Genomic DNA, 72,089 nt, shown 5'->3' on the forward strand with positions numbered 1-72,089 from the left:
ACCAAATAGTGTCATTGATGTTAATAAAACTTTGGTCTGTCATGTTATATTTGGTGGTATAGTAAATGTGTCCTATATTAAAAGGGAAAATAGAAAGGCACTCAACAAAGAAAGGGCATGGATCTCAATGGTCGTGGTACCATATAGGTGTTCAATGTGAAATTGGCACATAATTAGATTATGTTATAATGGTTTCTGGCATTAAGGATGACATATAACTGACCTGGTAGTGGTAGATTAAGGGTGCTCAAAATTAAAAGGGAATGATCATATGGTAAGGATGCACGACATGAAAGAGGTATGTGGCTCTGTGGTAACGAACATGGCAAGGCTACATGTTATGAAAAGGGCAGGAAGCTTAGTAGTGTGTTCAAAGTGTCTAGGTTCAAACGGGCATGTGGCAGCTTAATTGTACAACGAGGGTGTCCAGCATGAAAAAGGCATGTATTAAGCTCAATAATACACAAGGGTTACCACTTCCCAATATAAAAGGGAATGTTCCTAGCCCAACAGTACATAAGAGTACCCAAGATGAAAAGTGCATGTAGCTAGCTAAGCCATACAGGGAGGGAAACAAGTATAAAAAGGGAATGTAACTCGTGATCACTTATAGTAAGGATTCCCAACATGAAAATGGCATGTAGCACTTGGTAGTGGTACATTAAGGATGCCCAATGGTAAAAGGGTGTTGGAAATAATACTAAGAGGGGGGTGAATTAGTATTATCAGATCAATAATTTTATTTCCCAAACATATTTATATATGCTACTTCAGTGAAGTGAACTAGTGTGTACACATGATTGTGATTAAGGAAACCAACGTATATCCAAAGAACTTGTGATTTAGGCAATTTATCATGTGTTGATCCTAAAGTAGTATATCAGAGATTTATTAGACAGTGCAGTAAAAGTAGAATAAAGCATCACACATAAGCAACACACATGAACACCAAGATGTAAGGTGGAAACCCAATGTCGGTAAAAACCACTTGCTTCTGTCGTCGCTGTCTTCTTTTAATAATAAGAAAATTTGTTTACAATCTTGTACTAGTGTAGACACATACCAGTACACAGGCTTCTACCTGCAAAAGGTTACAACCTTATATTGTTCTCCAAATTCTACTGGAAGGGAGCTACGATCCCCTAGCTCTTGTACTAGCCAATATGTTTACTAGTACATAGGTGCCAGCCTACAGAAAAACTCCACTCTTCCACCAGGGACCACGTTTCATGAATTTTCAGACTGGATAATCCTAGATCACAACACCACAATCTAAAGGCCACATTTCATCAAATTTTCACACTGGACCCATCATAACTTTTAAACATAAACTGCATCAACCAATTTTCAAATAATATGGACAATCAGATCACTGACACCAGAACACTGTGCTGAAATCGGAACCCTACATCATCGTTCAAAACCAGCTGTAACCTCAAAAATCATGCATTAGAGTGTATACGCTACTTGGCTGCACCCAAACTACATATATACGCTATTTCTATTAATTGAACTTGCGTATGCCTTCTAAACTACTGCAAACATAAACTTTTGAATCAAGTCTATACCAACTATCAATATTCTGAATATATACTATCAGATTTAAGAGCTTTACATAGGCGGGGACAGAGATCACTTTTTCTCACTTATACAATCAATCAATGAAATGACAGCCTCCTTATTGTTATGCTCTTAACCTGCAAGATGATACCAGAATACCAAATATGCGAAGAAATATACCCATAACATAGAACAATGAGAAATAACAACAAGTATTTTATTATTCAGAAAGCAATGTTCACTTGCCTCTTCGAGGGGGCAACCTCCAATAGAGCTGAGCTCAATTACAAAATAAGACATAATGCTCCTCGAGGGGAGTCTCTATCTTTTATATAGGATTCATGCATGCAATACCATGGGGCAATACCATGCTTCTTATTAATACCATCTATCTAATGCCATGGCCCATTTGCAACTAACTATGGTCCGTTCATTAAATGCGGGTTAACCGCTTACAATTATTAATATGGGCTTTATTGACTCTTTACTTAACTATAACTATGACTCAATCCTATTACATAAATAAGGGGGTTAGTGTTGGACCCTAACATGACCTCCCCCATAAGAATAGCCTTGTCCTCAAGGCTGAAGCTGCGGAAACTGCTGAAGGATAGTGGTTGGTTCCCAGGTTGCATCTTCCGGAGAAGTGTCTTTCCACTTGACGAGGACTTCCATGATCATGCGGCCACACAGGTGCCATTCTCATGTGTTAAGAACTTGTTCAGGTTGGAGCCAGATTGACCCTTCTTCATCCACTTTAGGTAGACTCGTTTGAATTCTGCAATGGTTCCCAATCACTTTCTTGAGGCATGAGACAGGGAAGACTGGATGGATTTTTGCAGTGGGTGGTAAAGCTAGCTTGTAGGCGATTTCTCCAATGCGCTGAAGTACTTGATATGATCCATAGAATTTTGGAGATAATTTTTGACAACCCTTGTCTTTGAGCAATGTTTTCTTATATGGTTGCAGCCTCCAAAATACCTGATCCCCTTCTTGAAATTGGCGTTTTGAGCGATGTTGATCTACTTGTTGCTTCATGGGGTTTTGGGCTTGATGAAGATTCTCTCTAAGGTGGGCCAGCATGGTTGTGCGGTTCTGTAGGAGTTGATCCACTGCTTGTACCTTTGAGCATCCTTTGATATAGGAAGTAGGGGAAGGAGGGAGTTGACCATAAACTGTTTCATATGGAGTCATTTTGGTGGTGGCATGATAGTTGGTATTATACCACCATTCGGCTAGAGGTAACCACTGTACCCAGAGATGTTACTTTTCTAAAGTGAAACGCCTAAGGTAGGTCTCGAGATATTTGTGGACTACTTCAGTTTGACCATTAGTTTGTGGATGATAGGAAGTACTGAGTTGTAGTTGGGCACCTCGTAGCTAGAAGAGTTCTTGCCAAAAGTTACTGGTGAAGATCGGGTCACGATCAGACACAACGGAAGTGGGCATGTCATGCAATTTGAAGATCTGATCCATGAAAGATTGAGTGACCAAAGTCGGTGTAAAAGGGTGGAGTAGGGCACAAAAGTGAGCATACTTAGAAATTCTGTCCACAACCACCATGATGACTGACTTGTTTCCTGACTTTGGGAGACCCGTAATGAAATCCATAGAAACCTCCATCCAGATTGAGGCCGGGATGGGCAATTGCTATAATGTGCCTGGGGATTTGATTGCTTCTCCTTTGTGGCACTGATAGATGTCGCATTCAGCTACAAAAGTAAGAATGTCCTTTTTAATGTCTATCCAAAAAAATGATCTTCGAGTGCGAGCATACGTTTTCTGAAAACCTGAATGTCCTGTAGTGGTAGATGAGTGCAACTCTGCCAAAATGCGGCTTTTGAGGGTGGATGTTGGTGATATTACGACTTTGTCCTTGTAGCAAAGAATCTCATCCTCCCATGAGTAGCCCGCTATGGAATTGGGATCTGTCTGCAATTAATTAATGAGTTGGGAGAGCCAGGGATGTGAAAACCATTCCTTGTGAGCCTCTTCAATCCATTCTGGAATGGGAAGGGAAATTGCAAGCAGGGTACTTTCCTCCTCAAATTGGCGGGATAACGCATCTGCTACAATATTTTCGTTCCCTTTCTTGTAAATTATCTCATAATCATATACTAGCATTTTGGCAAGCCATTTATTTTATTGTGGTGAGGATAGGCATTGCTCCAAAAAATATTTAAGGCTTTGAAGGTCTGTGCGGATTTGGAAACATCGCCCCAATAAGTATGGTCGCCAGGTATCTACTACATGTAAGATGGCCATCATCTCCTTCTCATAGGTAGATTGTCCCAGATTCTTCCCACTTAGTTGTTGGCTCGTGAAGGCCAATGGTCGACCTTCCTAGATTAAGAGCGCCCCAATACCCGTACCAGAAGCATCACATTCAATCATAAAATATTTGGTGAAGTTGGGTAGTGCTAAGACTGGAGTGGAACACATGGCATGTTTGAGAGCTGTAAAGGCTTGTTGTGCTTCATCATTCCAGAGGAATGAATTTTTCTTGAGGATTTGAGTGAGGGGCCTAGTAATGCAACCATAATTGTGAACAAATTTTTGATAGTAGCCTATGAGACCCGAAAATCCTCTCAAGCTCTTCAAGGTCTTCGGTTGAGGCCAATCCTGCATTGCCTGGATCTTTTTGGGGTTAACCCTGACACCTTCACGCCCCACAATGTGGCCCAAATACTCAACCTCTTCCATGCCAAAACAATACTTGGACATCTTGACAAACATTTTATGCTTGTGGAGCAGTTGCAAGAGCAGATCTACATGTTGAAGATGTGTGGCCCAGGTGCGATTGTAGATGAGGATGTCATCAAAGAAAACAAGGACAAATTTTCTGAGATATGGTTTGAGCAGGTGGTTCATAAGGCTCTGAAAAGTGGGTGGGGCATTACAAACACCAAATGACATGACCAGGAACTCATAATGGCCTTCATGAGTTCGGAAAGCAATCTTTGGAATGTCTACTTCTTTCATGCGAATTTGGTGGTAGCCCGAGCGAAGGTCGAGCTTAGTAAAGAATTGAGCCCCATTTAGTTCATCCAGCAAATCATTGACAACCGGGATGGGAAATTTATCTTTGACCGTCAACTTATTGAGGGCCCTGAAGTTTGGACACATATGTCATTCCCCATCTTTCTTGAGCACCATGACCACCAGCGATGGATAAGGAGTAATGCTGGGATGAATGACGCCTGCTTCCAAGAGTTCCTTGATTATTTTTTCAATTTCATTCTTTTGGGCAAATGGATATCTATATGGGTGCACATTTGGTGGTTGGGCCCCTGGGACCCACGTAACACTATGATCATGTTCCCCTCTCAAGGGTGGGAGCTCATGAGGCTTGTCAAAGACTGACAAATGGTTGTTTAAGATATGTTTCATCTCAGGATGAATATGAAGAGAATTCGGTTCGAAGGCCTCGATGGCATTAAATTGGGCTATAACTCCATGGTGACCCTTTTTTAACAAATTTTCCATCCGATGTGAGCTCATGATAGAGGGAGCTACCGCTTAGAGTCCGCGGAGGGTATGTGTGTGGTTGTTCTGCTTAAAGCTCGTATATAACTCTTGGAAATCCATTGTGATTGGGCTAAGTGTGTGAAGCCATTTAGCACCTAGGACAATGTCGCACCCTCCCATGCTTATGGAAAACATGTGGGTCTTTAACTGATAATCCCCCATTTGAGGTTTGGCCTTTTCACAACAGCCTTCACATTTCATTGTCCCCCCATCAGCAATTTGGACCTGGAAGTTAGAAACTGCTCGGACAAAACAATGCACTGCTTCTGCGACTCTTTGATGGATAAAATTATGTGTACTGCCACTATCAATCAAGACTACTACTGGGTGATGCTTAATAAAACCTCTTATTTTGAGAGTTTTGGGAGAAGAAATCCTTGCCAGAGCATGCAGCGAGATAACTGGTTCATCAAGTACATTGTCCTGTTGGTTGTCCTCTTCTTCCTCTTCTGGTTCCTCAAGTGGTGGGGCTTCCTCCAATGAACTGTGATCAATAGCATCAATTTGAAAGAATTTGGGCTCCTTGCATTTATGCTTGGGGGAGTATTTCTCATCACAGTAGTAACACAATCCTTGCTTTCTTCTTTCCGCCATTTCTGCTGGTGACACCTTTTGAACCTTGAGTGTTTTGGTAGTGCTTTGAGCCTATGTGGGGCGACCATTGGCGATGAAATTTGGGCAATTGGACTGGGCCGCTAATGCAGGTTCTACTTCATGAGCTATCCTAAAAGCATGCAGCCATGAGCTAGGGTGGTGCAGTCTAATGTGGGCTTATATGGCTTCTTTGAGACCACTGACAAAACATTCCACATAGAACTCATCGTGTAGACCTCCAGTGTGGAAAGCTAAGGCTTCAAAGGTTGTAATATATTTGTTCAGTGTTCCTATCTGTCAGAGCTTAGTGAGATGACCCAAAAAATCAGATTCATGGTCAAAGTGATCCATAAGAGCTTTTTTGAATGTCTGCCAAGTCAAGGGCCTTCCATAGCAACGTTGATGCCATTACCAACATTTCCATCTTTCATTGTCCGAGTACATGATAACCACAGTAAGATGAGTCGCATCATCCAGGATGTAATTCAGTGTGAAATATTGCCCCATCTATGCTATCCATGTGGCCAGGTGAGAGCCATAAAATTTTTACATGTCCAGCTTGGGTGGTCGCGGATGGGATTGTTGGTGGGCGCCAAAGAGGTGAAAAGACTCGCTAGACTCGCCCTCAATGTTTTCATTGCCAATATATGCCTCTGCACGTTCCTCCACCTTGCCCTTAGTGAGTGTTTCATTTAAGTTCTTTAGCTACAACATGACATCTTTCAATTGTGATTCAAGGCTATCAATCCTCTCATTGGCCATAGCTTGAGCTCTAGTTTTTACCATGCACTAATCCGATGTACTTGAAATTTGGGAGCGCCGGGAATTTTTGGCACTAACAATTGAATGGTACCACCTTGCTCAGCTCATCAACCTGATTCTTATGGGCCAAGTCACCAATAAGTGCCCCGGGGGTCTCAGAATTTATTTTTTTTCACTCCGAATGAAGTTTTACTCCTTTCTTAGGAATATTGTAGTAGCCGAATCTCAAAAATGTCAACGTTTCCCAAAGTCCTGTGAAAATCACGTCCAGGTATAGGAACCCACACAATTAGTCAGATCTGAATGGCGGATCTGATTGTTGTGATGGCTACAGAGCCCAAACTGCTAGATCTGGATGGCGAATCTGATGGATCTGAGAGATCTGAATGGCTAATCTGATAGATCTGAATGGTGGAACTGATTGATGTTGCAGATTTGATGGATCTGATAGATCTAAATGGCTGATCTAATAGATTTGAACGACATAACTGATTGTTGTTGCTGCAACAAAACCCCACTTGTGAGATATGATTTGGTAAAGATTATGCGTGATCCAGACATAGAGAAGGGAACTAGGGTCTCCAGGAGTGTCAGGTGCTACAGATCGTAATATACATAAGGTTCTGATAGTAGTACTCGGCCTAACTTTTCAGGGCACTAACCAAGGATGATCAACTGTACCCTTAGCCATACAACCCGACTACCCTATCGTACGCGTGAGTAATCTCTCTGAGTGCTATTCTCGATGTACTGTAGTAGCAACACGGCCAACAGTTTATCTATGGCGAGGTTTCAAGGGAGCTAGGGGGCTTCTAATATACCTAGAGGGTACTTAGAAGACAGTCCGTGCGCGGTTCTGTCTTATGCGCTACTACTCGAAGGGTTACCCACGGGGGTTACAAGGGAGTCCAACAAGTGTGACCACCTCTTGTATTTCCTATGTGCATGCCTCCCCAAATCCACAGGTTTATGCACTCAATGATAGATCCTGTGGTTTAAAGACGCCAGAACATGTCTCTAGCCAAAAAAAATTTGCTAAAAATTGGAGATCCCACCGGCCCTGGAAAGCGCTCTGATACCACTTGTTATGCTCTTAACCTGCAAGACAATACCAAAATACCAAATATACAAAGAAATATACCTAGAAAGAACAATGAGAAATAACAGCAAGTATTTTATTATTCATAAAGCAATGTTCACTTGCCTCTTCAACGGGGCAACCTCCAATAGAGCTGACCTCAATTACAAAATAAGACACGATGCTCCTTAAGGGGAGTCTCTATCCTTTATATAGGATTCATACATGCAATACCATGGGGCAATACCATGGTTCTTATTAATACCATGGCCCATTTGCAGCTAACTGTGGTCCCCTCATTTAATGTGGGTTAACCACTTACAATTATTAATATGGGCTTCATTGACTCTTTACTTAACTATAACTATGACTCGATCCTATTACATAAATAAGGGGGTTAGGTTTGGACCCTAACATGCCGCCTTCTCCTTTGGTGGTGAGACTGCCCACTTTGTTTCTGCTTCTGGTGGATCTATTTAGCCAATTGGGTCTTTGTCTTGAACAGGCTCTGAATCTGGCTATCGACCTAGAAAGGATACTGTAGGCTCTATAATTGGATGTGCTATGGTTTGGATGGTTTAAGTGGCCTGGACATGAGGTGTCTAGGGGGCTAGGTGTGCCTTAGTTCAGGCTCATTAGGTTTGGCTGAGAGTCGGTAGGTGCATCAATGGCAGCATGTGATTGTATCTCGAAATTTGGGTTATGGGTGCTAGCTTCGACGATTGCAGGTTTCTTTCATCACGCTACAACCTACCAAACAAGATCATATGAACAAGCTGGTCAGGATGTGAGTGAGGGATGGGACACCTACTCACCCCAATCAAAAGAGACTATCTTGCTACTATAAATAGTGATTACGAACCTTCCTACCCTAACCCTTCCATCCACGCATACCATCCCTCCTATCTTTGAAAATAGATGTTAACATATATAAGATCAATTGAAGGAACGTTGTCGCTTATCCCTCCTCCTCCTTTGAAAACTGACTCTATTCCCTTTGTTGGCTCCTCCTACCTAGCGAGTAGGAAAGAAGGTTGAGTGTCAATGAAAATGGGAAACCTTGCCCTCTGAAGTGCAAGACCTCCGGACCTTCTCATTCAATAGTTTTTTATTGAAAAAGTCCTCTCCTTATCAGTTGAGCATGCTTCCTTGATGCTTATTGGGTGGTGGGTGGTGGTCAAGCGTGATTTTACATCCTCTCCTTATCAGTCAAGCATGCTTTTGCATCCTCTCCTTATCAGTCGAGCGTGCTTTCCCATCCTCTTTAGTGGGTCCGATGGGAAATCTATCATCAGGACACAGAAGTTGATTTTCTCTTTCATGAACATGGCACTTTGAGAACGTTTACCTATGACTAGATTGATCTGATTCAAGGCCTGCATCCCACCATCAATAGCACCTACTGCACCCAAGAAGGCTTACCACACACCCTACCTTCAAATCCCTTTCCCTCGAAAGCGCAAGACTTCCGGACCTTACCCTTCTTTGAAAATAGATGTTAACATATATAAGATCGATTAGGTAGTGGTTTCAGTGGCAAACATAGGAGTGAGAACCAGAAGCTCGAGCGAGAATGATGGGTGGAGGTAATTCTCAATCTGGGCAAGTGAGCGGGCCAAGGCCAAGGAGAAGCAAAAATGGAAAGCTCGAGCGAGAATGATAGGTGGAGGCCTTGCCAAGTGACCAGGTTTAGGGGGAGGGAATGCTGGCACTTATCTACTTGGGGTGGAACTATGTACGAAGGGCTATAGAAGGAAGGTATGGGCCTTCCCGTCCCTTCCAGGGTCATGAAAGGCTCCTCGGCATAGTTGCTCGGCCCGGTAAGTCAGTATGCCCATCGTTCCCACCCACCTAAATATAGGTCAATATTTGTCGTTCGAGTGGATTCGCCCCTTGGCCCTAAAATGAGAGAATTAGGACTAGTCATTCTATTATATTCTATAGTAAGAGAATCAAGAAAGGATCAGTATTTGGTTGGATGAGAAGCCTACCAAGCTCCAAAAAGAAACAAGCCGGTGGAATCACCTCACCCAAAGAAGATGAATGGATAATCATCCCTAGATAAAAGAAGAACCTGCAGTTTCATATGTAGTAATCTCTTAGCTGTTAGCGTAGCGAGTAACTAGTAGATAAGTCCCTAACTAACATAGTTTGTAGCATAGGTGGGTACATAGGTGTTTTATCCTTTTCTGCTCCCCAAACTAACTATAGATAATAAACGACACAAGCGAAGAGGTATGATGGATGGTTTTTACCCTATCAGCATGAGCAAAGGAGAAGGAGCTCATACAATCATCAGCATTAGCCTGCATTGATAAGGACTATCAATCTAGAGACTAAGTAGTTTCTCCAATTGGAGATTTAGGTCCAAGGCTCATGTCATCCCCTCTAAATGCCTATTTAGAGCCACCAGTTTCAGAGCCAATTCTAGGCACCAGCACCAGTAGATCCAACAACAGCAGATGCAGAGCCATAACCAGTAGATCCAGTCGGTGATCCAGTAGTAGAACCAATAGCAGCATAACCAATTGTGAAGGATGCAGCAGGAGAAGGTCAAGACACAGTTCTATATAGAGACCCAGAAGCAGTAGCAAAGCTAGCAGTGTGACCACCATTATTAGCTAAAGAGGCAGATACATAGCTACTATATCCTCCAGTAGCAGTAGTTGAAGTTGAACCAGCAGCCCCCCGGGTGACCTATCCTCACCCTCGGTTACTGAACTGAACACCTTAAGTGAGTAATGGACAGCTAGCCTGAATAGGAAAGAAACCAGAAACCGGATGCTCGGACCAGATGCCATTGATTTAACTTTGTTCGGCGATGTCCTAACTCAACTACTAGAAAGTCCCATCCACCCACACAGATGAATTCCTGCTGTTGAAAGAATGGAAGTAAGGGTGAGCTCCGGTTGAGTCTGATGACTAGCCCCTACTCCTTGACCAGGTGGGAGGGCGCCAGTTGAGGATATAGTTCCCTCGGCCAATAGCCATAAGTAGTTAGGATTGATGTTAGACTGAGGGTGAATGAAGGTCCTTCCCTCCTTTCAACCATCCAGCTTGCAACCAGCCATCCAGAACTAAGAAACTAATTAGATCCTTGTTCTTGAACAACCGTAAGTGAGGACGTTAGGTAGGTAAGTGAGCATGAGCTTCTGATGGACGAGCTTCATTCTCACCAAAAGAAAGAATGAGACGTTCTAGTTGTAGTTTCTCGGGAACAACCAATCTTTTTGACCTCGGGAATAGGGTGAATTCCTTTCGAATGAAAGCATGCTCAACTATCATTGGACTTGCCTCCCACTCCCATCCTATCCATATAGGGGGTGGTGCAGGATGGCCGGTGAAGGATGGAAAAGCAACTAATCATTATCCTATTCAACCCCATCTAGCCTAACTTCTTCCTACCGGCCCCATCTTATCCGGGGGTGAGTGAGGGATGGCCGCGGGTGAGGATGGCATCCCCAAGTTAGCGAAAGATGAAATTGAATACGTAACATGCCTCATTATCCAACCTAAAATTAGGGTAGGTTCCTCCCATTACCCTTCCTTCCTACAGGTGGTGAGGGGCAATACCCTTCGAGGGGGTGTGGGTATACTTCCGGTTTCCAATTAGAAATTAGTAGTTGAATTCCATCCCGATCTATGCAATCAGAGTTTATGACGATTAGTTCACTCCTGTCCTCTTACCGGACCCACAATTCTTTGTTTCTTTCAATTGATTTGACTAGCAAGTCTACTTATGGCTTGTCCTCCCATCCGAAAGTAATGCACCTTACTGGAAACGGAGACAATATTTTAGATTGTCCCATATAAACTTCCTAAGTATAGTTGTCCTCGTATAGCTTCCTTCCGGATATAACCGATGGGACTACACCCCTTCTCTTTAATTAGGACCGATCCTACTTTCTATCCTAAGTTAGTTGAGGCTCTTTTCCTACTTTCAATACTGAGGTGAGGAATTCATAGGGCCCAAGGAATTTGTTAAGGAGAGGGATTTATCAGTCGATCCCTTATAGTAGCCGGCCACGCAAGGTTATACCTCCCCCCGCCTACCTCCTATAGTAAGTAGCGAGGGGTATAACCTTATAATCGGTATAACCAATAAGGCAAAAAAGGATTAACCCCATATTCAATAAGTGAATGGGCGAAGCGCTATGCCTTCCCCTATAGCCTGACTAGCTAGAGGTAGGGAAAGGTATAACCTCATCTGGAGAAAAACTGCTCCCCTATTGAATGGATAAATCAGGTTTCCCAATGCTCTTCCACGTATCCGAGATACGCCACCTTGGGATGCTTTACTCCTAATCCCTATCGGTTCCAAGACGGGGCTTAACCTGAGTCTTGGTTAAGAACGACATGCATCTACGTTTCACACGGCTCATGATTCCATGCGTAGTTTCATTAGACGTCGTAATGGGGGACATAGCTTACGATCATCGGCTTTCATCATGCCACTAGGCATTCGATTAGGACATTGCGCAATGATTCGAATACTTTGTCACATCTCTTTGATATGGATACAGTGGTGATCATAGCAATATCCTCTGGTACCCACTAGTATGTCAAAATCCGATTGGTCATGGAAATCATAAGGTGCTACTTTTCACAAATCCCAGCATACTCCCCATTGGGATGGGTAGACCCACCACTTAGGCCAAGACCCAAGTAAGTGGGGGACCCTGTCAGGCTCCTCCCCCCCCTGAGAACTGTACGTGAAATTTTCCCTTCCTGTGGCTCGAATCATTTTCAAATGCCTGCCCAGCAGGCACAGGCATCCCCGTTTGTTGCCGAATTGAAAAGTGGTGGGGACTGAAACTATGATCAACCAATAGAGCCAACTTAGCTACAAGGAATGTGGTACCAAAGGTTGAGGGTGGAGAGTGTTGGTTCACGGGGTCCGCTTCTTAGGAGACTTTTGTACCACCATAATTCGACTGTTGTTGATCCCAAACTTCTCCAAAATCCTAAACATAAGGTGAAACCACAAGGTTATGCTGATACCTACCTTCCCCTTGACTATAGGGAAGGTCTAAATGATAGCTGATTAGTTAGGGTGTTATTGTGGGTGGCTCACCTCCCCAACCTTTAGAGGCAGGGTCGCCACCCGATTTGGCCATGCATGGTATCGATATAATGGGGTAGCTAAACTGATCTGCTTCCAATTCGAGAAAGCCGCTTTCACCAAGTCAACCACCTTCCGATGTAGGTCACGTAACCCTATCCACGCCATTACAGCTCGGCCTTCGCTTTTTGAGGGTTCCTCTACCCACATATTTATATTCCCGCAGCACCTAGATATGGATAAATATGGGCTTACCATCTCCCATTAATAGTAACTAAGCTATGCCATTTTTGGCGGACCGTACTCTACCCCGGTGGACTCACGCAGTTCCGACGTGCCCAGAGGCCAGAGGCGAATCCGTCCACGCATAGCCAAACACCAGAGGTGGCCCACCTGGAACAGTCATGTTTGACTGAGCTTATACATATTCGCTAATTTACGCTATCCCCCTTACCTAACCCTAGGTCCCCAGTTATTGGTGCTGGTACGTCGTCCCCGAGGCTTCACACCAAGTCTTTGCAATAGTAGGGGCATGCTTGAGTAGGGATAGGAAGAACCATCGTTGCCTGATGGGAACCTCCCCCATATTGCTACCAATGTCTTCGTGTCATGCAACCTCTTAGCATTACACCACTAGATCCCCAATCCTTTGCCTGTTGTGCAGTGACAGTACCAATATCCAGTAATCGTTGTTTCTAGATACGGTTGCTGGTTGACATCTCTTTTGATTCGTCAATACAAGAAGAAAATTGTCATGTAAAGGAATCAATATCTCGACATAAGCCAAGAGGAAAATCTTGTGCCACTACACCTGGTTGTATGAAACTGGCATGCATCCTGGCTCCCGAGACTCTTTCATGGAATTCCAACGATCTCTCCCACTCCTCAGAAGCCCACAAGGATGGAGTTAATGCTCCCACATTCGTAGCATGAGTAGTTAAATCAAGTGAATGATTCGAAATTTGAGTTATTTCACAAAATAACACTCGTATATATTGAGCTCGTAATGGAACCTCACAATTTAGAGGTTTCTCTACAGCTGAAGAATAAGAGTGTTCCTGGGCCATCATAGAAACATAAAGAGGGTTGACGACAGAACGGACAACGAAAATTCGCGACAGCTTTTTCGTACACATTCACTTGCATGCATCACATACATAAGTGCTCTATGAACCATGCAATAAGGTCTCCCATGACACGGCTCTCCCACTCGAGTTACCGGTTCCAGATCCCTCGGCCATTCTATTATCTACATTCTATCTATTGGATGGGGTTGAGAATGTTTCAATCCATGAGCTTCTAGGTGACTGACGCGTTCATGGAGCTGAAGGAGGAGCAAAAGAAAGTGGGTCAGGGGTGCATGTCCACCCTTAAATGAGTAATGGAATGGGAGAAATTCTTCCAACCAGATAGGTAGGGGAGGGGTTGAGCTGGTAGTAAACGCTAAGAAGGATCCTCTTTCTAATGCACGATGAGGGTGATTAGGGGTAAAGTGGTTACTTGACCATATTTCTGGGCTAGGAAAGTGCTTCCAGAATTGACCACTATAGATTGTAGTTGCCCCAATTCTGAATCACTGCGGTCTTACTATATTTCTTCCCCTCAAAGAGCCCTCTTTCTTATTCTGAAAATGGGTCTGACCAGATTCTTTCATCAAAAAAATGGATTTCCTCTAGCCTGATTGAAGACCTGCTCGCTCATCACAAGATCAAGCACAGAAAATCCACTCCTTATCATCCGTAAGCTAATGGGCAGGTGGAAGTTACTAATAGATCGTTGGAAGAGGTTTTGACTAAAGTGGTGAGTAGCAACAGGAACGATTTGGCAGATCACTTGGTTGAGGCCACCTGGGCCTGCAACACCACTTGGAAAACTACAACAGGTTTCACACCTTACGAGCTAGTCTACAGGGAGAAGGTTCTGTTGTCCATAGAATTCAAGTACAACACATTGAGGGTGGCAGCTCAGCTGGACCTAGATCTCAGCCATGCACAAGGGGAAAGATTACTGCAGCTGAACAGATTAGATGAACAGAGAATGCAGGCCCTCCTCCACTTAGAAGTAGTTCAACTCCAGAGGAAGATATGGCATGACCAACACCTTAATGAAAAGAAATTCCAGCCAGGATATTGGACACTGCTGTATGATTCAAGATACAAGGATTTCAAAGGGAAACTGAGGACAAGGTCGTTAGGACCATATACAGTGGAGAAATGCAACGACAATGGTTCAGTTCTCATTTGGACCATTGATGAAGAGGCCATCCCCATGCTCGTTAAAGTTCATCAATTGAAAGTCTACAGGAAACCCCTTTCGAGGCAAGATTTCATTGAAACTTTGGAGAAATCAGTGCTGGTAGTGGAGCTGGGCCGTGTCTCTACTCCACCCACACCTTAAGTATCAAAAAAAAAAAAAAAAACAGAGAAGTGAAATAAGAGGATCTCTGGGTGAAAACTTCTTAGAAGCACCTGGGGCAGGCAGTGAGGGTGAAAAACTCATGGAGGTGCCCCATCTGTCTCTCAATAAAAAAAGAAAAAAAAAAGAAGAAAAAAAAAACAAAAACATGCCTAATCTCTGTGGAATAATTGCAGGTTGCAGGGAATATATTGCAGGTTAGGAAGGTCACGCAAAACAAGGACAGGGATCCACACCAGGCTACAGGACACCCTCACAGACACTTCCTCCCTGACCACTTGCCTTTCCTAGGATTTGATCGCATTCGGGTTCAGATTCCACCTTGTACAAGAAGTTTATGTCTTCTACAGGAAACATCCTGTAGAACCTTTGGGCAAGCCAAAATCGATTTTGGAGGGGAATCTGACAGTGGGAATCTGTTTGTTAGGCCTGCAGCCACCCCTGTTTCCACCCATCACCATATGGTACCCTGTTCCATCTCTCTACACCTCCATCACCCACCTGGTTATGTGTTCCTGTGCAGTCATACAAGAAACCCTGTTTTCCTCAGATTGCTAGCAAGAATTTTTCAGCGACAAATTAAGCAATGATGTCTAGCTCACCCTACCTGTCAAATCTCCATCTGGATGCTTCATCAACAAATCCCTCGTCCACAATATAGCCCTACTCGTTTAGCCTGCATTCCAGGAGGAGAAGCAACTACAGGATATCCTACAAGAATCCTGTAGCGGCTGATCCCTCTGGAAAGACATGCTCTGAAGATAGGGACAACTGAAATCAGCAAATGGAACATGTGAAAGGCCCATCTTGAATTTGAAAATGTCCTCGGCAGCCAAAACGAAGCCGAACCTGTGCATGCAACGATGACAACCAAAGGATCGGGTTCCAAAACTCAAACATACAACATCAACGAATGGAGGAATTGGTTCTAACACCCGTGCATGAGGTAGTAGCAAGCGAAGCAGTGGTTACAAGACCCGAGGTCTGCAAAACGTGTCCACAGCCACGTAGGTAAGTGTCTAACCTCATTCGTCAATTGCATAAACTATATTTCGAAAACTGCATGGCTGTGAAAATGGTTTGGATTGAACGAGATCGGTGGCTAGTAAAACTGGCCACCCTCAGCCAGTTACAAAGCCTCGTGGGAACCGAACAAGCCTAGTGATGTTCAAATTTGCTGCCGAGACGTACGGCTGACACGTGTGGAGTGTCCAGTTGGGGAAAATCAGCGGGACTGGTAGTGGTCACGACAGTTAATGGCAGAGGGGAGGTGATGGTGGTCAGAGACATGCAGAAAAATGATGGTCGTGACATTGGATCAACGGTTCGGTCAGCCACCTCATTCCCTCACCACGAATTGCACCGCAGTTAAAAAATAATCAACTGAAGACTCTCACCACCCGCTGTTCATTTGCACTTGCAACGTCCTCGGCCGAAGTACCCATCCTCTGCCTTTGAAATATGTTAACCCGTTGTCCTCCACCGAGTTTTTCGGCCTATTCAAAAAATCTCCCGCGTACCGAGCTCGTTCAGAAGCACAGTGACATCCTGCAGAAGCCGGCAAGAGTTCTACAGGAAGCAGCTCTACAGGAAGTTCTGCACAGCTTTCCGGAGCAGAAAAGCCTGGACTTTTCTTCGTCAAATTTGGAGTTCCGAGAGAGGTAGGCTCGAAAACACTCTTCCATGCATGGTATGTTTCGAAAAGGTGGTGAATTGAACTGTTTCAAATTGGGGAGTCCGAGAAAAATTAGCCTGTGAGTTGGAAATAGCAGTTTTCCTATGTGTTGAATGATATTCCTCAGTTTTTCTGCATCGAAACTCTTCTCCACATTTCCTGTTGCTAAAATTCTCCTATAAGGAAGGCATATGCGGCTGTGAGAGCCAGCCTGTGGATGAAAATTTTAAAATTTGCATATCTGAACGTGTCCTGAGAAGAAAACTTGGTCTCTGTCCTCTGATTGTAGAAGCAACACTCTCCCTTTCATAACCAGATAGCTGAGAGCTGAGTCACAGCAGTCTTGAAACCAAGGAATTGTTGCTCATTGATATCAAACAGCCGAGGAATTCTTCCTTGAGTCCAGGGAAAAACCCATAAACAACGTTCCCTTTTCTGACAGAGCATAAAACAGGGCACTCTCACCATGCCAGGAGGGTTTATCAGGAGAGAACCTTCAGATCCCAGCAAGCTGCGTGAGCATATAGAGGTGGCATACCTCTTCACCCATGCCAATTGGATGACCTTTTGTGACAAAATTCAGGGTCATGACGATGAAATAATGGAGGAATTCTGAATGTCCCTAGAACCTGAATCAAAGACACAGGCCACAGTGAATTTTAGGGGTTTGACCTTAGAAGTTACCCCTGAGCTCATTAGTCATGTTACTGGTCTCCCATTAGGACTCCCTTGGAGCAAAGAAGAAAGTTCATTGGGCCAGGCAGCCAAGAAAGCATTCTTCCTGCCTAAAGAACATCCTGTAGAAGACAAAAACGGGGTCCGGAGAGCTAGCTTAGCTCCTCTTTGGAGCGAAGTCAACTTCCAAATCATGAAATACATTACCTGTGAAGGGAGATTCAGCCTTGTCTATGGCTACCACTTTAGGTTGCTAACTAAACTAAGACATTGAATGGATTTACCTCTAGAACAAAAGTTGAGCATCCCCTATTTTCTTCTGCAGTCATTAAGTGAATGTGGCACAAAATTGAAAGAAGGAGCACATGGATCAAAGTAGGAAGACCCCAGCTGGAGTCAAAGCAGCCAATTATCATCGATGACACATTGCCTAAACCAAAAGAAGGGTCTCCTTCAAAGATTTCTGTCACCTATGAGCGAGGAAGCCCAAAAACTTCCACCTGGAGAGAAATACTGAAGACAATGGACACCAAGACTGTTCTACAGGAAGCTGAGAAAGCTCTACAGAAAACTCGGGCTAAGCTAAAGGAGACCGAGAAGTTGGAGGAAAAGGTAGCCAAACAACCACAGGAAGAAGAAAGGACAGAGGAAATATTGGAACCAAGTCCTCAGCCCAGTTTGGGCACATAAAATAACTTGTTAGTAGGTGGGAAAATAATTCCCCAGAAATTTGCAGTGCTGCTATTTTTTGCACTGGAGGAAGAAAGGATTAGGACTCATACTTGGATGAGGATCGCCAAGTCCAAGGGTGTGGCAGACATAGGCCCCCTAGAGGAACAACTCAAGGAGTCAAGGAAAGAATTGGCTATGGTGAAGCATGTGGAAAGCTGTCAGAGGGCCAAACTACAGGAAGAGAACGAGCTGCTGAGACAGCAGCTACAGCTACAGGGAATCCATAAGGAAGACAGGCCCTCCATTCTAGGAGAACAATAGCAATGGGAAAAGCCTCCAATAGACAAAGAAACCTTGGATGAACAACAAAGAAAGGATGGGTTGCAGGCTGAGATCAAGGCACTAACAAAACAGCTACAGGAGAAGGAGTTGCAGGCAGTAGAGGAGATACAGTCTCTAAGGCAACAGGTACACGAGAAGGAAGCCCAACTGGACTACATGGCCACCTAGGCAATAGAGGCCATACAGTGTAGGCAGCTTGCCAAGTCATACGCTCTGTACCTTAAAGATCAATGGTTGCAATTCCAGATTAACACCTTGGCCCAAAGGGGCACTACTCCATTTCAAAACTACCATTAATTTATGGCTTTATGTGCCAGTAGCTCATCAGAGGAGAAGGCTAAATTATCAGAGTTTTATTTGCACAACTTAGCCCTTCTAAATATGAATTTGTGGGATCCCAACACTGTGGTAGGAGATGTCCAACTTATGGCCATGGCCTCTTGGATGAATCATGAGGAAAAAAGAGCAGCAAAGGTCCAAAATATTATGAGCAGGGAACTCAGTGAGCCACTAATGATCAGAGTAGAGCCGGAGGATCCCTCAGCATTGATAAGCGCCCACCAGCACTTGGCCAACAACCCTTAGGATTTACCAGATTACATTGAGTAATAGGCTCAAGCTATTGCCCACTTTGAGGACATGGAGAGACTGTTGGGGGATAACTGCCTTCATGCCTGCACAAGGCAGTGCAACACACTGCCCCATAGCTTGAAGATAAGAGAATACCACTCTCCAACCAGGATGAGAGAGGCCTTGGCAAGGGTACCCCTCTACAAATAGTCAATGCAAAATCTGCAGGCCAATTGGATTGGCTTGAAATTCAGTCCTCCTTTACTTTTGGGATTGCTAGAAGGAGTTAAGGAAGAAGAGGAAAACAGGCAGAGGGAGGAAGTGGAAAGAAAAGCAAGATTTCATGACTGGGAAGAAGACATCACCGTGGAGGCCTGGGATGTAAGAGAGGCAATCAAAGCTATCAAGGATGATGATCTAGATTAGCTGCTCAGAGGATGAGCAACCCATTTAGCAAGGGGGTGATGATGAGCCCCAAAAATGGGTAGCTTATTGGGCTCATTTTGCCTATTTTTCTTCATCAATCCACCATTTTTCATAGTTTATGCATGTTTTTTGAGTATATTTATGTTGGTTGAATGAATGAGGGTAGTCACTTGACCAAGAAGGCTAACATGTGGTTATTGCAGGTTTTTGGACAAATTTTGGACCAAAGAAAAGCATTTATGAGCCAGATAACAGCCAAGCATGAAGGAACAAGGGTGAGGATTCGTAGGAAGGGTGTCTCCTGCACTAAATGGCCCCTTCCTCAAAATCTCCACCCTCAGCTCAGAGTTCAGCAGGCCACCGAAAAGGATTCCCAAGGGCAGCCGAGCAGTTTTGTGTAAAGTGACTGATCACTGGCAGTTTGAGCAGCCGAGCCCCTCGAGTTAAGGAGGGCTATTGGAGACCCTCGTAGTGCATAAATAGGAAGGCTTCCAACCTTCGTAGGTTACTTTTTGAACAGTTGTATTTTGCACCATAGTGCTGCTAGTTTCTCAGCTCATTTTTGTAGTTTCTGTTGTACAACTTTCTTGTGACATGGTTATTTTTGAATAATGGAAAGCAGTTTCATTTGGCATCAGATCTGAGCTTTTCTTAGGAGCCTGTAGCTCTTGGGGTTGGGCCCAACCCAAGTGCCAAGGCTTCCTTCTTGTACTATTATATGTTTTGAATATCTTCATCAAATAATTTATGTTAAGTAGATTACAGTTTTGCTTGATTATATAGGTCATTGTTGATGATTAAAAAGGATTTTCATGTTCAGATTGATTTGATAGGTTAATAACAGAGAAGATCTTTAGAAAAAAGCCATCAAGCACCCCTGATCTCACCTCTCCCTCTGTGGGACCATGAGTGGAGGCCAAGGTGTCATTGCAGCTATCAAAAACACTGTCTTTGCTTCATCATGCAATTATTAGTGTAGATTCTCATTTGCAGAAGTTGACACTAGTTGAGGTTACATGTTCAAGTTCATCATTGCTTAGTTTTCATAGCTATTTCACATGATTCCATTGCAATAAACTTCTGTTCATTTGCTTTGCTGATAGCCAGGTCAGATTAGGTTGCAGTAGCTAGGTCTTTGGTTTTTTTCAAGTCTTTGTTTGAATAGTTTGGAAAATAACTTGCGGAGCACCTGTGATACCTATTTGCCTACCCGTACTCCACCAATACCACCTGATCCACCCTCCAACTCTGATTCCTGCCTCACATTTGCTACGTTCCCTCACTTTGACCTAATTTCCATATTTTTGTGCAACATTGCTCTACCCCTCCTTGAACAAATCCAACCATCCTTATCACTCACCCGCTTCATTCGCCAGATCCTGGACCATTCCACATCATCATTAACCTCCATGCCCACTTCTTCACCTCTTTTCCACCATCAACCCTTCAAAAATCTCCTTTCAGAACATCTTGTAGAACCCCTACAGACTTCCTGTAGAAGCTCACAAAAGTGATTTCTTGGAATCCGATCACTGTGAAACTCTATGGAAGGGTGAAAGGGACCCCTTAGGCCATATTTTAACCTTCTCAACCTCCTGCAAGCACCTACTCCATTGCCTTTCACCAGTTAACCTTTGCACAGTCAAAAACGGTGAAAGCATATGCAAAATAACCTTGACGAAGTACTCAAAAATGCAAAAAAGATGTTTTCTTCATATTTCTCTTCAGAAGTAGCTTAGTCACATGAATTTTACCTTTCTATAAGTCAATGGCATCCATTCTTGTAGCTTCATCCTTCTACTTGCACCAGTAGGGTTAGTCGGTAAAACTAGGGTTTGTTAGGGTTTGCGTTCCTTTCTAGCTTTCAACTTCTTTCTACAAGTAGATTAGCCTCTGGTCGAGTTAGCTTTCATCCATCACCATTAAAAGCTTCTTCTGAGAGCTCATAGAAGTTGGCTTAAGTTCCTAGCGGACTTGTGCCAGCTGATCTAGTGACAGCTACGGAAAGAGCTAGTACTTGTGCATATATAGCACCGTCGCTTCCAAGTTTGATACGAACTACCGGGTTGATAAAAGTAAAGAAGGGAGTCCCAGGAGTTGCAACATTATTGTTGCAATACTGGAGCCCACCAGTAAGGTCAGGTCCTAGTTATACCAATTTGAAGGGGTGGGTGGTAGTAAGAGTTAAGATAGTCTTACCTACCCGAATAGAGCTAGCTCAGGTAAGGTAGGTAGGTAGGTAGGTCAAGGTTGGGTAGAAGGTCAAGTCCCCCTATCTAGTGAAGGAAGCTCCATAGAGGAAGGTAGGTAATGTCCTACCTGCTTCTGTATATTCAGGCAGGACCCTCTATCTCTCCAAATACACAAAATAAATAAGGCCCAAAGGTCTTGTCTACCAGGGAAAGGAGAACTCCTTCGAAGAATGAACAGGCCAACTCTTCATTCGACAGAGATTGACCAGTATATAGAGATAAATAGATCGTATCGCAGGCTGCCCTTATCCCTCATGAATATCATCTATAAGATAGTATCTAAATGGATGTAGTGAAATCTTACAACGCATCACCTTGGTTTACTTATTTGGTGGCCCCTCTAAATAAGTCACCCCCCAAAGCTTCCAATTCCCCTCCTTATATTGAGAGAGATGGCGGCCTTTTAGTCGAGAGTTCGCTTCCTCACCCATCAGAATGGGTGAGTCCCTATCGAGCCTCTCCTTGACAGTCGAGCGTACTAAGGCACCTTCACCATCGAAATAGTGAGTGACTCCATCCCTTGATGCTTATTGGGTGGCCCCTCTCAAATAAGTAACTAAAGGTTGGTCGAGCCATGCTTCGCATCCTCTCGCTTACGATCGAGCCCTGCCGGGGGCATCCTCTCCTGTTAGTCGAGTGACTACGTTCCTTGGAGAATACTAAAGGATTGATACCTCTTCGTTACCTGAGTTAAGGGGATATTCTACCTTTGGGGAATCCCTATAGACAATGAGGGGATCTAAGGCACCCACCCACACCTTACTTAAAACCATAACCAAAGCACTTCAACCTGATTATTAGTAAGGACGAACAATACCATTTTGAAACATAGCTAAAATGAGAAAAATTTTCTCGGGGAGGCATACGAATAGAGGTTTCTTGTGGCCAAGGAAATAAGTCTCTGGCCCTAGCCCTTATCCTTATTATTTGTGATTCTATTCTATACTTATTTATTGGTCTTGTATTTCTTTTTCTCATCTGGGCTTATCTTTACCACCAACATTATATGAGATTAGGAGTAACGAGAAGGCCAACAATGGATGAAGGATCCTAGCTTTAAAGGAGTGGGAAAATATCGCCAAACAACGTTCTAAACCAAAAAATTAGGCGGCTTGACGAAGTGAAACAAATAGGACAAAAGATGGAATGAGACACTAGGCGGCTCAACATGTGGTGAAAAATACATCAACGAGTTGGTTTCGAACCAACAAGGGAATGCGGATCTAGCAGACGAAATTGGAACAAAAGAACTAAACCTGCAATGTAATCTCAATCCGATATTTCTAAGTTGTGAAATAAGTTTAGGTAGGCAAAGTACGGTAAACCGAAAACCACCAGGCGTGGTCAATGAAACCAGGGTTGCACCTCAAATAGAAGAGAAGCATCTGATCAAACAAATAAGGTCTGAGGTCACAGCTCTGAATGAGGAGGAGTGTTACAACATACTTACTTGAGTGAGTGAGGGTTTACGTTGGGCCTAGAGTGAGCCCAGCGGTGGTCCAAAAACACCGATCAATCCTAAACCCAACAAGAATCTTTTCTAGAACCTAGCTAGCCTTTGAGACTTGGAAACCAGATATATGCCAAGGTCCCTTTCGAAATGCCAAACTTGCAACATAAGGATCTTCAAGCTCTATTGTGTTTCCACACATCAATATAAGTAGGTTTCCTCTCCCTTATGGTCAAGCCTGCTTGCACATCCTCAAATTCACAACCTTGGGTCAACTCTATAAGGCAGCTCTAGAGCATCAAATACTTCACATGTTGCTACAGTTTTAAGGTTTTCTCTTTATCTTCAGTTTTCAATTATAGCCTACCTCTAGGCTAACGATCTTTTAAAGGTTGGTCGAATCAACTAAAGGTTTGATTGAATCAACTAAAGGTTTGATAGAATCATGAAAGGTTGGAGGCAAGTGGCATCCATCCATAAGGTAGGTGCTGATCGGGGGTTGATGAATGAGAGGAGATGAATGGAGATCAAGATCAAAGCTAGCCTGGATTGCTTGTGGGGGCTCTGCCTAGGAGGAAGCTTCAGGCCAGGAAGACGATCACGGTCACTTAGGCATGAGCACAAGCTATCCGATCTTCGTTCTACCTTCGAGGGTGGCGTAACGTATTGATACAGGAGTAAGTCGAGGAAAGATGAAAGAGAAGATCGAGTAAGGAAAGAGAAGATCGAGTAAGTCGGGAGGGACGTTGGCTGCTGTGTACCGACCACCACGATTAGGAACGAACCAGCGGTGTTCCAACCAAATGGGGAATCTTGTTCAATCCATAGACAGACACTCATCTCCAAATAGGACCACTCAACTGATCTCATCGACTTGTAGATTGGTGCATGCAATGGTAATTCTCATTGGAAGAAGTTGATCGATGAGTCGTTCTCCCCTCCTTCATCCATTGCATTTTTCCCCGTTCAGGAGGAACTGTTTTCGTGATCGAATTACGAGATGGATATACGAACTGTATAGAATCATTCGCTGGAATGGGATAAGTTATTCCTCTATATAATCCCAATGGGATATTCGAATCCACCAAAGATACGATAGGTATTTGTAATCGATCAGCTTCGAGTATGACCGAGGACTCCCTATCTGCATTCATTATTACTACACGATCTGGTTGTTGGCCGGATCCTCCAAAAAAATTGATCTTCCTATTCCTCGAATGTGAAAGATGGATCTTTCTCAAAATCAGAAATAGATGCATACTCGAAGAATTGGTCAAAAAATCCCCGATCCTCCATTGATAACCATTTATACAGCTTCGATTGATTTTCATAGCCATTTGTTCCACTATATCATCGGATAACGAATTGGTATTTAAGGATAATAAAAGGCCTTTTTCACGAATGGGAGATCCTATGGAATGACAAGCGTTTTGTGAACAAATAAGTGTCTTGTCTGGATTGGGAATAGCAATTTCATTTCTAGAACCGTATATATATACTTCGGAATGGTGAGCAGCTACTCAATGGCCCAGATGTGCATTCGTACTCAGTGATTTTTGAAGAACCAAACTGGGGGGATTGTACATGGTCCTCTTTCGAGCTAGCTCAGGATGTTAGCTATGTATATATATATATATATATATATATATGTATATATATATATATATATATATATATATATATATATATATAGATATATATATATATATATATATATATATATATATATATATATATATATATATATATATATATAGATATATATATCCATTAGTATCAATCTATATATGGATATAGAGTAATATATTAGAATCAATGTATAAATGGATATGCATAAATGGAATTAATGATGCTTTATCACTCGATTTACTAGATATGGAAGGCTGGCTATTCATCGCTCGCTCATGAGGAAGAAATACCACATTGACGGCGCTCCTAGCTTTATCAATTAATACATAAGACAATAAGGAGAAGCAAGCATAAATGAAGGCGGGCATAACTCACAGTTAGGGCAGGGAGAGAAGTAGGTGTAATGGACAGTATTTTCAATCCATAAATATAGGCAAGGAAATAAGGAAGGACCGCTACGAGTTGATAAGGTCAATCCTTTGACGATGCATATATTATATATGTCATTATGCATTTTTTCCCTTTTCAACCGAGCCAATAAGAGAAGTGGGTGCTGGTGATTGTCCGTTGCTAATAAATAAGAGAAGTGGGCCAGTATGTGGCTTCTGGTAAGGATGTGCAAGCAGGCTTGACCACCCTTTAGTTACTTATTTGAGAGGGGCCACCCAGTAAGCATCAAGGAAGGATCTACCTGTCTGTCTTAGTGCCATAACATGTTCACTCGCCCCTTACCTACTGCCTACCATAGTCCTAATTATGCTCGTTAGTAATGAACCGGGTTGGCTGGCTTTGGGAGATCAAGGAAGATGGAAATATCTAATGGGAAACCTATGAACCCTTATTATATATGTAATTATGTATAATAAGGTAACTAGAGAGATAAGACAAAAAATGTTGCTATTATTTATGATAGATTTTTCAGCGAAAATCACATGAGAAACCATTTGTTGACACGTTTCGAACCAACCAGTGTGGTTCATCGTCAGGACAAGTTATATACGTCATTATGCATTCATTCTTTATATATTGAATTGTGCTTTAGCGGAAATGCATAAATTATATACGTAATTACGTCATTCATTATAGCAGTCATTATGCTTTTTTTCCCTTTTCGACTGAGCCAGTAAGAGAAGTGGCTGCTGGTGATTCTTCATTGCTAATAAATAAGAGAAGTGGGCCAGTAAGTAAGTGGCTAATGGTCATTCACTCCACCCAGCTCAGTAGGAAAACAACGCTAATTAGCCCCTGAGCCGAAGTCGAGTGGGAGTTTGGCACTCTCAGGTTTAGAATGCTAGTGACCTCAGCTCCCATAAAACCCCAATCCTCAAGCTAAGGGCCCAATTGATAGGTTCGAGGCTAGAGGTGAAAGGTTTAAGACTAAGGTAGAAGGTTCAAGGTGAGTTTCAAGGTGTGAGATAGGCCCTCCCTTGGTGAATTGACTCATCCTCCTCCCTCTGCCTCCTCGTGGGGCAAGCGGTAGCGATCATCATCCATCATAGAGATAATCCATCATCGAGATCATCGTATCAAGTAACCTAATTTGTGTAACCAAGCTCTTTCAACAGGCCTCTTTCAACAACTGTTGTTCTAAGCTAAGGTTCAAAAGGATATCCTGTTTTTCCCTCTTGGTCCTTCTTTTTAAAGTGGTAGAATGGGTTGAATTGGGAATGCGGTAATTTGGGTGAATAGGGAAGCGTGAATGGGATAAATGGAGAATGAAAAAGGGGGGGGGAGTGCGATAATGCAATAAAGTGGATGGGGTAGTCGCAAAAGAGAGAATGGCATGGATGGGATGCGCGAGAGGTAGAATGGCGGGCGTATGGCTAGTGAGCTGGTCAAACCCATCGGCTTGTTGTTGAACCGGGGTAGGGCTTGGTGATGAAAGATATTGTGGGATGATATTACTTATGTGCTTCTTGCTTGCTCCCTAGATTGATTTGATTTTTCCATATACCCTTTCTCAATTGCCAACACACTAAGCACACCAATAGGGATGAACTACACCCGCATGTCCAACTAGTCCAGTCCCACCAAGAACACAAATCCCACCACACCTACTCCCACCAGGCCAAGATCCATGGGACTACTCTGCTAACAAACTCAAAACCAGGGGCCTACTAACGCTACGGAAACATCTCTTGATTTGACCTACCTACTGCTACAACTAAATAGAGCCACAATAGAAATCAGTTGGAACTTGCCTCACCATAATACTCATCAATAGCTTGTGAAGTGTCCTCCCCCAGAAGACTAATAAGTCACCTTTGGCCGCTCCTTCCAACCAAACTAAGAAGACTAATTAGCTCAAAAAATCCAATCGAATCAGTTCAATGGAACTTGGTCTAAATGCTTGTAAGTAACGACCATGTTCTTTTCCTATATCTAGAGAAAAACAAGGTTTATTCAAAATGGGAAAATGGCGAATGAGAATCTTTTTGAAGATCTGGTCCACCCAAATAGAGTGCCTATCCCCAACTATGTGTTCTTCAGGTGGTATATAAGTGTATCCATGAAATTGAGGTTCCCTTCTAGGTGTTTCAACTTTATTATATATGAGAATATCCATGGGGCCACCCCTATTGAAAAACTTGTTCGGTAGTAGTTTTGAGTTTGGAGTTTGGGAGTTAGGAGGTCAAGGTTGGATTTTGGAGTTTGGTGTAGGAGTTGTAGGTCTGGCAGCTATGGCATGGTCTCTTGGTTGGGTCTGCTGGCCGGGTCTTCAGTTTAGGTCTCTTGGTTGGGTCTGTTGTCACTCATTGGTCAATCTGGTGGACCCCGCATCTCTTGTCGCCTAATATTGGGATATTAGATGGTTAGTTTATTGGGATGTGCTATGGGGAGTTTGGTGTCAAACTATTCTCAGAAGATGGGCAGGTAGGAACGCTATTCTCAAAATCTTTTCTAAAGTGAATCAATCAAGTTCAATCAATCAATATATCTCCAAGCCCAACCTACTTCCCTGGCCGTCAAAACCATCCTAGTGTGAATGAAACTATGTGTATGGTGCCTGATCTATCCTCAACAGATGCCTCATACATAATGCGTGGCACATCAAGTTGAGGTAGGAAAGTTCTACGGCCTAGTGATGTCAAGTTATAGGTCAAGGGTTGAGGATCGAGGTGGAAGTGTAGGGCCACGGTTGTTTTGAGGTCTAGTTTCGATGAGAGGGTCAAGAGCTATGTTTCCTCCTTGGAGTTCAAGTTGGCAGACTAGATCCAAGCTAAGCAGCCAAGGATCCAGCAGTCAGGGATCCACTATTAGATATAGATAGGAAAATATCAGAGGTGAAAACTTATCCATGCTACATAGTTTATCTCAAGTAGCCCAGCCGAGCAAGTAGTCCAAGTGGAGTAGTCTCTGAGGGAGGCCCAACACTGGCATTAGTAACCTGCTAGCTTAGTAGTAGTAGATATGGTGATATCGAGATGGCAAATCCAAATGGTCCATTTATCTATGTGACATCATATATAGCCATGTAGATATGACTGGTGAATGTTCTACCTATGGGGCAAAGGGAAGACTAGATTGATTCTTAGCAAGGACGTAGAAATGGCGATACCAGATGTGAAAATGTGGATATGGCTAGTCCAGGTGTAAACGTATTTATGGGAAATCTGGGTAGTTATCTTCATGGATATTTTCTATAAATAAGATCCGAGCGTGATTGGATAAATACCAGTTAAGGTAGAATTACTTAGAGAATATGGAGACTATTTCCTAAAGACTTCTCCTAAGGGGGTTGACCCGCTTGTCTACATCGGGCAAGGCATAGCAGGCTCACTAGTAGGTGAGATGAAAATCATTTGAAACCTGATGCAAAGCCTATCAAAAGAGGTCATACAGATGAAATCCAAGAATCAAAGAGAAGGTTGAACTAGAGCTTTATAAGATGTTGAAGGCATGACTCGTCTTCCCTATCGAGGAATCTTTGCGGATAATCCCAGTGATCATTAAGAATACAGGTGAGATCTAGATCTATGTGGATTTCATAAGGGAGAGATTGAATTAAGCATGTGTATGTACATGACCCCTTCGCTACACCATTTGCAGATGATATTTTGGAACATGTGGGTAGGGCTTTATTTCCAAATAAGACTCCTCTAATTTCACCATCCAATTAGCCCATCTTCCTGAATGGCTCAACCTTCCTAATGAGAGGATTTAGCCAGCACCAAAAATGAGAGAAGGACCCCATCATACATGACAGGACCCCTTAAATAGTGAAAACAACTTCCACAGTGAACCTATCTGCTGATCTAGAACTTGCTGCTTGCCGAAGGTCTCTTTCTTTCTCAATATTCCTGCTCTCCTAGGAGACGAATCACTTTCCACCGTTTGCTTGCTTTCCCATTGCCCCTTCGTGAGATAGTTCACTCGTCATTACACTTGCCCTGGAAAACCCAATCAGGAAAAGAATTTCACCCCTTTACGAAGATTTTTAGGAGCTGGACAAATGAGTCCACATGCCAGAGCCAGTCTTCTACGAAGGGCTTTATTTAGTCTTATAAGAGGGGAGGGGGTAGAGCCAGTAGGGAGGTGGGTGATTTAGTAACAGTGTGAGGTGCACCCATTACCATAACTACTCCACACATTTTAAGTTCCACACAAAAAGAGAGACAGCTAAGTTGCTGTCATACGTGATGTGATATCGATTTAGCCCGGATGGCACCAGACGACGATGAGAGAAGGACTTATCACAGAGAAGGCCTTACCACTATAGATGAGAGACAAGAAGTCCGCCCAGTCCAAAAATTTTGACAAGTCCACCAACAGCTATACGGCACTAGACCTGAACTACAACACGAAGGGGATAGATACATTCAAGGAGAGGAGCTAGATAGAGGACCATTCAGGTGAGGGAGGTTGAGCGATTCAGCGAGGGGCTAGATAGATACATTCTACTTGGAGGCACTAGAGACAGGGAGAGGGAGGGGCCATGTGCAGTTAACAATTAGGTGCTACACAGAGGTGTAGAGATGCTACAGAATAAGTGCTACACAAAGGAGCTATGAACGAAGAGGTGCTACGAACAATGAGATGCTACGATGAGGTGAGCGATACCATCCCATTCCAAGTTGCCAACAGATGAGGGAGAGCCATGTCCCCACCAGATGAGAGAGAACATGTCCCTATTTAGCCACCTTACCTGAGTGAGGAAGGAGATGTGCCCCATCGTTCCTACCAGAACAGAGAATAGCCAAGGTAACACCAGAAGAGATAGTGATTTATTGAGGTGAAATTATCACTGAACGAGAGAGAGAGTGAGGTTAGGTTAGGTTAGGTTAGGTTAGGTGATGCAATTTGATTTTATGTCTCCCACTTGATTTTATGTCTACCACGTTCCTGCATACCGGAGTCACCCTCAACGCATACCCGAGTCATCTTCACAACATGACACATCCACCCAACACGGTACGGTACGGTGAGTGAGTCACACCTGCTGTGAGTGATACCATCACAACATAATACCCAAAATAGAAGGAAATAATCACAAGATACCATTCAATTCATACATGAGAAAGGAAGGAAATGTACCCTATCATTAAAGCCATGCCCGACAGAGAAGGAAGTAACCCATTCAATTCAATTCATAAACTGAAAGAGAAAGTTACCCTCAAACTTACCTATACAGAACAATGGAACATTCCTACACACATTTACATTGACAGAACAATCGTTCCTACCTTGATTGGATGACATCACAATGCATTACTTATGATGGACCTGTGAAGGAAGGGTCATTACACCTCATTGACAAAAAAAGATAAGACTAAAGTTTGGCGGGATGGAATATTTTGCTTTTAGGATGGGTAAACCCAAGAGCTATGAGAAATCGAGGCTTCACAAAAGAAACCAAAGCTGGCTGCTTGCTGGTTGAGAGAAACCAAGGCTGGTCGAAAGAAACCGCCCAACGAAGAAGCTTGCCGCAAGGGCTGGTAGAAATAGTTAGGCAAGAACGTTGAGGTAATGGCTAGAGAGAGAGTATTGCTATAACGCGAGGCAGGGATGGCAATGGCTATATTAATAAAATGAATCAGTAAACCATGGGAACAAGACAGGACGGGGCAGGACGAGCCATCTAGAGTTACAATGTGCAGTGAGTTTGGAAAGAGAAGTTCGTCATATCCAGCACCCATCATTGCATCCATGTCGGCACAAACGATATGGGAGAGAGATTGAGTAGCCCCCCATCATAAGATAGATATCCATGAGATGATAGATGATCATCCCCATCACACACATTCCTAGTTTCTACCATATCAGAGAGATGATATTAACCAAGTCGACACCCACCATATGAGGAGAGGGAGTTCATGTTGTTACCTAATGAGCAGATCGATTGATGAGCCATGCCCGATTGCTTCTATCCCGATCGAGGAGAGCTATACCTCCAAGACCTTGGTGGCACTGATCAAAGAACTTAGACTGTGGCTTTGCACTAATATTGACAAGAGCACGCGATTGATCAAGGTGGTAGGGTCAAGGAGTTTAGATATGGGGTGAGGTCACCCTCCCCTATCACATAGGAGATGAACCCCAGCATACTCAACAGACGAAAACAAGCTCTCCTAGTGATAAGAAGATGGTGTCAACTACTTTCTTCCGACTGGTACCACACCTACCTATACATGTTGATTTGACCAATCGGGTTCCCAAAGGATTACTTATAAATGACCAACGCGCGGAATATTGATAGTTAGCACTTGGACTGCCAGTACCACCAATATCCAACATATCACCTATAAAAGAAATTGCATATATCTATGCCCCTACCCCAAATCAAGTGTTCGTCTCATAGCTCCTCAACCTTTCTATCTCCCAATGGTTGATTCTTTAGTCTCGTACCTTTGGTGAGACAACTAATGTAAGATTGAATGTATAATTTCATATATAATGAAAGTTGCCACACCTAGAAAGGAACTTAATTGAATGAATCCACTTTCTCAGGGAAGGTTTCAATATTAGACATCCCCTTCCTCTTGGTCATTGTTGATGTGGGCCTCCTTACTCGGTTATTCTATTGAACGAGTAGGATACAATGGGGTATGTTTGAACGGGTATATTGTGATGTTGGCCCACCTATATTGAATACATAACCACCCTGGCTGGCTGCCTTACTCCCAGCAAGTAGAAAAAGCGAGCCATAATCTATTTCCTTTCCAATTGCATAGTCAACTCTGACTAACTCTAGCAACACCACAAGCTAATCACCTCACTCGAGCAACATGTCTAGCCATTTACTCTATGTCGCATGGGGTACATCTATTTCTCTTTAGCTAACTCACAGGTATGTGATGAAGGGGGTCCTTATTTCTCTGTCGAGTATAATTGAACGGGAGGGTAAGAATGAATAGGTACCCATTGATGTGGTCCTTCTCTCGTCTGGTGGGAACTCGAAATGTTGGAGTTAGGAGAATTATTGTACCTCTCTGAATGACTTAACCTAGCCCTTATTTGAATGGCCCTCCCTGAATGGCTCTATGCATATGGCATCTGATATTCAAAAGTGGAATCAACGTAAGTAAGAGCATTTTCATTCCTTCCTTCCATCCATTTGAGGTAGGAACTATTGTTCTGTAGCGGTAGCGGTAAGTGAGGTAGGGGTATGGGGGAAAACTCTTTTAGGTATGATTGAATAGGGGGTACTTTTCTCATCGTCTAGCGGCAACTTGGAATGGGTGAGTTTAGGTACATTTTTTCAAAATATGTGCCAACCAAACTTATTAGTGCCTATGCCCAATCAGGTAGGCCATTAAGAAATTGTTCTTCCCTTCCCTTTACTTTCCCCTCCCTTAGTTAGGTGAGACTTGGTTCACTTAGGCTTGCTTATGGCTCCCGCCTTCTGTTGGCCTTATTTGTTGATTTTTATGATGAGGGCTAAAGGTGAGAGTCCCAAGGTTCAAGGTGAAAGGGGCCCCCTCGCCTTAAAGAAATTCTTTCTATCTAATCAAAGTAAGCATAGTAGGTAAGGTATAAAAGAAGAGGGTAAAAATCCGTGTGGTTTAGTAAAGGCTTGGGTAGTCTATTCCTAAGTAGGCAGAGTGGATAAAGTAAGCTGCTTCCTTCCAGTGCTTGTATCAAGTAAGTAATAGCTTTGGGGTATGTTGTGGGCTCCACACTCATTATTGTAAAGGTAACTGGGCCCGAGCTCTGTAGGACACCATAATGGGTCATCGTCATGCTAAAAACTAAATAATTCGGAATGAGAGTTCGGAAGTATAATAAGGGTTAGGTAGTTGGCATCAAAAGTCTAAGGATGAGGTGCTCGACTCGCTTGACGAATCCGAGAATAAGGCTTTTGAATCCAGTCATATACTAAGGCTATATTTCTGTCTCTCTCTGGTAAGAGAATAAGGCCGATGTCTTCTGTATGTCTCCGGGAATAAGGCTATATTTCTCTCTCCGATAAGAGAATAAGGCTAAGGGTCTTTCCGGTAAGATACTAAGACCTTTTGTCTGTATGTCTTTAGGAATAAGGCTACTTCCTGTCTCTAGGAATAAGGTTGCTTTCTGTCTCTCTCTAGTAAGAGACTAAGGCTACTTTCCATCTGTCTTTCTCCGGTAAGATAAGACGGCTGTCGAATTTGGCATAAAAAGGGTCTAATCTAATTAGGGTGAGTTGCTCTCTCTACTTGTTGGACCAATAATAGAAGAACGTAGTCTCTCTCTCTGATGAAAGAAGAAGGGTAAGGTAGCAGCTGCCCTTCTTCTTTCATAGGGTCCTCTCATCATTTCATGTATAAGAAGGCTAGGAGTGTCTCTCCATTCATATCAGAAGGCAACATTCAATCTGTCTGTCTTTCTACGGCATATGAAAAGGGTGAGGTGGTCAACTCACTGGACCAATAATACTAAGAAGGCTATGGAATCGGGTAATATAAGAAGGTTAAGGCTATGTCCATCTGATTGGGTAAGAGAGTGCTTTCTGCAGAATCTGGTCTAAGGCATAATCTCGTAATAAAAGAACGTAGTATATCTTTCTTTCCTCTCCTTATATTGAGAGCGATGGCGGCCTTTTAGTCGAGAGTTCACTTCCTCACCCATTAGAATGAGTGAGTCCCTACCGGGCCTCTCCTTGACAGTCGAGTGTGCTATCCTTGATGCTTATTGGGTGGTGGGCATATGAATGAGTGAGCAATTATTCCTCACCCTGTCGGCCCTCTCCTTGACAGTCGAGTGTACTAATGCACCCTCACCATTGGAATAGTAAGCAATTCTATCCCTTGATGCTTATTGGGTGCCCCTCTCAAATAAGTAACTAAAGGTTGGTCGAGCCATGCTTCGCATCCTCTTTGGCATCGAAAGTGTAAATAGGATGAATCATTATAGGAAGGCTAATGGGGTGGTTCGTGTCTCTCCCACCCCATAGGTGCGGTAGGAAGCATCAGGTAACGAGGGTAAGGGCAATGTCTGTTCGAGCTCCCACACTTAATAGGAAAGGGTCGGGCGATCATAAAGCAAATATTACTTGCCTACCCACCTCTCTTTAAGCACAATCTTGCATTCATTAAGGATGCATAAGCATGTTGTACTGTTAAGGAGAGGAAGGGATTTGGTTTTCTCCTTGCAGGTAGACCCTCTCACTGGTGAGTGAATGAGGTGAAATCATCTTGCCTGGCCTGTCTCAATCCAAGTGCCTAACTGGAGGGAGGGAGTCGAGCAGAGAGTGTGTAATACAGCCGAGTGTGAAAGTGATCCATCTCACTTGCAAGCATTAATTCATAGCATCAGCATTCATGAATCCATCCCCTCCATGTCCATCCTTTTGCCTTAATCGCTCAATTCAGACCCCGTTTAATCTAGAAACGAGATAGACCCATACCCCTCACAAAACTTACCGCTATGAAATGCAGCCTACCTGCTGGGCTGGATTGGAGGAATGACCAAGCATTATATACGATGATGCAAAAGAGGTTCATACAACATGAAAACATACCCAAGAAATAAAAGGACCCCTTCACCACATACCCAGGAGAAGGAAGTGAGAAGGAAAGAAGGACCACATAACTTACTGGCCAAGAGAATCAATGTCCCCCAAGTTCCCACCAAACGAGATTGATTTATGGCCTAACCAAGTCCGGCGCAGGCACTAAGTTTCGTTGGACCAGATCTTAGAAAACCTCCTCATTCGCTATTTTTGATTAATAAGAATGCTTTGTTAAGGGGGCCAAGGCCCCCATATACTATCATCGTGGTACTGAAATTGGATTTTCTTATTACTGAACTATGCCTTTTCATGAAGGTTCCCTATGATAGCCGGGATGGACTTGATTGCTTGTTGAGCACCTTTATGCTTGCTTTGTGGGCTTTACAAAAGAAACCGAAGAAGCTGGGTCAACCTCGAGATTGACAAGAGAACTTGAAAGATGGTACAATTCAACACATACCCCCTTCACCTTTTCACACCCATATCCGAAGGAAAAGTCCCCCAGCAATGGCTGACAAAAGAAGTTCCACATACCCCTGGACGGGTCGAGGTTCACGACGGTATTCACCTAGTACAGGGCTGAATGAGGCACACTGTGAGTGTTTCACCACTAGTATACCTCATAAGAGAGAGTGACTAATGCTTGTTATATACGATTCACCAGTTGAAGATCAGACGACGATATACACAGAGAAGCCATACAGGTCAAGGAGAGGGGCGAGATAGAGATCATTTTGGGAAGGGAGGTAGAAACATTCAGGGAGAGGTTCGGTTGAGCCATTCACGTAGGGCAATAGGTAGTGTGTTCATCAGGTCAGGTAGTGCCAGTCAGGGAGAGAGGTCATTATGTAGTCCCAATGTGAGATGCACCCATTCACCAGACGATGAGAGAAAGGAGATAAGGAACACATCACCAGCCGAGAGCAGCATGCCCCCAAAAAAGAAAGCATAAACCTTGCCCCTCGAAGGGACAAGCAGCTTCACACCTTGCTTACATATATGAAACAAAAGGTTCCTACAACACTGAACTTTTCAGAACACAACAGGTTCCTACCTTGAGGGGATGGAAGGAATGACGAAGCGTTACCTTGATTCACCATTCGAAGATCATACGTCACAGATAGTGGCCATATGAACCATTCATCATAAGGCTAGAGCTTAAAGCCAAGTCCATGTCCACCAAGCCCAAGCCACCTAGTCCAAGTAGCGCACCCACTGAGGAAAGGAAGTATGCACAGTCCGCATAAAGCAACCTTCCAGTATATCTAAGGAACCTGCCAAGTCTCCACGTCTACCAAGGCCACCCAATCCATGTATACCTAACACAGTACGCTATGGTACGAGGATGAGTGAGTGAGTCATAGGCCCCCTTTCATTAAGGGTCTATGATAGCTGAGCTAGAAGGTCATTAACATAGGAGGGTCATTACCAATAGCCAGTTATAGTCAACCATACAGACTTCCCATGCTTGCCTGGAAAGAGATTCATTTACAACATCTTTTGAGAGGGGTTCCAATGGATGGACATGAATGAGGACTAGCCTGGAGGCCTAGCCTACCATAGGTCATAGTAGCATAGAAATCAAACCTCAAACCTTGAGCTCGAACCTCTATGGAGAAACCATAGACCTCTACCCTCTTCCTCGACCTACACCCTAGACCTAGACCCTCGACCTCTAAAGACATGTAGTTTTACTTACAATCATATCGCTTTAGTTCCCTAGTTCCACTAGACGTTAGAGAATCCCCCCATGAGGTGATACCACCCACTTCCCAAACTCATGCAGCCTAGTCCACCAACTACACCAACAAGTCGATAAGCTTATTCTCTTCTATTTCTTTTGGCAAGTGGAAATAAAGACCTATTGAAGACTCGTTGATCGATAATTGTTATTTAGGTGCTCGTGGTCAGATACTACTAGCCAGGCATACCAAGCGCCTACACTATATGAATTTTGTCTACCTGTACCAAGGCAGAACACCTTACTTACAAGCATGCCTCTGGGGTGGGGGAGATTCCTTATTACATATATACCCCTGTTTTTGCTCCCTTCATTTTATATGAACAAGTGAGAGTGAAAACCCCCACACACAAGAACAGAGACCCCCGGATTCAAACTGAAACAGTGAAAGCAAACTAGATTTCATCTCTCGAGGTCTGCTGATTTGATGTTGATCGGGACAACTAAGCCCACCCTTATCTCTTGATTGAACAAATAAAGAAAGAAATGGTATGGATCTTCCATAATATCAAGTAAGCCAGCCTAGAACAAAACCACAAGTGGAAAGGGCTCGCCTCCACTCCCTTCCCCCTCTCAATCGCAGGGGCCCCTAGAAAAGGTAATTTCTAAGCTCTCGAGGAGTGTGGCCTGGACATATGTTGGCTATTAGTGAAGAAGGGAACAAATTAGACTGTAGGAAAACCAACGGTGTGGCCAGCCAACTTGAATCTGCCTGGGGAGTAGAGCCCCCACTATTCTTCTGAGGTAACCAAGTAGAAAGAATGTTAGGTCAGCCAAGAGAAAATCCAATGGATGGAATTACCCCAAACTTCCAACAAGGAACTACCAACAAGAAAGAAGTTAGGCCCTCCCTAGTAATGCTGGAATAGAGTTGAGTTGTCTGCGGATACTTCCTCCCAACCTCGTTCATTCCCCAACTATAGCGAATGAGGCTAGGGCTCCTCGAAACGGCTAGATATTGTATCTTCAATTAGCCTCCCAACTTCAATGAAGTGGCTCATTCGTTATCCCAACTTCACTTCATAATCCCAACGTTCGCTTTTAGCCAGCCAGTCGCCTTCCACTTCTGAATACAAGAAATCTCTCTAGCCAATTGCCTTCCTTTCTCGCCAGTTCTCTCTAAAAAAATCTTTGGGCTAGAAAATGAGCCTCCCAACTATTTTGTTAGGGATAGACTACCTTAAATATAGTTAGTACAACTCCGTCAGAGATTTGAGTGGTGAAAAAATGTCCCACAAATGCCCACCTTTACCCCTTCAACTTTTGCCTTCATCACCAAGTCCCACAGCAGAAGGAATCAGCCTTTCACCCAACAACCTATGGAGTGGGAGTGGAGTGTTGCCCAAACTCTTCTGAAGCCAGGAAGGAATATCAGTAGGGAGGGGATGACATAGATTCTCATTCCTTACCTTGTTTCGAACCCACCCACCTGCAAGAAACAACTAGACCTAGAGCCATTCATAATGCACTTAGTTAGTTGGTACTGTTACCTTCTCTTAGAAACATTGGATGGAGGATAGATGGGGTCGATTAGCCAATATGGACAGTTTCGCTTTATCTTCTATCCTGAAATGCAGGCCAAATTTCTTGCGTGCAATTATGGTCCATTAGAGAACCTCGTTGGATTGATAATAAGCTTATTACTGATAGGAGATGCCTAGACAGCCAGCACTGCCAAACAAAGTATTTGATTACACTTGATTAAGAAATTGCTTAGTGGGGAATGCTATGAACCCTTCTCTTATAAGGAACCAGTATAAGGACCGGATCACCTTACCCAGACTTGTTGATTACTGCATTTGATCCTTTACTTATGAGTATCCATCGGTTTAACAAACTTGAACTTACTACCTTGCCTTATTATGAATAACTCTTACGGGTACCACATATCCCTTTTGGGTACCGCTATGAACTATTCCACTTAGGAATGAAGTGAGTGAGACAAGTCTATAATTAGAACCAAATATTTTACCTTATAACCGATGATGGATGGAGTCCTATAACAAGGATTCTCAGTGGGGTCCAGTTGAACTAGCATAACCAGCAGGGTAGGGCCTGCTGATTGAACTGAAGGGAGGGGAAACAAAGGAGGTAGGCAACTGGAGAACATCAAGGACGGGCTCCTTCACTCAAGGTAGGAACTTCAGAATGCTCAACTGCCCTAATTTTATTAACTAGGCTGCCTTATTATAGGAGGTACAGTAGAAAACAAAGTCTTACCCTGTACCAATGGTTTCATTAGTTGAATTCCGATTAGTCCCAACAAGGATGGATGTCTAGGATGAATACTTTATTTCACTCCCAGCTGAAATCAATCCTGCTGCATGAGAAGACTTTCTTGAACTATCGTTGACCTTACTTCCCTCAGTTGGCGTCCCTATCTCCCTCGTTCATTAAGAATGGGGTCCCGGTCGATACAAACAAAAAATTGTCTTGCCTGCTCGGACCAGATCTTTCCTCCCTCGAAGAAAACAATTAGATGGCCATGGTCCAGCTAGTGGAATGAAACTACCCCATGAAGAGAATATCCTGCCTCATTCATTCTCCTCATTGAGTTCCAGATGGATAAGGTTAAGTTTAGTCTATTAGCAGGATAGGCTCCAAAGTGCAGGTGCCATCGTGGGTGAGGGAACGAAAGGCATCCTCGGTTAGGGGGCAACTACAATACTCCCTGCTTTGTTGAGCTATTGATTATATTTGTTGAGTTGGAGGAGAATGAAAGAAAGCGAGCACCTCCCCTCTTACACATAGCCCAATGTCACCATCAGGGTTAGGTGCCTCACTACACACCATAGAGACCCATTACTACTTCTTACTCGATCTTCTCTTTCCTCACTTTTCTACTAAAGGAGAAACCCTAGCTCACTTGACAACCTGCCTATGGGTGCCTGTTTATCACCAAAGCCTGTGGGCATTTTTCACTTACGACTTGATTCCAGCAACTTGACATGCAGCCAAACAACTCCTTGAATAGTCATTCTGATCCATCCAGCTGGATCTCAAGCCTGGCTCTCGTAATGACTTGTGCAGGCTAATGATTCCAGTGCAGGAGGTTCTTGCTTTCGTTCATTGATCTATCATCAAGGTGCGAAGTTGCTTGTCCCTCTAGGGGCAAGCTTATTCCCCTTTTGCAAGTCGCCTACATTGGAAAACCCATATTTGGGGTGCCGCCAAACCTATATTTGGGGAAAATACATATTTTAAGGGTAAAGGACCCCCGGCACTAGGGCGGTAGATCTCGGTTTGAGTCTGAGTGTCTTTTCTTCGTTAGCACCTTAGCTGGATTGCTTTTTGTGTCTTGGTTCCACATAACTGCAAAGTCTGCCATAAAGAAAGGGTTTGTTTGGGAGCATGCTGCACGTATGCTTTTTTGTGATCTTTGAAACATATCAAGTGAGGAATCTACGCATCCAATAAGCTTAGCAATGATAAGAGATGGAGTAGTTTGAGAGATACATGCATAGATAGTTAAGCCAGCCATTGAGATTCGATTTCATTTACAAAGGTGTTGCTTGCCGGAGAGACGAAAGTCAGATTGCTTTTCTTTATGTGTCTCGGTTCGACCCCGGGCATCTCTGTTCTATGTCACCGAATATGCTCGACCAACCATCTGAGGAGCGAGGGTGAAGAGCGTAGGAACTCCAAAATAGAGGGGCGAAGCCACTCATCCGACCATCAGGAGGGTGGGGGTTTTGATGCTTACTTTTTCAATATCTTAGATTTACATATTGAGAGGGGATGATCCACCGGATTCATAGCAACACCTCGAACAATGGGGAATTTGTCTCACTCACCACTGGCTTGGTCCTGCTGAGCTTTTCTTTCGTAGATGCTCTGTTCCTAATGATATGAATGCCGACCAAGACAATGAGTAAGTGACTGCTGGTCATTATTTATATATGTAATAATGCATTGATAGCTGATAGTCATTTCTGGGAATCCATGACTGGAAGAAAAGCATAATTTCATTACGCTTTCTCTATAGAAAATGCTACTATGGGCATATTTCATTATCTCTCTTATTGGTCAATAATGACATATATAATATATGATTTGAGTCTCCCTCATTCATCCAGCGATGGCATAATGACATATATAATATATGCTTTGAATCTCCCTCATTCATCAGAGTGGGATGGACAAGATCTCTTTGAGATTCGCTATTGCTGGATTCCCCCCAACCCTGACCCACCTCTAGACTATTTGTGGGGTTTAAGAAATGCTCAAAGTCAAGTTCATAGAGCCAAGCTAGCCTAAAAGGATTTGTATGGAAAGAAATCAAGACGAATATTGAGAAAGAAGATTGTGGATCTCCATGCGCGTTCAACTTTCGAGTATGCGTAAGCAAGCTCATATGATAAGGAGAGGATGCCGCCAAGAGGGCTCTCAATATAAGGAGAGGACAGATTATGCGTTCTTATAAGTAAGGCAGGCTAGTTCCACTTCTGATGAGGCTGGCCGGAATGTGCAGCCAAAGGGGGGAAACTCATTATTCTTATGACAGGGGCATCCAAAAGGAAGGACTATATTACGGGTGGGTGCATGGAGAGGAGAGGTCAAGATTTCCATTGATTGATTGGACTTGGTTCAATTGATCGCAGCTTACAAAAGAGGCGTTCCAGCAAATAGACAATTCACAACCCACTGCCACCTGCCTACCCTGGCCATGGCACCAAAGGCCCAGGATTTATTTAGTTCACATTCCCCAGTACGCATCCCACATTACCACATCCACGCTTCCCATTCAATACGCATTACCCCTGGTCCGCATCAATCTGTTTTCTTTATCTCTGCTTTCAATACGAGTCCACATTACCACATTACCGGTCAATACGCACCAGCCATATTTAGGGGGGCACTACTAGGGACATGATAGACAACGCGTATTATAGGTGGGCCACTTCACAAGTCACTGATGAGATTGATTCAATATTCATGCATTCAGTCAACCCGCACCAAACAACTCACAAGGGCCCCATATCCTGGACAAAGACCAGGACAAAAAACCGATAGAGACTAGATGCACCTGCAACCTCCAGGAAACTCAAGCGAGTGACAACAGACATGTTGATGGTAGAGGAAGCATTGATTCGATTTTTCATTCTATCCACTGATTAGTATTCTGCGGAGGCAAGTTGATTGGTTCAGTTGGATTCTCAAAATTGATGAGTATTCTGGAGAGGCAAGTTGATTGATTTGATTTCCAAAGCTGATGGGTATTTTGGGGAGGCAAGTTCCAACTGATACATCTTACAAGAGAGGCATCCCCAATGATCATAGCCATCTTACGAGAGAGGTGACCCCAGAAGTCAGTGCCGCTTGTCAATGCACTCATTTCAGGTATCGATATCTTCTTGGATGTCTTGGAACCGATGGAGCAGTTCTTATGATGATGCTTACCTACAACGCACCTGTTTTGAGAAGTTGATGAAATTATTGTTGTATAATTACATATATAATACAAGAATTTGATTAGTACTACCTTAGTTACTTTCTTCAACTTTATGAATTTCATTACTATCGGCTAGGACAAGAAACTTGATTGGAGAAGAAACAGGCTTATGGCTTGCAAACTTACATATACCTCGACCCTTGAAATCGATGGAACCATAGACCTCAAATATACCTCGAACTCGAACCTTTGGCTTTGACTAGTCTTTAGGCCTTACGGCACCTAAACCAAGCCCCGTTTGTAGGAGTTCCAAAGCATTCATCCAATGCGGTCAATAGCTTATTTTTTCTTAGTCAAATTTCGTATTTTCACCGCTCTTCCCTCTCCTTATCAGTGGAGCGCATGTCGGTCCTCTCCTTATCAGTCGAGCCTGCTTAAGCATCCTGAAGCATGACAGTAGTTCATAAAGAGGGGTAGTTCCAACAATCCAACGTAGCTATCCAGCATGAATACCAAATAGGCTAATAAAGTCAATACAATTGATCTAACTAAGTGCATACCCAATGCCTAATCACGTAAGTAGTAGAGAAAGGTAGTGAAAGGTTGGTAAAAAGAGAAAGGTTGGTAACAGTAGTAGGTAAAAATGAAGTAAAGATGTAGGCATAAGGTTCATGATCATGCCCCCCCTTCCTAGGATGATTCCTCAAGCAAGTATAGTTGAATGTCTGTGCAATGCTAAAAGGTGAACCATTCATTCTCAAAAAGTGAGTTAATACATATGCTACGCCATAGTCAGAGTGAAGGGTAAGGGTAGAATACTCTAGCTTCAGTCCCTAGTATCTACCCCATGTCCTCTTGCTTATGGTATGGACTGATGCTAGTGGGAACTTGGCTCAACAATAAACAACCAACAACCCCCTTCCCTCCTTGAGTAGGTCTAGTCCCTTCTCCCTGAGGTCTGGTCTATATGATGTGGGTGCCTTGGTGAATTGAACTAACCTATCTTTTTGGTATGTTGGCTTGAAAGGGGGGTACTTATCTCATAAACTTTGAATGGGTGTGAATAAGGAGTTAGGGGAATGATGATGAGTGCTACCTACAACCTCGCACTGGGGACTACTCTGTTCTCTCTCTCTTGCCTCTCCGATAGGCTAGCAACATCAAAGGACTTGGAAGTATCCTCTATATTCTATATATAGATTAGAACATCATGAATATAATTTAGCCTATGGAAAGGCCCCCTACGGACTTCCGGTAGTCTTAATACTTTTCGTCTCTACTCATTATAGGACTTAGTGCAGCAACGATAGACTACATGTGCCTACACCTATTGAAACACCCATCTGAATGCCCATCGGAGCTCATTGGATCAGAGCAACCGCACCCCTCGTACCTCTCAGCACCTATACCCATTGAACAAAGCACACGCACCGCTGCGCCCCTCCAAGCCTATCGGACGGAAAATGAGGCAGCCAGATAGGATAGTAAGATAGACAACAAACGGATGACACTAATAGGAGGAGATAAGATAGGGAGGCCTAGGAAGAGAGGAGAGGACAATGAACGCCCAAAGGCAATGAGCAATGAGAATGGAACGTACAAAGCGGAGAATGGTTCAATCACTAAGTTATTCCGGTCATTCTTTATATATATAATTATGCTCAATTTTGAGTGGGAAAGTCGCTGGTAATTTCACTAGTGAAAGGGTGGCCTATCAGTTAAGGTCAAATCCTCTACCCCTTCCTTCATAGATTTGTCTCGTAAATGACATACTCAATTTTGCCTTTTTTGGTTTCTTACCTTAGTCGAGTCACTTAACGTACCTTACCTTTCCACGACTTCTTCTTCTAAGGGCAGATAGAGGAGCGTATAGGGTGGCTCCCCCACCCCTTTTGATAGCGATAGGCTAGGTTAACAGAGTAGAATCTACCCTCTTTATATTCCACCTTTGCTTTCATAATTTCCCATCTCTTGAGCCACCACCTTTATTTCAGTGACCACGCCACCTTCTATTACTTCATTTTCCACTTATAGGAAGGCCAGGTGTTCACGTAGGATAACTTGATAGGCTCCACCCTTTCACTAGCGAATTTACCACTTCAAGGCCAGGTTCACGTAGGATGGATCACTTTATAGGCCCATGTTTCACTATTTCAATTCCCACTTTGACAAGCTTTCACGTAGATAAGCAGGCAAGAAATAAGAGTTGCAACAGCAGTATAAAGAGATTTTGATTTACGTGTTAGCGGAGTAAAGTGCTCTTACTTAAAGGCCGGGTTTTTTTTGAATGGGACTATAGTAGCTAGCTTTCTATCCTGCCCGAAGCAAACTCAACCAAAACAAAGCGAAGGGGACAGAGAACAAGGTGAAGGTTACTTCGCACCCAAGGCCTAATGCTCTCCATCTCCATAAAGCTCTCCATATATCTGCTACCCCTCCTATCTAAGCCTATCCTAATACCTACATCCTACAGGCTACTATAGCCAGTAGGAAAAGTAAGGTGCTAGGGATAGAAGAAGGGATAGATACCACCAATAAGCCGGATGTTGCCTGCTACTACATCATCCCTAGGAGGCCTACTATTTCTTTTCTATTGCTTGGGAAGGAGCAACAACCCATTGCATTTCCCTCCCAGAAAAAGAGATAGCGAAGGTAAGGCGTAACGAGATTGGAAAGAGGAGAGGATCACAATCACTAGGTGAATAAAAGGCAGGCCTCTCCCTCACTGCATGTCGAAAGGTGAGGCGCTCATAAGGCAGGGTAGAGCTATCTCTTCTCTCTCTAGTGAGGCCAGCACAAAAGGCTATTTATCTGCAGTTAGGTTAGAAATAACAGTCGTTGGCAGGTCCAGTGATAGCAGTGCGGCAGCGTTGCTTTTTCGTCATTTCCTTTGTAATATTGCTAGTCCCCCCCGCCTGATAGGGATTTACAGGTGGATTTTGTTTCCTCTCGCCAACCCAACCACTCAACTAGGTTGAAAAAATACTGGGGCAATGCTCTTGTCATGTGTATTTTCCTGTTCTTTTCCCTTTGTGCTTGGTTGCTCCATCGAGTTCCCAAGTACTTGGGGCTATATAATGACTATTCATTCCTTTCTTTCATTATTTATGAGATTATCCATAGTGGAAATAATTCTCCTTACATTCAATATTGGTACTCGTTAACCAGTGTGACAGGACAGATCTAGTGGGACTATGTCTCCTAGGACATAGTTCTATGATGACCCTAAAGGGGATTGACCAGTGCTCTAAATGGGAATCCCATCATTTCAATGGCCTACCTTGTGTCCTGCAATGCCCGGGCCTGTCTTATTACATATACTATCAGACAGGATAGGGCGAATTGAGGTACAGAGTCGCTCAACCAAAGGCCCCCACCCAATAAGCATCAAGGAAGCACGCTCGACTATCAAGGAGAGGATGCCCCCTGCAGGGCTCGACCAACGCCCCCCCACCCATTAAGCATCAAGGAAGCATGGCTCGACCAACATTTAGTTACTTATTTGAGAGGGGCCACCCATTAAGCATCAGGGAACTCTAGTTGCTCGACCAATGGGCCGCCATCACCGGCAGGGTGAGGGTGAGCCTGTCAAACTCTCGACCTCTGGGAGAGGTAACGTGGCCCCTCTCAAATAAGTAACTAAGATGAGAAACTCTCTGGGGGGAAGAGAGGCCCCAAAAGAGAGGATGCGCCTAGCAGGGTGAGGTAATGAACGCTCGAATAAAAAGCCACCATCACCCCTACTCCTTTATAGGGGTCACTCACTCATTCTGATGGGTGAAGGGCTCGACCATAAGGGAGAGGAACTTGAGTTGCTTGACCAATGGGAGAGGAAGGCAGGGCTCGACTGTTAAGGAGAGGGATGAAGTCACTCACTCATTCTGATGGGTGAGGGATTTTTAGGCTTGCTCGAACAAAGCCCCGTAAGGAATCTATAAGTACTTCGGCAAGGTGCACTTGGAATTAGAAGAAAGAAGCGGGAATGAAAGGCACGTGAGAAGAAGAGCTTGCTTAGTGGGGTTGTTTGGCTTTGATGGCTATAGGGAGAATCTAGTACCCCTATAAAGAGAAGGCCAGGTTCATTAATTCTAAATTCCCATCCCCATACGCCACGTTCACAAAGGATAATTTACCAGCTCGGTACCTAGCCCTGCCAAACTAGAATCTATTGGTTCTTTAGGCATAAAGCGAGGAAGAAATAGCTAAAACTCATGTTTTGATTCCCTATAAATGGCCATTGAGTGTGTTCTACGGCATTAGCTTTATCCAGTTGCTTCCCATGCATGTGTGCATTTGTTTCTATACCGAATTGTTTACGAGCATGGATGTGCCTATTTGGTTCATCCCACTAATATTGATTCCATAAACGGCACATGATTTGATTACCTATAGTTGATACCTAAGCTAATCCTATAGTCTATCCTATATTGTGCTAATCTCACTAAATAATTCATGAATTGGGTTGTAAATCCAATCTCGATCTTGGCAAACCTTGGTCAACCCAACCTTGGTAATCATAATGTTCCAATCAGTAGCACGAAACAGATCATCATAAGTGATCCTGTAGCTCCGTAATAACTAAAACAATTCAGCGCATCAGTTACTTACGTGAATCCTATGTAATTAGCACCTAAGCAGATCATCATATCAGTACATAACATCATGGAACATATTATATAAGCTATTTCCTTATTTCCCCTCTGGATGATGAGCTACTCGATCGAATAACCAATTTGTCATGCATTGTTTTAGCAAGTGCGAAATAGCATCGTTATATAAGCGATTGCGTTTGTTTTTCTCAGAATGATTCACTAAAAATCACCAAACTTTGAGCATCATTTCACATGAAACAAAGTGCACCATATTATAAGAGATCAATTCTTAGAGAGGGTAGGTTGCGATTCGTTAGCAGCGATCGTATCAAGCGAATATACAAGGCTTTCATGGTGTAGTGTGACATGAACAACACAAGAGCTTACTAAGATCCAAGGATGGAATGCAAGTAGGTGCAACCATTAGCGCTTCACTCTATACCAAATTATTAGGTTGGCCCTTGGGGAATGCGCTCGATTCAGAAAATGAAACTATTCCCCCGTTCAGACAAGATTTGTTGGTTGCATGTCTAGGCGGCTCAGTTCATTGTACTCAATACCCCTGAGGTCCTTGAGTCTAGTGCGAAGTTCCTTAGACGAGAGACGAGCACGTGGCTATGGGTATCTAGGCATCAGTTGATACTCTTTGCATGAGGGGAAATCAAGCAAGTTCCCACCTTGAACCATAGTATAAACATATATAAAGCACAGTTGAACACTAAGGAATGGCTCGTTTACGAGTTAATAAAAGTCAAATATTCAATAGAACCAGGTGCGAAGCGACACGCACAAGGAAAGGTTTCACGAATCTATCAGTGCAAGTCTTCCCCATCCTGATCTTACTGCCAATGGCTTTAGTAGCATCCCTATTGACTAGAATTTCTTATATGGTATTTTATACTACTTGAACTCTTCACTATATGAGGCTCCATGAACTTTATGGTATCTCTCCATCTCACTATCTCTCTCTCCTTGGTCTCTCCCTTCTTGGTGGTCCGGGGAGCTGCATAGCTGATGATGGATCTGATAGCTACTCTAAGTACATAGACTCCTATAGGGGCGGCTGCCACTTTCGTGGCTCTGGTGGCTTATGCTACTTTAGTGGCTTAGGATTTGGCTACGGCTATTTTCCTTCTTCTTTTATGGATTTTTCACTTGATTAGGGTCATTGGGCAGACTTTACCACGATAAATAGGCATAAGGTTCACTCGTCCATTGGTAATACTGCATCAATCTTTGTACTTTCGAGTTCATTGCAGCGGCATGAATGGGAAACCTCGAACGAACCGAACCACTTTCCATTATCTCCTACACCTTGAATAATGAGAAATCTCATGTTTTGTTCCCCGTCCACCATTCATGAAAGATGTAGCGTATATATATATATATATATATATATATATATATATCGTATCGAGGGGTATAAAGGTAGACATCCCATCGAACATTTACCAATACTAATCCTAGTTTTGGATAGTTTCGACTGCTCACTCCTCATATATCGAATTTATACCCCACATTATTAACCTACAAAGGTAATTATGCTTCCATCTATGAGTGGAGATTCCCTAAGGACATAACATATTGGGTGCACCTGTTTGTTACGACTTTGTCCACCATATTGAACGAGTCTAACGATGCAAGTAATTCTCGGAAATACTTTCGCGGGTCGGGATCTACCATTCATAGTTTGGGTCAGACCACTCTTTCTAGTGTGATCAGGTACATGATCAAACAACTTATAGCATGACACTCCTAGGAATGGGAATTCTGAGATAGAATCGTGGGCATGGACCCTTTGGAAAATCAAAGTTCCGGATGTGTCTGGTAGCTTCTGCGGCATTAGCCAATCTATCATGAAACCAATGACCTACCCCAACGATTACATTTTAGGGGTCTCTTACACCCTAGGGCTTATATCCAACATTCCATCTTGCACATGGTAGTCTTTGGCTGCTTTTCCTTGTGTCATTTCCTGCAAAATAGAGCTTCAAACAACATCATTGGAATAGGAGTAAGCTAAATATTTGATGTCATACCCTCACCATATGAATAGTCAGTGACTCCGTCCCTTGACTTCTCAAGTTGTACATATGCTAGCAATGGGCGGACGACTCAGAAAGTATGCTACTTTGTTTGTTGCTCCCTTCTTGTATTTGATCACTAAATGGAACCACTGCAGATAAGTGATCCATTTCATGTGCCTCTTGTTCTCCAACTTAGGTTGTTTCTACATGTATTGGAGCGGTTGGTGATCTAAATGTATGATGGTTTACTGTAAAAATAAGTAATGCCGCCAATGCTTGACAGCTTGGACTATGGCATATAATTCCTTCTCATAAGAAGAAGTTAATAATGGACTAAAGGTTAGTCTCAACTTTAGCTCGAATGTTAGGATTAGTTTCAATGTAAGCAGTGTCGGCAGTGAAAGGTAACTATCATCAGCAGTTGAAATGCAAACATCAACTTTAATGCTAGTAATAAATGCCAATATCAGCAGTTCTTCAATGAGCTTTATAGCTCGAATGCAAACATCAATAGTTTCATGTAAGTATCAACTATAAGTTTGAATGCTAAGTTTCAACAGTTTCAATAGTAGAATGCTGGTGAAATGCCATCAGTGGTTCAATGTTACTGTAGCTCTTTCCTTCTTACTAAAAGATATGAAATAAGTCACTAGGTTCATCAGCTAGACGCTTTAGCATCGCGATGTGGGGGTTTGGGGTAGTGAACTATCAATATGGATGATTGGTTGATTGATGAGGGGAGCTACCCCTCATCGTAGTATTTGGATTGATTGGATGTTGATTGTTGATCGATTGATTGCTCATCGGTTATGAATTGCTAATTGTTGATCTCAGGCTAATCTCATTTCAAGAATCGTTGATCTGCTCATCTAATCTTAATGTTCCTCTCCTCCCTACACCGATCACCCTCGTCGTTCATGTTTTATTAATTAAAACTTGAGCGATATGTAAGTTAGACATGTAGCATCAAAATTGTTGGTGTGCAATCATAAGCATGTCGAAAGGAAGGAGTCTGTCCTAGGGTATAGAGAGAATAATAGTCGTTAATACTTGCCAACTATTAATGGTGCTTATAAACGTGTTTGGGCATAGAATCGAGTGCTTGTAAATTGGTGGTGGCTACCTTACAAGCAAGTCGACACAGGTAGGCAGGTAGGGTAGCAAGTAGGTAAAGGCAAGTAGGTAAGGATAGCGGGGCAGGACGGTAGGACAAATCATCCAACAAACAGAGGAAGAGATGAAATAAAATAGAGGATCGGATTATATCGAAAATTATGGTGCAAATTCAGCTTATGGGCATGTGTGTGAATGCATCATATAATAATTGCAAGTGATTTCTTGATTAAGCACTCACTCAAGACCTCTCTAATAGCTTGGAGGGAGGATAATAGCGACCAGGATCCTCTAATGATCAGGGAAAGATCTCAGACTCCATCTAATCCATCTGAGGTTCTTCCTCTCAGAACTCTAAAGCTCTTGATCTCTCAAACTCAGATGATCTCTTGATTAATCAATGCAATGAAGATCTGCTTGAGCGCTCACTCAATACTGGCCTCACCACACATTCTTATTCAAGATGAACAAGAAAATAGAAAACCTATTTGAGTACTCAAGCGGCACTATATCCTCCTCCTCGTCACCTTTTCTTCCCCTTATTATTCTTCTTGTTGGGATTAGGCAATGCATTTTGATTGTTAGGTGCAAGTCGATTGGGCATGTTTTGCTAAACATAACCCTGCCCTTGTAGAAAAAGGGAAGGTTGAGGATGTTGTTGGACTCGAGGTCCTGATGGAGGGCCACGAAAAGGGTAATCAAGATTATGGGCAGGTGCAGCCGCATATGCAGTAGATGCACCACTACACATAGTGCCACTACACAAATGACCATGGACGTGGAACGAGTGAAGAGAAACTGAGTATGAGGTAAGATTATGGGCAGGTGTAGCCGCATATGCAGTAGATGCACCACTACACATAGTGCCACTACACAAATGACCATGGACGTGGAACGAGTGAAGAGAAACTGAGTATGAGGTACTTGATCTAGGTGGATATTGGTGGCCACCTGCCAAGTCCACCTGGACCCCCACCATTGTCTTTCTCAGCATTTTCAGTTTCCTTAATTGTAGCACAACTTACTATTTTTTAGCAGTTTTTCGGGTCCTGAACTTCCGGAGCCATTTTGAGGCCCTAAACGACGTTTTTTGGGGAATCCAGGGGCAACATGGGTCCATGGGATGGACCGATGTTTCCCGTTCCGACAATTATAGTGATCGGATAGATCTTTCTAATGAGCTATTGTACGCGTCAAACGGAGATCATATGCCAAAGTTACGACCCCGGGAAGTTGATGTACCAATTTACCCCCAAACGGGGCCCACAGTTTGGCGTTTCATCTCCTAGGGTTAGGTTTTGGAATGTTAAGGGTTTTCCATTGTTTCTCAACAATAAATAGGCCTTCGAGCCTCATTGTAACATAGTTCAGAGGCATGTAGCCATCACATCTCTTCTCAGAGATAAGCTACCATCGCCCTAGCTGGTTTATTTCCATTTCTGGTTGTAAGCATATTTCAGTATTTTCCATTAATGAAATGAGGTATTATTTCCGCTGCATCTTTGTGTATATGGTTATCTCTGTGATTTGTTGCGTTCTTGTTTAAATCCGGATCAATGGTATCAGAGCGGTCTGCTTTTTCTCTGTTTTTCTTTGCATGTCCCCAACAAGGTCGGGATATAAGGAGTTAGGGCTTGAACTGGTTGAACCTTTGCAAGACCAGCCTCGCAAATCCCGACGGCCTCCCATGGCGGACGAGAAGAAAGACGAGGGGGCAGGAGATCCCATCAAAATCTTGCTCAAAGAAGCCCTCGAGCGACAACGGAACACGATGATGGACAACTTTGCCCAGATCCTTCAGCGGCTACCCAGAAGCAACGCATCGGCTTCCAGCAGCTACTCTGGAAATGCCACACCCTTTAAGGTACAAGTTAATTTTGAAATCCCCATATTCGAGGGTCAGATAGACGCAGATGCCGTAGATAAATGGTTAAATCTGCTAGAGGGTTATTTTTCTGTTCATGAATTTTTGAGTCGGGAAAAGATTGTTTTTGCTCTTCTCAAAGCAGCCCCCCACGTCAAGGACTGGTGGGAAACCTACTGCGAGCAGAAGGATGAAAGTACTGGCTCACTATTTTCAGCCGCACCCACCTGGGATTCGTTCCGGGATGCCATCAAGGAGCAGTACTACCCTGTCGGAAGCTATGAGGATGAATACATAAAGTGGACCACGCTGCGGCAGGGAAGGGACCAAGACGTGCCGGAGTTCACCAATCTTTTCCATACCCTTCGCACAAAGTTGGGTATCAAAGATTTGGAGCAACATTTGATACTCAAATACCGTGGCTGCCTGCACAAGTACATCCAGGAAGAAATACAATTCCTAAACATCCCCTCGCTCGGCACAACATACCGATATGCCGTCAAGGTCGAGCATAAGTTTAAACAAAAGAAGCGAGACTTTCGATCTGCAAATCCAAAGCAGGGGAAAGGTGCCTTTAAACCATAGAACAAAGGACAAAGCCAAGGCAGGACAGCCCAAGACAACCAGCCGAAGCCGCAAGCAAAGAACAGCGCCGCGAAGCCGAGAAAGGACACTGGAAAATGGTGCGAGTTCCATAAGAGCTCCACTCACAACACAAGTGAGTGTCGGGCCAAGCAGTCACTGGTGGCTGAGCTAAAGGTTTCAGAATTAGATGCATGTTCCGACTCTGAGTCAGAACCCGATAAGGGGTATGAAAAAGGGAAGCAGATCATTGATGCAGATCCCAGTGCCACTGTTGCTACCGCAAAGATCCAGAAAAACGAACCCAAAGATCCAGAGGAGGAGGAGCGTCTCTTCCACTCCCAGATGTGGGTAAAGGGCTCCCCGATACAGTTCATTGTTGATAGCGGGAGTCAAAAGAACCTCATTTCGGCAGAGGTCGTGAAGCGGTTGGGCTTACCGACCACAGCACATCCACAACCATACACCATTGGGTGGCTTCACCAAGGACGAGATCTTCGCGTGAGCCAGCAGTGTCGCCTTCCATACAACATCAAGCCCTTCACGGATGAGGTATTGTGTGGCATTGCTCCCCTTGAAGTCTGTGATGTATTACTAGGACAACCATACTTGTGGAAGTGACATGCTGTGTATGAATCAAGGCCCCGTGCTGTTATTATTACATTGGGAAATAAGTTGTTCAGGATACCAGAGGTAGCACCACCTGTCGCCATCTCTTTGATTACTGCAAAACAATGCAGTAAGATAATTTCCAAAACCAGGAAATTTGTTTTCCTGATGATACGCCCTCAAGGAAAGAAGAAGACAGTGGCCGCGGCCTCCAAACGGGGTCCCTCTGCACGACAACTACAGATGGACAAGGTTGTGGAGGAGTACGAGGACATCTTCACCTCCCCGGCAGGGGTTCCTCTGCACTGTGAGGTCAAGCACTCCATCGGTCTGACCCCAGGTGCGCCGCTACCCAATGGACCAGTTTATCGGCGCTCCGTTCTGGAGAACAATGAAATCAAGAGGCAGATTCAGGAGCTCCTGCAGAAAGGTCACATCCATCCAAGTTCATCGCCCTGTGGGAGCCCGATCGTGTTGGTACAGAAGAAGGATGGGACGTGGAGACTCTGTATTGACTATCGGGCGCTGAACAAGATCACTGTCCGTAATAGGTACCCGATCCCGCGGATTGATGACCTCCTAGACCAACTAAAGGGGGCGAAATATTTCAGCAAGATCGATCTGAAGTCAGGATATCACCAGGTACCAATCGAACCCTCCGATGTGTGGAAGACTGCCTTCAAATCCAAGGAGGGCCTCTTCGAATGGTTGGTCATGCCTTTCGGATTGACGAATGCTCCTGCAACCTTTATGAGGCTAATGGATGACATCTTGCGGCCATTCACCAACTCCTTTGTAGTAGTATACTTGGATGACATTCTGATCTTCAGCCAGAGTTGGGAAGAGCACCTCCACCACATCCGACAGGTTCTCCAAACACTGCGGCAACACAAGCTATGTGCCAATTTGGAGAAATGCACTTTTGGCATGACCCAGGTCCAGTATCTGGGATACATCATTGATGAATAGGGGGTGCATGTAGATCCGGCCAAGATCCAAGTCATTCGGGATTGGCCCTCTCCAACCACTCTAATAGAGCTCCGCAGTTTTCTAGGTCTTGCCAACTTCTACCGCAGGTTTGTGTTGGGGTTTTCTCATATTTCTTGGCCCTTGAGTCAAGTCACCAAGGGCGGGGCGAAAGCAAAATTCTTTTGGTCTGAATCTCAACAAAAGGCATTCAGGGAATTGAAGGATCGCCTCTGCACGGCACCAGTGCTCGCGTTACCAGATTTACAACAACCATTTGAGGTCGAGACAGATGCCTCTGACTATGCTATTGGGGCAGTCCTTACTCAACATGGACATCCAGTGGCATATCACAGTGAAACACTTTCAGACACAGTCCGGAAGTACCCCACTTATGATAAACAGATGTATTCCATTGTACAGGCCTGCCGACAATGGAAGCATTACATTTTGGGGAAGGAAACGGTCATCCACACAGACCACCGACCTTTGCAGTTCATACAGACCCAAGGGAAATTGCGGAATGATCGCCATCAGAAGTGGTCTACATACCTGCAACAGTTTCACTTGAATATCAAGTATAAAAAGGGCAGCACCAATAATGTTGCAGATTGCCTCAGTCGGCCACCGATCATGGCACTAACCACCGTGCTCAACTCTTGTGGGCACGAGACTGCTGATTAGCCACTTCTCTACAAAAGCAACCCAGAATTCGGCCACACATACCAGACACTCTTGGAGGGTTGGCATGTTGCAGATTTTCACCTCCAGGACGCCCTATTATGCCACCTCGGTCACCTTTGTGTTCCTTCAAGCGAGCGTGCCAAGATGATTTGGGAAGCACACTACAGTCGGGCTGCTGGGCATTTCGGGGTCGAGAAAACAGTGGCAGTACTGTAAAATTATTTCTATTGGCCGAATCTTCGACAAGATGTTGGGAAGTACATTCGATCATGTACTGCCTGTGCCATTTCCAAACCGACCATTAAGAAGCACGGCCTCTATACCCCATTGCCTACCCCTAGTCGACCTTGGGAATCCATCTCCATGGATTACATGTCAGGCCTTCCTTCCACTAAGCATGGAAATGACTGTGTTTTTGTGGTCGTCGACAGGTTCTCGAAGATGGCCATTATGATGGCCTGCAAGAAGAATATCACAGCAGAAGCCACTGCTAAATTCTTCTTTGAACGAGTGTGGGTGCACTTTGGGATCCCACAGTCTATCATCTCAGATCGGGACAGTCGGTTTCTCAGCACATTTTGGTCCAGTCTCTGGTCAATGCTGGACACCAAACTCACGAAGTCCACAGCCTTCCATCCTCAAACTGATGGCCAGACAGAGGTTGTCAACAGGATGATTGTGCACATTTTGCGCATGTATAACTCAAAGCATCCACGCACATGGGACGAGAGCCTCCCCTATGTTCAGCACAGCTACAACCGAGCTCTTCACAGCTCCACTGGCCATAGCCCTTTTCAGGTGGGTTTGGGATTCCAACCACTATGCCCCATTGATGTGGCCATGCCCCTTGCAGCTACTCACATGAATTCAGCTCATGTCCAGTCCGAAACAGATAAGGCCACCAGCTTCATTGAGCGCATCCAACATATTTGCCAGCAGGTCCATGACATTCTTGAGAAATCAAATGCCAAGTACAAGCAGCGACATGATCAACACCGGGTGCCACACAAGTTTCAGGTGGGCGACAAAGTCTGGTTGCATTTGCAAAAGGAACGCCTTACTGGAGCCTATCGGAAATTGAGACCACTCCGATATGTTCCTTACACCATTACTAAGGCTATGGGAGACAATGCATTTGAACTCAGCATTCCCCCATTCCTTGGCCTGCACACAGTGTTCAATGTGGACCGCCTTCGGCCATACTTTCCACCATTGCTAGACACATCCGACATTGCAGAACAGCTCAAACCCACAGAATTAAATCCAGATTGCATGGAACAAGCTGCAACTGATCGGATCATGGACACACAGATCAAGAACACTCGCCAACAGAATATCCAACTGTATCGAGTTGTCAAAGCAGGCCAACTCCTTCAGCAGGGCAAGTGGCTCACCAGGGAACAAGTTCAGCAGAAGTTTCCTCATCTCATGGAGGAGCTCAACGCAATGGGGACCATTGCTTCCTAAGGGGGGAGGAATGATCCAGGTGGATATTGGTGGCCACCTGCCAAGTCCACCTAGACCCCCACCATTGTCTTTCTCATCATTTTCAGTTTCCTTAATTGTAGCACAACTTACTATTTTTAGCAGTTTTTCGGGTCCTGAACTTCCGGAGCCGTTTTGAGGCCCTAAACGACGTTTTTTGGGGAATCCAGGGGCAACATGGGTCCATGGGATGGACCGATGTTTCCCGTTCCAACAATGATAGTGCTCGGATAGATCTTTCTAATGAGCTATTGTACGCATCAAACGGAGATCATATGCCAAAGTTACGACCCCGGGAAGTTGATGTACCAATTTACCCCCAAACGGGGCCCACAGTTTGGCGTTTCATCTCCTAGGGTTAGGTTTTGGAATGTTAAGGGTTTTCTATTGTTTCTCAACAATAAATATGCCTTCAAGCCTCATTATAACACAGTTCAGAGGCATGTAGCCATCACATCTCTTCTCAGAGATAAGCTACCATCGCCCTAGCTGGTTTATTTCCATTTCTGGTTGTAAGCATATTTCAGTATTTTCCATTAATGAAATGAAGTATTATTTCCACTGCATCTTTGTCTATATGGTTATCTCTGTGATTTGTTGCGTTCTTGTTTAAATCCAGATCAGTACTTGTTCCTACGTGTGAGGGATCTGGAGGGAAATAGGGCATGTGTGGTTGCCCTGAGTTAGAGCGCTCACCACTAGGGAGGGTTATTACCATACAGATTAGTGCCAGTGGAAAGTGGAATTTGGTTGTATGGATTAGATATGCAATTGCACCAATCATGCCATCTATCGAATAGGATGCCCCAACTGATCTATTCGTGATGAGTTACTATGGGGTGCATCGGGGATGATAGAGTACAAATCTCCAAATTGAACATAGATCAAATCATATTTATGAGCCTTCAAGATAGCTTCCTCATGGAATCACATACCATCATTTACTCATTGAATCACAGATAGAAGTAAGTCTAATATACATCACTTAATTCAGATAAGACTGCATCACATAATCCCATCAATATAGCTTACTATACCTTACATCTAGCTAACTGTAGCTTACCTGGATTATAATTAATGAAACCGATGACCATTAGGAAGCTTATAGGTTCCATCCATTTACTTATGAAATGAAAGAGCAGGAGATCAATGAACCCTAGAACTGGATGTTGTAGGCAAATGATTAATCCTGCATCTCTTCCATTAGTGTTGAAGAACCCTCCATTTTCTTCATTTACGGGGATCTCGGATCCGTTCATCTCAGCATCCTTTTTCGTTTCCTATGCATGTAAGCTTCACCTTAGCCCATCTACACCTGGAAATTGAAGCCTTCGATTTGACTATTTTAAGCCACTCTAAGAAACAATTCCAATTAGTGTTCGGTATTACAATTTGATTCCCTACCTTCCTCTATTCTTTATATATATAGGGGGTGACCACAAAACCAAGTGTTTTTCTGGATAAGCTAATCAACTATCGAATTATCAAAGACCAATCAACCATGTATCCCTGAATAAACCATTATCATAACATAAAAACATAAAAAACTCTAGAGAAAGATCATCCTATTATCTACTCCATCATCATATCTACATACTACCATCTTGACCATCTAGTAACTATACATCGTATAATAACATTAATAACTACATAAACTCTCTCTATATAGGATATATCTACCAGAAAGAAACCAATAAACTACAAGATGAATAATCAACTAACTATCTATATTCAATACATTAACCAATCTCTATATACATCTATCTCTATAATCAATACTGCATCATGTAATAAGAGTTCAATCATCTCTTAAGGGAATCTAGAGACAATCTCGAATCCTAATGAATCACTTTCCAATCTATCAACACTCACTAATCTATAGACCCATGCATCGTCATATAAAGAATTCATCTATCTATAGAGGGAATATCAAGGCATAACCAATCAACTATGCATCTCACAACAACTACCAGAGATCTATCTTATGCCGTGTATCATCAGAACAACTACTAGCATGCATCATATTATTAATAATTGGATTGTCTCTAGAGGGAACAGAGAGGCAATATATCGAATTGAAGCTCTAACAAAGCTATAACGATCAAGCTATCACAAAGCTATAACCATCTTTCCCTAACCAACAAGCTCTAACAATCTCTCTTAGCAACCTATCACTAATCAACTCTCTCTCACTTACCACAAAGAAAGTAAGCTGCCTGCCAGAGGGTCCACAGGAGAAGTGATATGGAATTTCTATCTATAGGTAGGAACTCTACATATATGATAGCCATTTTTGGATTGATTCATAATTAGTTAGTAGGTGGGAGGTTTTTTCGGGCATAGAGTTCTGAGATCGGGCCCCGGTTATTCTCTTTACCAACCACTAGTCCTTACCAAGTCAGCCTCATTTTGTGGTTTGGCTACTGATAAGGGAACATCCACCTCTAGGTCAAAATAGAAATTCCATTGAATGCACAGGAAGGAACAGGCCACCCCACAGTGAGCGAAGCCGAAAAATGCCTTATTCTTCCTTTTTACTCAAGAGCAGGGATCAAAAAATAGATCAGAATGACACTTGGCCTCGAACCACTTACTTGCTTTCTTTCCCCAAACACCCCTTTACACTGGCATGGCACGCCTACTTCGAGACCAAGATCACCTCCCTTCTTTCTCATAATGCAGAAGGCTTCTATCCGCCCGAAAGGAACCATGGAAGGCCAGCCACTTGAAGGAACGAAGGAACCACTGCTGATGATAAGGATGCCAGGATGCACAGAAGGATGGAAGGAAGGGTGGGTAGGTGGAAGAAGGGAAAGAAGAAAGCAAGGATGGAAGGATGGATAGAAGGAACCACGTGAGAGCAAGTGCAAGTGGACTACTTCCTTGCTTACCCACCTGCACTGGACAGGGAGACAATGCCTCGACTACGGCACAAGCTTACTATCAATACTGTATATGAACCCTACACTCGCTACCGATGATGACATCCCACCCCGCTTGCTTGTTTGAAGAAACAAGGTATAGGGATCCCTACCTAAATGGCAGGCATAAAGATACCCACCTACAATGATGGGACAGGGCACGAGGGGAGAGCGACAGGATGAATGCGGAAAAGATTCACTAACCCCCGAGAATTACAATTAGTGCCTTGAGGGAATAAAAGAAAACATAGTGGATCATTTTGAGTTGGCAGCTTCAAACCCTCCATGCGCGAGGGCATGGCGGGTGAAGAGCCATGGAGCTAAGTTACTTCACCTACATAATGACAGTTCACTTTCCTTCCTTCCTTCCCCTGTGCTCACCACTTCCAGATACAAGTCAGTTCTTTGCTCCAATCATGTCCTTCAAGTCCCATCCAACCAGGGTCTCCCTCCCCCTCCCAACTCGGAGATTGACTAGATTGGACTTCATGTGCTCTCCCAGTCACCACGCAATCAATAGGCACACAAACCCCATACCCACTCTCTATATTATCAGAATGGAAGTGACCAGTTTCACCATCACATCATGTTACGTGATTCAAAGGTCTGTTACTCTCAATAGGGAGAGATCATTTATGCACTCAACCGCTTACTGAAGGGATAGTGCTTGACCTTTAGGGAGAGCACTCAACTGGTTGTGAGCTGAAGGGGCTAACTACAGGTATGGGCTCGACCTACCTATTGATGGGAGAGGCAAAGCTGGTACTATTGGACCTAAATCCTGTTCGAGAAGGAAGTAAGCTATTTGAGGTCTTTACACCGCTGTGTTGTTGTGAGTAAGAAGGTGCGGCTTGACTTGATTCCTTCAACCTTGATTCCCCGTAGGACCAGTTTGCGGTTTAGTTCTAGTACCAATAGGGTTAAGTTCTAGTATCAATAGGGTTAAGTTCTAGGAGGGAAAGGAATGTGAAATGTTCCCTCCTTATCAGATCCTTATCACCGAAGCTAACTACTCAGAGGGTAGGGCCCAAACAAACCAGCTAAAGGTAAGGCTCGGAAGACTATACTATAAAGGGGGGACTCCTCAACTAACTAGCCATCTTAGAATTAGATACAGGTAACTATCTATCACAGCGGTAAGTCTCACTAAGGAAGGAATGTAACCATAGAGAGTGTAATCACCTAACTAAAGAAGGATGTAACAAAATCTAAAGGATGTCCCGGAAACAAGAAATAGCTAGTGAGTGGTGCCTTGACCAAGTGGGATAGCACCAACCAGGTCCAATATGAAAAACTATGGTGCGACCGAGCGAAGAGAGGCACGTACAATCCTTATAGGTGGGATGGTACCAGGTAAATAAGAAAGAATATGGTACTGGGCTTGGTGGGACCAACCCTATACATAAGGTACTAACTCGTATCTAATAATGACGTATATAATCTATCTAACTAAATAATCCATAGCTAGTGAGTGGTGAACAAACTAAAGAATGATAAGAATGGCTACATAGAATCCGGAACCATATAGAAAGAGGGAAGAGCGCTCAAACCTCTACCTCCTTAAGATGCAAGAATAGGAGGGAGAATGTCCAAAACCTCCGCCTCCTAAAATGACAATAATAGGGGAGGAAGATGTGAAAACCTCTACCAAAGCATATATTCTCTATGTCATTATGCATGAATGAATTATATATGTCATTACGCATCAAAACCTCTGCCTCCTAAAATGGCAAGAATAGGAGAGAAAGATGTGAAAACCTTTGCCAAGGATGTGTAAGCAGGCTCGACTGTGAAAGGAGATTATGCCCCCAGCAGGGCTCGACCACCAGGAGAGGTAATGAGCCAAACTCAGAGGGCCCTTACTTCTTCATATGGGTCACTCCTGGCTAGTCTTCATTTGCCTGACTAAAAATAGGGCCGTGGGACCACCATCTCAGTAAATGTTTTCTATTGTTTGTGGGACCACCCATCTCTCAAGATGTTATAAATCAATCGCTATCCAGGTAACACCCACAACCCTCCTCCCTGACTGAAATTCCTTCCTAGTGTGAATGAGACCATGTGGCGATGATCCTCAGGTGCATCATGAGTAATGATCATCCATCAAATCGAGTTGGCAGTAACTCTTGTTCCATAGGGTAATTGAGTTTGAGTTCGAGTTCTCTGTAGGGGTGAGGTTCAATTTATCTGTAGGGTAGGGGGTCGAGATCGAGTTCGAGGTGGAATTCAAGATAGATTTTGAGGGCTATGTTTTTTTCGAGGTAGAGGGTCAAGTGTTGAGATCTATGTACGGTTGCTCTAGGCTATGTCTGCCTCCACCCAAGTATCCAAGACTAGTATCCCATCCCATGAGCCCAGCAGCTATGACTGACTTACTATGACTGGCTTACTATCACCTTCTTGCAATGACCAGTTAGTAATGATTGGCAATATGACCGGCAATCAGCTAACCTTCTGGAAATAACCTTATTTATGGGAATGACTACTAGCTATGAAAGACTATAGGCTATGACCTTCTGGCTGGCGATGATCAGAAATGATGTATGGTGGCTATGATTATTGTTTGGCAATGACTGGCAATGATTGGCTATGTATGGAAAGAGTATGAACCTCAAATGTGGAATCATCATATGTAACACCTCATCATAGCATTCATTCAATAAGGTAGGAACTTCTGGGTAAGCTCGGTCCCGAGGAACATGGGGAAAAGAGAAAGTAGGAAACCAGTGGCTATTATTTCTTTATCATTATTTCCAGGGCAAGATCGAGCAAGAGACCTTCGACAAGTAGCTGCAAGTTGTATTGTTCAGTAGGCAGTGTGCCTCACAGTGTTGGCCCCGTACCGTACCTTACCGTATTGTATCGTGCAGGGGTATGGCCTCTCTGTCGGGTATGTATTGAAAGGGTCCTTTTCCTCTTTCAAATATAGTGGGAACTTGGAATGGATGGAGGAAGGATTTAGGGGAATGGGCACTACCTGACCTACATGACTGGCTCTATCCCCTCTCCCTGACCACTATTTGCATATGATCCTCAAATGGGTGAATCATCGTATGTAACGCTTCCTCATTGCTATTCACTATTTCGCCCTCATAGAGATCAGATTCACGAGGGGTATATGGGACCTCTCTCTTCTCTTGGTGGGTATCCATTGATGTGTTACTTATCTTCTCCTCTGGGCCAGTGATGTGGTCCTTCTCTCATCTGGTGGCAACCACTGCATGCACATGGCCATCATTCACTGCACATAGTCCTGCCCCGGGGTATGGGGGACATATATCTTTCGTGTATGTGGTGAAGGTGACTCAAATATCATGTGATGGTGCACTCTCTCTTTCTCTCGTGTATGGTGTGGGGTAACGGGGCTTATTGGGGATGTAAGCCAACAGTCGGCCAGCAAGCAATAACTACTAACCAAGGCTTTGGAGTTGGGGGAATGGGAATGGTTTCTAAGGATAACCTCACGCTGAGCACTAATTGACCTCCCTGAATGGCTAAATCTGACCTGCATGACTGGCTCAACCTAGTCCCTCTCCTTGGTTCTATCTATTTCCTCCTCCTTAAGGGTTATGTTCCAGTGACATAGCTGTTGTTGTACTTGACTACAATGGGTGAGATGGGTGCATTGAATGGGTCCTTCTCTTTTCATCTCTTGGGTAAATCCCTTCACTCGTCATCTGTTGGTAACGTGGGGGGCCATCTCCTCTTGGCCAACCCCAGCTGCCTTACTTCAGACAAGTAGAAAAAGCAAGATTTCTATCATTTCCTTGCCCACATGCTAGGTAACTTTCTCTATCACTACCACATGCTAGGCAACTCACTCACTCACTCACGTATGGCGGGTGTCCTCACTTGGTGTCTTTTGGTGCCTTAAAAAGTATACAAGCAGTCACTCCACCAAGGAAATGCAATACCAAGGAAGAACAGTGGTCAATGCTCCTTGAATGTCAATCTATAGTAGATGGGCAATAGACGAACATATCTCTCAATAGTAAGCTCATAAGCCAGTAAGGCTAGCCATTCCTCACGCAGGTTCTTTCCCTCTCAAATAAGTAACTAAAGGGTGGTCAAGCCCTGCCGAGGGCATCCTCAGCACCTAACATCTTTATTGAGAAGTATCTAAAGGGAAGTATCTCAAGCCATTTGGTCATCCCTATGGCTTCTCTCACTAACTATTGGGCTGAAAAGCTGTGACCCAAAACAAGCCACTTGCCTAAAAGAAAAGGGGATTAGAGATGGTGAAAGAATTGACTAAAGTGAAGATATTTTGGCATAATATAAATGTATCTCGAAGCTCAGATCCCACTGAGTCAACATACACCCCAGCTCTATGAGAACTCGGAGTCAAACTTGTCCTGCATAGAATACTACCCATCAGTGTATGGCCGACATCTGCCTAGGATGTCATGACCCAACCCCATCCGAATACACAACATCCATACTAATAGCTACTTTTTACCAGCCTCAGCTTATACCAATGCAGCAATGGACTTCGAGCTCAGGCTCTTTTATTTCACTCACCTACCCCTTCCATCAAAGGCAAAAGAGATAGATCTTTCCATACCGATCTAATAACAAGACAGGCATGAAACAACCTTCAAATTCTTCCTAACCTTCAACTCCTTCCTAACCTTCTAGCTCTTTTCCCTACACCAATAGCGTATGTTTCCTTTCTTTTTAGTCGATTTAGTCGATCCAGTTGATTCAGCATTTGAATAAGTAGATCTCGTCAGGCATGGAAGGTCGGAGCTATGGCTTAAGTAAGGAAGAATAGAGCATCTGCTCATCATATTTGTCCATCATTGACCCACAATGGAGCATTCTTACTTACTGTTACGACAGTGGTATACCTATAGCGCTATAGCCCTGCATCCAATAGCTTATTAGATACGGAATATAACATATGTAAGAATGACACTGAGTAGGGTAAATCTTGTTCGCTACGCCTATAAGAGCCACACAAACAGATATACTATGGAAAGAATCAACTTGTTGTTAAGACCTCTCCTTCCTTGTAATATGGGTTATACCAACGGGAAAGACCTTGCAGTAGGTGTTATGGCGTAAATCTACCTCAGGATGAGAAAGGCAGGTCTAGGGTAACATCAAACCACGCTTAACCTGGTAGCTAGCCCTACTAGGTTGGGAGAGGTCTCCCTCCTTGTCAATCTGAGGAAAATATATCAAATGAGACTATATATGACTAATGTAAAGACTAATTTCAGGTTAGGTATATGCTCAGAGTAGTTTGATTGAATTTTGTGTTGGTTTGCTGGATCAAATGTGAAAGACAGATTTGGGTCCGGGGAATGGACTCAGTCTTGCAGAGGTTTCTATGGGGCGAGGTAGGAAAATGATTTAGTACTTTGAAATACATGAGATGGAGAGTCTTAAGACTGGTGAGGAGTTGGATAGGGCATGAAAGTCCTAGGGATCCTCTTCAAACTACTGAAAACATAGAAAACTAAACAAATCCTAGGTAGAGCACTGCAACATCAATGAATTCTACCTTTATCTTTGATTCATTCAGCTAAGCTGAAAAAAGAGAGATGATGGCATAAATAAACACATGTATACTTGAATTACAGAAGGAAAAACAATACCAAATCAACTTGCCACAAGAATCCCACAAAATGCTGCAAACCCTAGTCTATTCCTTTGCCAAATTGCAGAGATGAATGTACAATAATGCTCAAAGCATTCACAAGAGTCCAATTCATGAAACTACTAGATATAGGCAAAAAACAACTCATGCTAAGATTTAGGGGTCGGATACATGAGTTTAGGAGCTATTTCAACAAGATCTAAACTAACATCTAAAAAGTAGGCAGTGGAACAACTTGCCTCTAAAACCTAGGAAATTAATTCATTCAATTCAAAACTACCTTTCCATGATGTATCTACCTCCATGTGTGAATTTTCAACATTTTTACATCAATTTCCATAAAGTTACATCAATTTACATCAAGAGTTAGACCATGAGAGAGAGAGAAAAGTCAATCTGAGAAAAAACTAGGCAAAAAACAGAATCTTTTGGCAAAAATGACAATTTTCCATCCTGTGCACCGTGCCACTGTCCTTGTGCATATAGCCTTTTTGCAGCTGATTTTAGAGGCCTTCCCATGCACCACATTTGCTCAGAGTGGGCTTGTTGGAAAGGTTTGTCTGTCTACTTTCCAGAATAGGTGCAATTTCTAAATTTGGTGTCTGTTTCCCCCTCTAAAAGTAAGTTCTCCCAACACTGCTTTCTGTGTGGCCAAAAAGGGGTAGAAAGGGCATTTTTAAGGTGTTTTTGACCCTTTTGGAAGCTCAAAACTTGACAAAACTTTCTAGCCATTTCTAGGCATTCATAATTTTGCATGAGGAATCCAAAAATGTAGAGTTTGCCCCTAGAGGAGGTTCCTAGGAAAAGCGAGCACCAGGTGGTGCTACGCACCAGGCTGAAAAATCTGTGTTTTGCTTCAAAAATTCAAAATTGACAAAAAGTGTGCCAAATTTCTTGAAATTTGGGCTGAGTGACCTGCATCAAGTGCTATGTTGGGCCAGGGAAGCCTCAGCTAAAATCTTGAGCTTGTCTTTCTCTTTCTTCCTCCTCAATGTTTTCCTCAACTTGGCCTTCAAGGTTCTTATTCTTGCTTTGCAAACTTTGTTTCTTGCCAAATATTGATAGGCCATGTGCCTCAACATATTTTTCTCTTTATTGGCCTTCTCCAGTGCCTTCTCCACGTGCATATTTACCCTCTCTAACCAATATTCACGATCAGCTTCAATCTCTTGCTCTAGTGGTGTCAATTTGATTTTCCTCCTCTTGGTTGCTTGCTAATTTTCTCTTATGTTTTACAGCTCCATGATAGTCTGCTGGACTTCCAACTGCTTGTTCCTTTGCTCAAGATAGTTTATTACCCACTTGGCTCTTTCTAGGTTAAGAGGCAAGTCATGAATGTGAGCTTGTTGTTCCTGGATGATCTCCTTGAGCTTTGAGCTTTGGGAGCCCAAATCAATGTCATCATCCTAAATGAGAATGAACTTCCTCTCTTGACCTTCAAAAGGCCCCTCATCATGTAATGGCTGTTTAACTTTGTCCTATGCCTACTTTGTTGTTCAAGGAAATGAGACCCCTTGCACCCCAAGTGGAGATAGTACTCGTTTAAATCTCATGCACTTCTTGCTGATGTGAAGGGCCTCCTGCCTCATGAAAAACTAGTGGGGTCACCTGAGGGCTTGTGAAAACCTCATGTGAAATAAAATCATCCCATGAAACATTCAACAAACTCAGATGATGCAAAACCACAATCTTGATCAATGCAAAATGATAAATGCTGTTGTACTGCTGATGAGGAGGTTTCCTTTGCACCAATGTGGTCATTTTCTCAATATTCCGGCATATGAAATAGGGGATGTTCATCATCCTCACTCTAGTGAAATGCATCAATAATCTGACATGATATGTGTATAGGTGAGAAAAACTTCCTTCACAGCTGAAATATTTAATTATTAGTTTCATAAGGGGAGCATATGTATCCTGTAGGTATCTGAAAGGGAAGACCCTATTGATTTGCCTCTGATAGCTAGCCTTTATATAAGGCTCATAATGCTCTTTGTCCACTAGTTGTCCCTTGTTCTACTATTCACCCACATTCGGAATACCTGTTGCCTCAGCTTTACTTTTAGGTGTCAAAGTGAGTGTAACACGTGCCAAATTGACCCCGCCATTGTGAAGATGGAGCACAAATAATCTAGCAAGCTCATGATGGTATTTGACTCTTTCCACCATCTCACAAAACTAGTAGCAAGATTGGTGTTTGAAACATGCTATAACAAGAGGGCAGGCCAATAGCTCAGTAAGTGAGGTGGGCTCCTCCTGGATGTGTTTTCCTCCCTTGTGAGGTTTTCTAGGTGCATGAATTTCTTGGGAGGAATCACTTAATGTTTCTTCATCTCTTTCATAAGGTGAATATGTCTCCATGCTTGCCACTGTTTGTGTTTCAATGATGAGTATGAAGAGATTTTATATCAACAATAGGTGTTTACTATTCAATGAAAGGGATTGATGATGGGAGATAGTGAATGAGGGATTTTGTGATGCTGATTGTAGTTTTTTTGGGAGGTGATAAGGTTTAGAGATACTAATTAGGGTTTGGGAGTAGTGGGATTAGGTATCAGGGTTTTTAGTTTTGGGGATAAGGGAATGAATGAGTGTGAATGAGAACGGGGAGGGAAAATGAAATGAGGGGAGTGTAGTGAAGAGGAAAATGAAAATGGTGTAGGGGACAACAATAAAAATTACAATTTTCCAAACCTTAGGTAGATTTTCAATATGACTATGCAACAAATTAGGGTTTTATTTTTCACCTATTGAAACACTATGAAAGCTGACTAAAACCCTTGCAATGGCACTTAGGAATGTTAAACTAACTTTTGAAATGAGGTTTTCACAATTTGGAGCTTGGAGGAGGTGATTTGGGTGAATTTCAAGCTTGAAAGACAGGTGCACCGTGCCCACTAACAAGTCTGCCACGCCACACTGGTGCGCCGCACCAGTTGAAGTTTTAATGTGTTTTCTGAGCCTTTGTGCGCTGCATCGACCAGGTGTGCTACGCCTCGACCCAGGTGTACCACACCTAGTGTAACTGTTAAGTTTTGCTGCAAATCGCCTTCTTCGCCACAAAAACAAAACTTGGTTCTTGTTTTTCTCTCTTTGGAACACAAATGAATTCTTGAACATAAGAAACACTTTATATATCCTTGGACTTTAATTTTTATTTTCAAAAACCCACTTTTCTAAAGTTTTCTTTTTCACTTGTTCTTTAAAACTTTGTTTTGGCAGTTTGACTTGCTTTCTGCCTTGGATGGACTAAATGCTTTGAATTTTTGACTCTTTTGTAGGAGCTGGAGTGCAGGAGCTTGGCAAGGTGACCAAGGCTGCATCTTGGACTTATTACATATAGGAAAAATGAAATTACATGAAATTTATATACATAAATTAAAAAAACTCTGTTTTTCCTCAAAACAGGGTTTTGAGGAAAAATCAATCACTGGGCATGTGATTATTGAAATTTTTGTTGCTGAGACTTTATTTGACTTCCTCATGTGTGTGCTGACCATTATTGAGATTTTAAAAGACTTTAAAAACAAAACCCTATACCTAATGAGACCTAAAACCCTGAAAATGACTTTTGCAAATGTAAAGACAAAAAATAACTGTAAATGACATGAATGTATGAAAATGGGCTAGCAGGTAAAGACCACGAGGGGAAAATTCGTAATATGCCACTGCCATCAGGTGATCCATTGTCCTAATAGAATGCAGCTAATTGGATGAGACACCTAAAATGCAATGCATCAAGAGAATTTTGATCAGTGATGGAGGGATGAAGAAACCGACATTAACATTGGCTTCAATGGGGATGGTAGCTCCTTGGAGGTGCCAAGAACTACAGATCTCTGGAAAGCAGACAATGCCTTCTTCCATTGGGCTATGGAGTCAATAACTTCAGCAAACATAAAACCAACATCTTGACTCAAAACCGACTCAATTTTAGGACTGAAATCTGACTCAAGAATGATTGAAACAATCCACACCAAGACTGAAATCAGACCTTCAGTTTTATAGCCTTCACTTCGAGCCCTAAACTGAATGAATGACGATAGTACACACTTGCAATGAAGGAAATAAAATGGTATGTACAATGACATATGTGACAGTAGAAATAATTTCAAAGATAATACTGTTTCAGCAGCCGACCATTGACCGGACCACCTGGACAATCTTCTCCATTCATTTCTTTCAGCAGAAAAGCATTTTGACCCCTATGTGCAGCAATATTGAATGGTCCTTTCCACTTGCCATGCTTGCCTTTGTCTTCATTTCTAGCATCCCATTTCAGTACTATGTCTTCAATCTGAAACTTGTCCACCTTTGCCTTTTGATCATATATTTTCTTGATTCTCTCTTGCAACTCGAAGGTATTCTGGAAAACCTCCTCTCTCGTCTGCTGTAAATGGATCTTTTGGTTTATCCTTCATTGGAAATGATCCTCCTCGCTACCAGCTTCGTGCAGAAGTTTTACCAACGGGACTATGAGAGATGTCGGGAACACTGTGTCAACACCATATACTAGTTCAAACGGAGACATGCCAATTGATTTCTTTTTACTTACTCTATCTGCCTATAGTGCATTAACAAGCTTCTTGTTCAAGATCTTTTTGTTTGTTTCCAACAGATTTTTTATGATGTTGACCAATGATTTATTTGAAGATTCCGCCAATCCATTACCTTGTGGATAGTATGCAGTTGAGTGCCCCAAGGTAATTTGATATTTATTACAAAAATCAATCTTTTTAGATTTGAAAGCTACTGCATTATCTATAATCAGCTTGTTAGGACAGCCAAAACGTGACAAAATATTATTTTCAAGAAGCTGAATTATTACCAAATTAGTGGCCTGCCAAGTGGGAATCACCTCAATCCATTTTGTGAAATAATCCGTTGTTGTGATGATCCACTTATGCTAAGCTGAAGAAGTAGGATGGATCTCACCAGTGAAATCTAAACCCCACTACTGAAACGGAGCACTTACTTCAACCGGCTTGAGAGGAAGCAGCTGTAATTTTCTCCTTTCCTAAAACATTTGACATTCGTGGAAGCTTGTAACAGTTTTATACATATTAGCAAAAAGGGTACGCCAATAATATCCTGCTCTCAAAATTTCATTGGCTGTTGTCTTCCAAAATAGAAGACCTCCACAATCTCCCTTATGAAAATCATCCATGACCTATTTTTCTTCATCCTCAACCAAACAATTCAGCAAGACGTCATCGGGATCTTTCCAATAGAGTGCATTCTTCATAGTATAAAACTTGGCAGCCTTTAATTTCAGAGTCCTACTTTTATTTCTAGCCATCCCTGGTAGCGGTGAAAGATGTTGGAGCACATATACGATATCCGAATACCAAGGAGAAAGAAGAAACATTTCAGATACTTGAGCACGCAAACTTTCTTCATCTTCTTCAGACATAGCAGCGATCAAATTTATGTCCAAGGCATGAAAATTAGACTCTGCCATTAGTTTTTCCAAACCTTGCCCCTTAATGAGCTTTGTTGGTTTGATCTCCACATCATACTCTAACAAAGCTGCGATCCATTTGCCTCGTCTCCCTTCAAGATCTGTATGCACAAAGGCATCTTTAACGGCTGTGTTAGGGACATAAGCAAGAATATGAGAATGCAGAATATAAACCCGAAAACATTTCAATGCTTTTACCAAGGCAAGAGCTTGGTTTTCAATAATGTTATACTTTAAGGCTGCATCTCTTATTGTTCTACTGAAAAAAGAAATTCGCTTCTCAAGCTGATCTCTTTTCTACATTAAGACCGCTGCCATAGTATGCTCTGAAGCGAATGAAAATAAAATGAAATCTTGGGAGTAATCTGGGCCGATCAAAGTCAGAGCTGAAGAAAGAGCCAATTTTAACAAATTGAAATATTTGATAGCTTCTTCGGTCCACTTCACCACACTATCTTTCTTTAACATGTTTGTGATTTCCCTCAAATGTTCTACTAAATTTGGCACAAAACGACATAAGAAATTCATCTTACCGTTGAATGCTTGGATCTCTTTTTTACTTCGTGGAAAATCAATCTTCTAAATGGCTTCCACTCGCGCCGGATCGATGTGGATGCCCTCCTTGGATATGATGTGACCAAGAAGCTTCCCTTCATCCATGGCAAACAAACTCTTCTTTGGATTAAGAGATATGCCATACTTTGTACACCGCTGAAAAACAATCTTCAAATGGTAAAGGTGCTCTTCATCTAAATTAGAAAAAACTGTCAAATCATCAAGATAAACTACTAAAAATACATCTTTCTCATTAGCAAAGGTGATATCCATAGCCCACTAAACAGTTGCACCAAGATTCTTTAATCCAAATGGCATCTTGGCATAATGGAAAGTTCCCCACGAAGTGGTGAATGCTGTTTTATCTCTGTCATCCTCATGGACCAAAATTTGATTGTATCCAGAATACCCATCAAGCAGCAACATGTGAGATTCCCCTACCACTCTTTGGAGTATGTGGTCCATCTTTAGAAAATGATAATTATCTTTCAAGGACACCTTATTTAGATTTCTGAATCAATACATAATCTATTCTCACCTGTCTTCTTCCATACGGGCACCAAATTGGAAATCCATTTTGAAAATCTTATTGGAACGATTATACCAGTCTTGTATAATCGATTCCCCTCCTTCTCTACTGATGGCAACAACTTATGATTAATACTTCTTAACTTTTGGTGAAATTGCTTTTGGTTTGGCTTGATTGGAATGATGTGTTGAATTATACTTTTATTGTACTCCTTCAAATCTGAATAGTCCCATGCAAATACATCAGTAAATGAAGAAAATAAACTAATGTATTTTGCCTTTACCTGTGGAGGCAACGCCTTTGATAACTTCACCATTTTTGGATTTTCTGTTGTTCCAACGTTCACATCCTCAACTCCTTTCTCGGTTGGCACCAAGCTCGGTTTCCGGGCTACATCATCATGATCAAACAACTCCTCTAAAGGTATTAGACCTTTAGGAATGACATTATCCTTCAGTTCAAAACTTCCATCTGATTTACCTCCATGTCCGCTTCACCATCATCATGCTTTCCATCGATAGAAGTATCTTTGTACTTTCCTTCATTTTGCAGAAATTCTTCGATCTCTTTATCATCTTGAAACACCTGCCAATATCTTTGATTATCAGGGATAGCTAGGCAATTTTTCCCATGAATTTCAAATTTATTGTTTGAATTCATCAAAATCTTCAAGTTACTTGCTGCTATTGCAAGGGAATCTGCAATAACATTTTTCACAGGAGGAACACATGTCAAAGTGTAATATGGAAACAACCTCAAAATATCTAATACCGTATTACGGTAAGCCCGCCTACGAGGATGTTTTTCTTGGTATTCTCCCTTGACTTGCTTGATTACTAATTTGGAGTCACCATAAACTGAAATTCTTTTTGCATTTAACTTTTTAAGGATTTTCAAACCAGCAATTAAAGCCTCATATTCCGCTTCATTATTGGAACAATCAAAGGCCAACTTGTATGAACAAAATCTTACACTACTCGGGACTTTATTTGGTGAGAAAACAGGGTTGCGTATCCAAATACCAATTCTGGCACCTTCCCTACCTACTGCTCCATCAAAGTCCATACTCCACAAACTAGCTTCTTCTTCCAAGTGCTGAAATTCTACCTGCTCTTCTACCTTTGCTTGTTGTCCATCCATTTTCTGCTGTTGTCAGAAGGTTGATTGTTCAGTGGTACTATCAAGCCTTTATCTTTCTTGATCAAGTACAGCTCTGAAATTTTTAGTGATCTCTAGAATATCTTCTACTTCAACTAATTTACTATTTACATCATTAAAACTATTAGAATATAGAACAAAAGATTCTAAATAAGTATGTACATAATTGATTGGATGATTCATAAGT

At 43.0% G+C, this 72,089-nt stretch overlaps 1 pseudogene; it reads right to left on the reverse strand.

The window, feature by feature from the left end:
* Positions 1-23,927: 23,927 nt before the first annotated feature.
* On the reverse strand, positions 23,928-24,647 carry LOC149196493 (small ribosomal subunit protein uS2m pseudogene; annotated as a pseudogene).
* Between the last annotated feature and the right edge of the window lie 47,442 nt (positions 24,648-72,089).

Source organism: Pinus tabuliformis, chromosome 2_2 (genome assembly GCF_031772625.1).
Source record: "Pinus tabuliformis cultivar Carrire ecotype Pingquan chromosome 2_2, CPIR1, whole genome shotgun sequence".
NCBI classification, from domain to species: domain Eukaryota; kingdom Viridiplantae; phylum Streptophyta; class Pinopsida; order Pinales; family Pinaceae; genus Pinus; species Pinus tabuliformis.